Consider the following 64337-nt stretch of genomic DNA (forward strand, 5'->3'; position numbering starts at 1 on the left):
CAAGATGTTACAATCACAGGTGGTCAGGTGGTAAAATTTAACCGATAAAATTCTAAATGCTAAAGTAGCATACTCACCACTTATCATCGGTGTTGTTTTAACTTTTGTGATATCTTCGCAAACATGCAGAGTTGCGAAAAGAATTTTCCGAAAGAGATTTAAGAACCGAAAGAAATAATTAAAAAAAAACACCCAACAACACTGCAACATAGCGAAGAGAAAGTATATCAAGGTTGCATTGACAACATGGACAGCCAATATCAGCCCTTTCATATGTGTAAACTTTAGTTATTTTACAACAGTTGCGACAAAAGGTGTGTAATTCTATATAAATCTCGATTGTGGACGACTCAGATTTCTGAGCGCGAGGGGGATTACTGTTAGAGATGGTGGTGGATGTTTACCTTACACTGCCCTCTGGTGATGGTGGCGGATGTTTACCTTACACTGCCCTGTTGTGATGGTGACGGATGTTTACCTTACACTGCCCTGTTGTGATGGCGGCGGATATTTTCCCTTACACTTTATTCTGGTGATGGTGGCGGATGTTTGACCTTACACTGCCCTCTGGTGATGCTGGCGGATGTTTACCTTACACTGCCCTGTTGTGATGGTGACGGATGTTTACCTTACACTGCCCTCTAGTGATGGCGACGGATGTTTTCCCTTCAACAACCGTCTGGTGATGCTAGCGGATGCTTTCTCTTACACTGCCTTCTAGTGATGGTGGCGGATGTTTACCTTACACTGCCCCCTGGTGATGGTGGCGGATGTTGACCTTACACTGCCCTCTGGTGATGGTGGCGGATGTTTACTTTACACTGCCCTCTGGTGATGGTGGCGGATCTTTACCTTACACTGCCCTCTGGTGATGGTGGCGGATGTTTACTTCACACTGCCCTCTGGTGATAGTGGCGGATGTTTATCTTACACTGCCCTCTGGTGATGGCGGCGGATGTTTATCTTACACTTCCCTCTGGTGATAGTGGCGGATGTTTATCTTACACTGCCCTCTGGTGATGGCGGCGGATCTTTACCTTACACTGCCCTCTGGTGATGGTGGCGGATGTTTTCTCTTACACTGCCCTCTGGTGATGGCGACGGATGTTTTCCCTTACACTACCGTCTGGTGATGCTAGCGGATGTTTTCTCTTACACTGCCGTCTGGTGATGGTGGCGGATGTTTCTCTTACACTGCCCTCTGGTGATGGTGGCGGATGTTTACCTTACACTGCCCTCTGGTGATGGTGGCGGATGTTTTCTTTTACACTACCGTCTGGTGATGGTGGCGGATGTTTTCTCTTACACTACCGTCTGGTGAAGCTGGCAGATGTTTTCTCTTACACTGCCCTCTGGTGATGGTGGCGGATGTTTACTTTACACTGCCCTCTGGTGATGGTGGCGGATCTTTACCTTACACTGTGCTTTGATGATGGTGGCGGATGTTTAATCTTACACTATTATTTGGTTATGATGGCGGATGTTTTACCTTACACTGCCCTCTGGTGATGTTGGCGGATGTTTACCTTACACTGCCCTCTTGTGATAGTGGCGGATGTTTTTCCTTACACTGCCCTCTGAGTGATGGCAGCGGATGTTTACCTTACACTGCCCTCTGGTGATGGCGGCGGATCTTTACCTTACACTGCCCTCTGGTGATGGCGGCGGATGTTCTACTTACACTGCCCTCTGGTGATGGCGTCTGATCTTTACCTTACACTGCCCTCTGGTGATAGTGGCGGATGTTTTCCCTTACACTGCCCTCTGGTGATAGTGGCGGATGTTTTACCTTACACTGCCCTCTGGTGATGGCGGCGGATCTTTACCTTACACTGCCCTCTGGTGATAGTGGCGGATATTTTCCCTTACACTGCCCTCTGGTGATGGCGGCGGATGTTTACCTTACACTGCCCTCTGGTGATAGTGGCGGATGTTTTCCCTTACACTGCCCTCTGGTGATAGTGGCGGATGTTTTACCTTACACTGCCCTCTGGTGATGGCGGCGGATCTTTACCTTACACTGCCCTCTGGTGATAGTGGCGGATGTTTTACCTTACACTGCCCTCTGGTGATAGTGGCGGATATTTTCCTTTACACTGCCCTCTAGTGATGGTGACGGATGTTTTACCTTACACTCCTCTCTGGTGAAGGTGGCGGATATTTTATATTACACTGCCCTCTGGTGATAGTGGCGGATGTTTTCCTTACACTGCCCTCTGGTGATAGTGGCGGATGTTTTACCTTACACTGTCATGTGGTGATGGTGACGGATGTTTGACCTTACACTGCCCTCTGGTGATGGTGACGGATGTTTTCCTTTACACTGCCCTCTGGTGATGGTGGCGGATGTTTTCCTTTACACTGCCTCTGATGATGGCAGCGGATCGTTACCTTACACTGCCCTCTGGTGATAGTGGCGGATGTTTTCCTTACACTGCCCTCTGGTGATAGTGGCGGATGTTTTACCTTACACTGCCCTCTGTTGATGGCGGCGGATCTTTACCTTACACTGCCCTCTAGTGATGGTGACGGATGTTTATCTCACACTGTCCTCTGGTGAATGTGGCGGATATTTATATTACACTGCCCTCTGGTGATAGTGGCGGATGTTTTACCTTACACTGCTCTCTGGTGATGGTGGCGGATGTTTGACCTTACACTGCCCTCTGGTGATGGTGGCGGATGTTTGATCTTACACTGCCCTGTTGTGATGGTGACGGATGTTTACCTTACACTGCCCTCTGCTGATGCTGGCGGATGTTTACCTTACACTGCCCTGCTGTGATGGTGACGGATGTTTACCTTACACTGCCCTCTGGTGATGGTGACGGATGTTTACCTTACACTGCCCTGTTGTGATGGTGGCGGATGTTTGACCTTACACTGCCCTCTGGTGATGCTGGCGGATGTTTACCTTACACTGCCCTCTAGTGATGGCCACGGATGTTTTCCCTTCAACAATTGTCTGGTGATGCTAGCGGATGTTTTCTCTTACACTGCCCTCTAGTGATGGTGGCGGATGTTTACCTTACACTGCCCTCTGGTGATGGTGGCGGATGTTTACTTTACACTGTCCTCTGGTGATGGCGGCGGATCTTTACCTTACACTGCCCTCTGGTGATAGTGGCGGATGTTTTACCTTACACTGCCCTCTGGTAATGGCGGCGGATCTTTACCTTACACTGCCCTCTGGTGATAGTGGCTGATGTTTTACCTTACACTGCCCTCTGGTGATAGTGGCGAATGTTTTCCTTACACTGCCTTCTAGTGATGGTGACGGATGATTACCTTACACTGCCCTCTGGTGATGGTGGCGGATGTTTTCCTTTACACTGCTCTCTGATTATGGTGACGGATGTTTGACCTTACACTGCCCTCTGGTGATGGTGGCGGATGTTTGACCTTACCCTGCCCTCTGGTGATGGCGGCGGATCTTTACCTTACACTTTCCTCTGGTGATGGTGACGGATGTTTGACCTTACACTGCCTTCTAGTGATGGTGACGGATGATTACCTTACACTGCCCTCTGGTGATGGTGGCGGATGTTTTCCCTTACACTGCTCTCTGATGATGTTGACGGATGTTTGACCTTACACTGCCCTCTGGTGATGGTGGCGGATGTTTGATCTTACACTGCCCTGTTGTGATGGTGACGGATGTTTACCTTACACTGCCCTCTGCTGATGCTGGCGGATGTTTACCTTACACTGCCCTGCTGTGATGGTGACGGATGTTTACCTTACACTGCCCTCTGGTGATGGTGACGGATGTTTACCTTACACTGCCCTGTTGTGATGGTGGCGGATGTTTGACCTTACACTGCCCTCTGGTGATGCTGGCGGATGTTTACCTTACACTGCCCTGTTGTGATGGTGACGGATGTTTACCTTACACTGCCCTCTAGTGATGGCCACGGATGTTTTCCCTTCAACAATTGTCTGGTGATGCTAGCGGATGTTTTCTCTTACACTGCCCTCTAGTGATGGTGGCGGATGTTTACCTTACACTGCCCCCTGGTGATGGTGGCGGATGTTTGACCTTACACTGCCCTCTGGTGATGGTGGCGGATGTTTACTTTACACTGTCCTCTGGTGATGGCGGCGGATCTTTACCTTACACTGCCCTCTGGTGATAGTGGCGGATCTTTACCTTACACTGCCCTCTGGTGATGGCGGCGGATGTTTACTTTACACTGCCCTCTGGTGATGGCGGCGGATCTTTACCTTACACTGCCCTCTGGCGATAGTGGCGGATCTTTACCTTACACTGCCCTCTGGTGATGGCGGCGGATCTTTACCTTACACTGCCCTCTGGTGATGGTGGCGAATGTTTTCCCTTAGGCTGTCCTCTGGTGATGGTGGCGGTTTTTTTTACGTTACACTGTGCCTTGATGATGGTGGCGGATGTTTTATCTTACACTATTATTTGGTTATTGTGGCGGATGTTTACCTTACACTGCCCTCTGATGATGGCGGCGGATCTTTACCTTACACTGCCCTCTGGTGATAGTGGCGGATGTTTTACCTTACACTGCCCTCTGGTGATAGTGGCGAATGTTTTCCTTACACTGCCTTCTAGTGATGGTGACGGATGATTACCTTACACTGCCCTCTGGTGATGGTGGTGGATGTTTTCCCTTACACTGCTCTCTGATTATGGTGACGGATGTTTGACCTTACACTGCCCTCTGGTGATGGTGGCGGATCTTTACCTTACACTGCCCTCTGATGATGGTGGCGGATGTTTACTTTACACTGCCCTCTGGTGATGGCGGCGGACCTTTACCTTACACTGCCCTCTGGTGATAGTGGCGGATCTTTACCTTACACTGCCCTCTGGTGATGGCGGCGGATCTTTACCTTACACTGCCCTCTGGTGATGGTGGCGGATGTTTTCCCTAAGGCTGTCCTCTGGTGATGGTGGCGGTTTTTTTACGTTACACTGTGCTTTGATGATGGTAGCGGATGTTTTATCTTACACTATTATTTGGTTATGGTGGCGGATCTTTACCTTACACTGCCCTCTGATGATGGCGGCGGATCTTTACCTTACACTGCCCTCTGGTGATGGCGGCGGATCTTTACCTTACACTGCCCTCTGGTGATGGCGGTTGATGTTTACCTTACACTGCCCTCTGGTGATGGCGGCGGATCTTTACCTTACACTGCCCTCTGGTGATGGCGGCGGATGTTCTACTTACACTGCCCTCTGGTGATGGCGTCTGATCTTTACGTTACACTGCCCTCTGGAAATATTGGCGGATATTTTCCCTTACACTGCCCTCTGGTGATAGTGGCGGATGTTTTACCTTACACTGCCCTCTGGTGATGGCGGCGGATCTTTACCTTACACTGCCCTCTGGTGATAGTGGCGGATATTTTCCCTTACACTGCCCTCTGGTGATGGCGGCGGATGTTTACCTTACACTGCCCTCTGGTGATAGTGGCGGATGTATTCCCTTACACTGCCCTCTGGTGATAGTGGCGGATGTTTTACCTTACACTGCCCTCTGGTAATGGCGGCGGATCTTTACCTTACACTGCCCTCTGGTGATAGTGGCTGATGTTTTACCTTACACTGCCCTCTGGTGATAGTGGCGAATGTTTTCCTTACACTGCCTTCTAGTGATGGTGACGGATGATTACCTTACACTGCCCTCTGGTGATGGTGGCGGATGTTTTCCTTTACACTGCTCTCTGATTATGGTGACGGATGTTTGACCTTACACTGCCCTCTGGTGATGGTGGCGGATGTTTGACCTTACCCTGCCCTCTGGTGATGGCGGCGGATCTTTACCTTACACTTTCCTCTGGTGATGGTGACGGATGTTTGACCTTACACTGCCTTCTAGTGATGGTGACGGATGATTACCTTACACTGCCCTCTGATGATGGTGGCGGATGTTTTCCCTTACACTGCTCTCTGATGATGTTGACGGATGTTTGACCTTACACTGCCCTCTGGTGATGGTGGCGGATGTTTGATCTTACACTGCCCTGTTGTGATGGTGACGGATGTTTACCTTACACTGCCCTCTGCTGATGCTGGCGGATGTTTACCTTACACTGCCCTGCTGTGATGGTGACGGATGTTTACCTTACACTGCCCTCTGGTGATGGTGACGGATGTTTACCTTACACTGCCCTGTTGTGATGGTGGCGGATGTTTGACCTTACACTGCCCTCTGGTGATGCTGGCGGATGTTTACCTTACACTGCCCTGTTGTGATGGTGACGGATGTTTACCTTACACTGCCCTCTAGTGATGGCCACGGATGTTTTCCCTTCAACAATTGTCTGGTGATGCTAGCGGATGTTTTCTCTTACACTGCCCTCTAGTGATGGTGGCGGATGTTTACCTTACACTGCCCCCTGGTGATGGTGGCGGATGTTTGACCTTACACTGCCCTCTGGTGATGGCGGCGGATGTTTACTTTACACTGCCCTCTGGTGATGGCGGCGGATCTTTACCTTACACTGCCCTCTGGTGATAGTGGCGGATCTTTACCTTACACTGCCCTCTGGTGATGGCGGCGGATCTTTACCTTACACTGCCCTCTGGTGATGGTGGCGAATGTTTTCCCTTAGGCTGTCCTCTGGTGATGGTGGCGGTTTTTTTACGTTACACTGTGCCTTGATGATGGTGGCGGATATTTTATCTTACACTATTATTTGGTTATTGTGGCGGATGTTTACCTTACACTGCCCTCTGATGATGGCGGCGGATCTTTACCTTACACTGCCCTCTGGTGATAGTGGCGGATGTTTTACCTTACACTGCCCTCTGGTGATAGTGGCGAATGTTTTCCTTACACTGCCTTCTAGTGATGGTGACGGATGATTACCTTACACTGCCCTCTGGTGATGGTGGCGGATGTTTTCCCTTACACTGCTCTCTGATTATGGTGACGGATGTTTGACCTTACACTGCCCTCTGGTGATGGTGGCGGATGTTTGACCTTACCCTGCCCTCTGGTGATGGCGGCGGATCTTTACCTTACACTTTCCTCTGGTGATGGTGACGGATGTTTGACCTTACACTGCCTTCTAGTGATGGTGACGGATGATTACCTTACACTGCTCTCTGATGATGTTGACGGATGTTTTCCCTTACACTGCTCTCTGATGATGTTGACGGATGTTTGACCTTACACTGCCCTCTGGTGATGGTGGCGGATGTTTGACCTTACACTGCCCTGTTGTGATGGTGACGGATGTTTACCTTACACTGCCCTCTGGTGATGCTGGCGGATGTTTACCTTACACTGCCCTGTTGTGATGGTGACGGATGTTTACCTTACACTGCCCTCTGGTGATGGTGACGGATGTTTACCATACACTGCCCTGTTGTGATGGTGGCGGATGTTTGACCTTACACTGCCCTCTGGTGATGCTGGCGGATGTTTACCTTACACTGCCCTGTTGTGATGGTGACGGATGTTTACCTTACACTGCCCTCTAGTGATGGCGACGGATGTTTTCCCTTCAACAACCGTCTGGTGATGCTAGCGGATGCTTTCTCTTACACTGCCCTCTAGTGATGGTGGCGGATGTTTACCTTACACTGCCCCCTGGTGATGGTGGCGGATGTTTGACCTTACACTGCCCTCTGGTGATGGTGGCGGATGTTTACTTTACACTGTCCTCTGGTGATGGTGGCGGATCTTTACCTAACACTGCCCTCTGGTGATAGTGGCGGATCTTTACCTTACACTGCCCTCTGGGGATGGCGGCGGATGTTTACTTTACACTGCCCTCTGGTGATGGCGGCGGATCTTTACCTTACACTGCCCTCTGGTGATAGTGGCGGATCTTTACCTTACACTGCCCTCTGGTGATGGCGGCGGATCTTTACCTTACACTGCCCTCTGGTGATGGTGGCGAATGTTTTCCCTAAGGCTGTCCTCTGGTGATGGTGGCGGTTTTTTTACGTTACACTGTGCCTTGATGATGGTGGCGGATGTTTTATCTTACACTATTATTTGGTTATGGTGGCGGATGTTTACCTTACACTGCCCTCTGATGATGGCGGCGGATCTTTACCTTACACTGCCCTCTGGTGATCGCGGTTGATCTTTACCTTACACTGCCCTCTGGTGATGGCGGCGGATCTTTACCTTACACTGCCCTCTGGTGATGGCGGCGGATGTTCTACTTACACTGCCCTCTGGTGATGGCGGCTAATCTTTACCTTACACTGCCCTCTGGAAATATTGGCGGATATTTTCCCTTACACTGCCCTCTGGTGATAGTGGCGGAGGTTTTACCTTACACTGCCCTCTGGTGATGGCGGCGGATATTTTCCCTTACACTGCCCTCTGGTGATGGCAACGGATGTTTAACTTACACTGCCCTCTGGTGATAGTGGCGGATGTATTCCCTTACACTGCCCTCTGGTGATGGCGGCGGATGTTTTACCTTACACTGCCCTCTGGTAATGGCGGCGGATCTTTACCTTACACTGCCCTCTGGTGATAGTGGCGGATATTTTACCTTACACTACCCTCTGGTGATAGTGGCGAATGTTTTCCTTACACTGCCTTCTAGTGATGGTGACGGATGATTACCTTACACTGCCCTCTGGTGATGGTGGCGGATGTTTTCCCTTACACTGCTCTCTGATGATGGTGACGGATGTTTGACCTTACACTGCCCTCTGGTGATGGTGGCGGATGTTTGACCTTACCCTGCCCTCTGGTGATGGCGGCGGATCTTTACCTTACACTTTCCTCTGGTGATGGTGACGGTTGTTTGACCTTACACTGCCGTCTGGTGATTGTGGCGAATGTTTTCCCTTACAAAGCCCTCTGGTGATTGTGGCGGATGTTTACCTTACACTGCCCTCTGGTGATAGTGGCGGATGTTTTCCCTTACACTGCCCTCTGGTGATGGTGGCGGAGGTTTACCTTACACTGCCCTCTGGTGATGGTGGCGGATGTTTTCCCTTACACTGCCCTCTGGTGATGGTGGCGGATGTTTTCTCTTACACTGCCCTCTGGTGATGGTGGCGGATGTTTTCTCTTACAATGCCCTCTGGTGATGTTGGCGGATGTTTTCTCTTACACTGCGCCGTGGTGATGGCGGCGGATGTTTACCTTACACTTCCCTCTGGTGATGGTGGCGGATGTTTGACCTTATACTGCCCTCTGATGATGGCGGCGGATGTTTACCTTACACTGCCCTCTGGTGATGGTGTCGTATATTTTCCCTTACACTTTATTCTGGTGATGGTGGCGGATGTTTTCTCTGACTCTGCCCTTTGGTGATGGTAGCGGATGTTTTCTCTTACACTGCCCTCTGGTGATGTTGGCGGATGTTTTCCTTACACTGCCCTCTAGTGATGGTGACGGATGATTACCTTACACTGCCCTCTGGTGATGGTGGCGGATGTTTGACCTTACACTGCTCTCTGATGATGGTGACGGATGTTTGACCTTACACTGCCCTGTTGTGATGGTGACGGATGTTTACCTTACACTGCCCTCTAGTGATGGCGACGGATGTTTTCCCTTCAACTACCGTCTGGTGATGCTAGCGGATGCTTTCTCTTACACTGCCCTCTAGTGATGGTGGCGGATGCTTACCTTACACTGCCCCCTGGTGATGGCGGCGGATGTTTACCTTACACTGCCCTCTGATGATGGCGGCGGATGTTTACCTTACACTGCCCTCTGATGATGGCGGCGGATGTTTACCTTACACTGCCCTCTGGTGATGGTGGCGCATATTTTCCTTTACACTGCCTCCTGATTATTGTGGATGTGGTCTATACTTTACACGCAAATAATTCAAAATAACTTATGATTCTAGATAGTGCCACCACTTTAAAGTTATTATGTATGTTGACAAGCAAACAGGGGTTTTATTTCTTTCTCGCATGTAGACACGCTTCCTGGAATACATATATACATCTACATTTGTATAGTGTATAGTTCAGTACGAGTCATGTGTTATACAAAAACAGCAAGAGAAAATATCACATACCCTTTCCTATTCATTAATATTGTTCTACTATTATTCAAATAGCCACACAGTGGTGTTTATATCTAAATTGGCTAGGTTGCAAATCCCAGATAAACCTTTATTTGTTTGGCCATGAAAACTCGATAGAACAAGAAATTACCACGTATGTATGATACCGTAAATTGAGAATAGGAGGGTACTATAAATATTTACACAGGCACACCTGAGAATGTCCAAGGTTAATGGGACCAGGTGTCTCAAAAGAGTTAGCGTTTTCTGCTGTAGAGAAAGCAATCGCTTTGAAAACCGATGTCAAAGCCAGGAAATATTTCGTAGTCGCTATATGTCCTTAGGAACATTTCATGTCTGATTTTTGAGTATAGTTTAAAGAATTCGTATTGCTGGAATGTAAAATATGACTGGGACGTCCCAATTCATTTGGTGTTTTTCCCTGCACATATCAACAAAGGCTTGGTTTATAGCACAATACCAGGATGTACATCACAGTACCCTGGGTAAATATGCAAAATAAATAAAACAAATAAATGTATAAATACAATATAAAAAAATAAAATAAAAAGCAAAAAACGAAATATATATATATAAAAAAAATAAAAGGAAAGCAAATGATTGGTTGAGAATATATAACTTTATTTGATTAGACCATATCTTCACAAGTTCCGCTGACTTAACCTCCAAATAAGGGATACGGATCAGTTATTAGGTTTCACTTAACGTCATTAAACAACTGTACGAGTTACATCAGTGAGTATGTACAATGTACTTCAAATAATGTATATAGTTAAAGGATGAGTAGGCAGTGAAAATCTGTATCATAAGGAATTTTCGTCAGTGGTGCTAGTGCTAGGGTACATTAGGAATGTAGTTTGGGGAATGTATCCAACTTGTCAATAAAAAGGAAGAAGTCACTTGTTAATCCAATTTGAAATCCAAAAATGAAAACCATGGAAGTTGTTAAATCATAAGGCTATCGCACAATTAGATGTTAACATTTTGCTAGATTTTAACATTTTGTTAGATTTTAACAATAAGTTAGATTTTAACAATAAGTTAGATTTTAACATTTTTTTCAGCCTATTCTGAGTTTTCTTGGACGCCTCCCCAGTATCAACTTTTTTTTTTTTTTTTCGTTTTTTATTTTTTAATATATTAATGTTTTTATGTATATTAGCAACGGCAAATTCCATGAAGACTATGCGATGAATATTTACACTCAACATACAGAATTTTATTAAAATCTATTAATGAAAACAATCATTATCAGTAATCAGTAATCACAATCAGTAATTCTTAGAAAAAAATAACTTTTTGTTAAAAAGCAGTGTCATCACATCGCTTCAACTTGCGCTGCTACTTTTAAAACCCTTTTTTTTAAAATTGTTTTAGTTATACCATCTGTACACCACCTAAGCTATTTTCCAATTAACTACAAAAGCCTTAAAATAGTCTATATACGAAGTGTACATGTACGTACAGATTTCTTACAGTGGACCGCGAGCGTGCATATAAAATGATATTCTATCTTAATAATCTTAGACATACACCATCATTACTGTGTCCTACCAGGACTACAGATATGTAGATGCACAATGGTGTTTTCATAAAAAAGATAAGTGTTTGTCAATGATTAATAGAATCTTTCCCTACCTTGAGGGTGTGACAGAGAAATCTCAACCTGAGGGGGAGATTCTTGAATGTCCAACCCGAGGCTTGCCGAGGGTTTGGACATTCAAGAATCTCCCCCGAAGGTTGAGATTTCTTTGTTACACCCTCAAGGTAGGGAATGATTATTTTTCTCCCACCTCTTTTCTGTATGTGTTTTCCCATCGGCGATCTCCGTCTGTTTGTAAACAAGTACACATGTCAAAAAAAACGCGGGAAATATGCACACATTTCCATTCATCCATTTCACGTGGGGTGACGTCACTCACTCATCACTGTCCGACTCGGAGTAAATCACACGAGGTCGCTTTGAAATCGACTTTGTGTTGTCATTATGGCTGTGGAAATGGATGTTAAATGTTCCCCCACTGATTGTGGATCCATAAAACACCGATCTTGTGACATCGGACGGAGTTGGGCACAAGGAAATGCTGTTGTGCGATCTTTTTACTTGTGACAGTTGAACAATTTTGTCGCGATCGGTGCAGGTAGGTGCACTTGCTCTCAGTTTCAGTTGTAGGCCTACAGTTGGGGGATTCATTTGTATTTGAAAGAATGGCAGACATTTTTTGTTTTTGGAAACTGTTCAGTTGTCTATAGTTGTTTAGAGACTGGGGATTTTTGTATTATTGTGTACACAATTTGTTTGTTGACGTAGCAGACGACGTAATGTAAACACAAAAAGTAGTTCCGGTAGTACTTCCGGTGAAGAAAGTGAGCGCGTGCAATCTGTCACACCCTAGGGTATGACAGATTGCACGCGCTAAAAAAGACAGAGAAATCTTGTACACTCAAAACGAGAGACAAATCAGTGAAAGGTGGGAGAAATACTTATCAAAGTTTTACATGGATTCTTGAACATTAATGGAAACGCACATTAAAAAAAAATAATAACACATAGGTCGGCCATCTTGTTCTTCAAAAAATTGTTCACGAGTGAAAGAAGTGACGTATTTAAGTGGAAGCAGTCAAATGTTTTATATCAGAATTGAGCATAACAGTATATTTGTTATGATTTTTCCATTTTAAAGAAACATAAAGGGCTGCTGATTTATTTGGAAACATATGAAACCAACGCTTATGGGGCAGTTATAACATGCTTGTCAAATGTTCAGGATTATAAAATAATCAAAGGGACCAAAGGCTCTAAAAAACATCAGGGTCTGAGGTAATAAAATAAGGAATTTAAAATTGAATTTTACAGTCAGACAGCTACATTTGTATCAGATGAAATTCCTTAACTGGTTATTTCTATTCTATATGTATTCAGGAAAACATGTATAACATATTTATCTGCTGAAAACTTTCCAATAGCTGAGTATAGTTATTGCCCTGACCTTTTTCTTTAATGTTTGTGGAAGATTATTGACATACTTCTGAATCAGTAAAGCTACTTGTAAACTTCGAAAAAAATCAACTGAAGGACAAATCGGACTATTAACTGTTACCTGTACAATATGCAGAGAAAAAAATCCAAGATGTACACAGCCTAAGTTTTTTTAATTTATATTGTAAGATGTTAATTAGGCATAGCAAACATCTATTTTATGACCCCTAGTAACATCGAAAATGCAAATATTTTAACTCCGATAGAAAACTGCGGTCGCGCTGTCGGTCAGGCTGTCCGACGAGACATATATAGGCCTACAGTTTTGACAAACAAGACGCCAGTACATCAGTCACCGATCATAATCGTTAGATTATTTTCAAATAAACAAATAACAATCTTATTTAATAAAATCCTCATGAAAAACGGCAATGTAGTTTGCTACAACTTGTCTTCAATTTATGTTGATATTTCTTGCGTATTCTAGCGACATAAAATTAATATGCAACTGCGAACGGTCGCTGGTTTAGTTACATTAGACGTAGCCGCCATTTCCCGCCATTTTGGCCGATAAGTGATGATCACGTGATTAGTCACGTGCCAGACAGCTGAAGTTCCCTTGGAATGGTTGGCTGCAAAGCTATTTATAGAATTGTAAACATTTGACTACGTAAACATGGTTGGTTTTAGGCTTATATGAGATGTTCTTGCATATGAACTCAGGATGAACATATGAGTCTAAGACGTGTGGATAGTTTCTCTGTGGACGCATGTAAATTTCCTTGACGATCAACTGAATTTATTTACTTTTGTTGTCAAGGCAAGATTGAGACAGAACTACGTAATCTTACACCTACAAAATTGCATATACTGATGAGGAAAATGTTTATATTTATAATCTAAAATAGTCTAGAACACCAAACATTCATATTTCATTTTAAATAATTGCAGTAAACACGGGAACCATCAGTTAAATCGTATTAATAGTTGCTGTTAAAATAGGAACTATATTAGGCTGCGGATGTATATCATTTGTATTACAGAAAAGAGAAGTTGTTAGCCGGAAACAAATGTGTGACTAACAAAATTTAACCACAGAGTAAAAATATTACCGCTTCACCGAGTAAAAATATTACCGCTACACAGAGTAAAAATATTACCGCTACACCGAGATTAATATAATCTATCATGGGTCTGTTCCGTGGACATGGATATCTCAACCCGTGTGTAAGAGTTTGGCCAGTCAGCACGAGGCGTGTCGAGTGCTGGCCAGCCAAAGTCTTACTCGGGGGTTGAGATATCCTTGTGCGTGGAACAGACCCATGATTGATTATTTTTCTCACATACTTGCAACCAAACGTAAGTTTTTATGATTTTTTTTTATCGCGATATCTTCAATGCTCCTTGGAATGTGCGTCAAAATTGATGATGTCATCATTTACGACTTGGTTATTCAACGTAAATGATAACGTTACGTTATTTTTTGAGCAGATTTTCTTTACCCCCCCCCCCCCCCCCCCCCCCCCCCCCCCCAGTTAGTTGGGTAGTGAGGTGACAATCTGTGCCATACAGAAGTCAAATGTCAGTTTTGTTGGGTAGTGAGGTGAGAATGAATGTCATTCTGAAGTCAAATGTCAGTAAGTTTGTTTGTGAGGTCTCAATCATCGTCGTTCCAAAGACAATGGTTAATGAGTTTAACAATAAAGTGACCACCATTGCATTAAAATATGATAATATCAAACGCATTTTACTAAAAGCTAACACATTTCCGTAGCCTACACAATCTTGACATCTTAACACACAAATCAATGGCGAATGCTTCCATACCAGTGAATGCATATGCCCCTAGATTTAACACAAAGTCCATGTATGTTGTAACATCGGAGACCTTTTCCCGCTTGCTTGTTTGCATGGTTAATAGCACTGTGAACAGACAGGGCTGTGGTGACGCAAAATATCCTTGTAGTGGCGTTTTGTCACCATTCTAATCCGCGTGGTGGTAATCATCAGCTTTTCCAAGGAGACTTCCTTAATTATATCGTACGTCATATTATAATATGTTAGGCGGCCTAAGCACTTTCAAGACGTTATCAGTATTACAAGTTGACCACTATCCTGCCTATGTGTTGTGTTGATTATGATCTTAGCTCTATATCAAACGGCAAACAAATAATCACAATCTATATTCTCAGAAGCATCATACGAGCTTTCTTCATCGGTACATGTTGTCTGTTTTTAAAGAAATATCTCCAAGCCATAGATTCATTGGTGTCTCCAGTGTCGATCATGTACCTTCCGTTAAGATTCGCCAATGAACACCTCCTGTACCACCACGCACCATGTCGTCGAACGGCACAGTTGACGCCTTCAAAACCGTCATTATCCCGGTCCTTTGTTGCAAACAGTTCGCCGTTTTGCGGTCTCACCCCATCGGCTGTGAAAGAAAAGAACGAATATTTGCTTCTGTATATTTATTTTGAATGGTTATTACTAAATAAATTCAGACACAAACATACATTTATTATCGAAATAGTTTGTATGCTAAGTCCCAAAGTTAATAACCTCGCTTCCCTGCTAATCTACGGAGAGGCTAGCGGCAGAATATTGTTTGCGGAAGACTTCTGGGGGCAAGACATGTCACGTGTGTACGACATATCTTTCATAAACCTTAAAATTAAAGGACTTTTTCCATGATTATCACGATTTTTCTGACAGATGACCTCTACACAGGCAATATTCCTTCACGTGGAATTCACGTAAAGAAATATTGCCTGTGTACTAAACCCTCTTCGCCGAAGTATATGCACCTAGTATTAGTCGCCATGACTTATATTTGATACTTGAGAGTTAACCTGATATAAATCGTTTGATACTCTATTCTGTGTTATTCTTTCATATCAAATATAATGTATTGTTTTAGGTATCCTGTGTTGCGGGATATACTAAAACGTACTTATGTTGCCGGAGAAAGCCTTGACACGAAGTTGATAATTTTCTGCCTCACTACCGATCTTGAAGTCGGAATACTCGGCTATGCCAACAGAGCCATCCCAAGCTTCCAACTCAATTCGAAGTCTGTACGACGAAAAGTTGACTAGTGAATAAATTTTGTCATTTCCTGAAAAAATAAGACTGAACAAATACAACTCTTATGCAAAGAAACGAATTAGTTAAAGCAATTCCAGACTATTTCACACATGTATTTCACAACACACAACAAATAGTCATTACCCATCTGTCGCCCTTAGCTGATGGGTATTTAAAAATGTGGAAAAAAGTGTTATTACCTAGCCAAAAATTTCCGGAAAGATCACCGAATCCGGTTTTGTATTCGGCCCAGTTTCGGAAGAAGTCGACAGCACTACTTTGCCGGTTGTGAATCACCTATAGACGTGAAGTGCAATATCAGATAAGATAAATGTTTCTTTAAACATTTAAACATAACATTTGAAGCAACAAGTTAGCATAGATAGCATTATCTCTACTGCCCTGCAGTTAGGGCGTTAGAATTGTCTTGTCTCTCACCTTAGATGATCGCCAGAGGATATTATCTTTACTCTTTTTCTAAACAACTTTCCTTTTGCTAATGCCTTCCTTGATGCTGCCTCATATTTTGCCTTTAGTTTAGTGTTTGATCCAGTTAAGGTTTTTGATTCTGTCCCCTTGCCCAGACATAACATAGTCTATAGTAACGGTAGTTTCTACTCCTGCTTAGCGCTCTGCATTTTGGGAGTGGCAAATTACAAATGTACTTCCACGATCTCCCTTTCCCCCCGAACAAAACGAGACAAGATAAGTTCTAAACGACATCTTAAACTATAAAAATACAGCTTTTATGTTGGATTGCATAGCTGTAATTTTTAATAAAATGTGATGAAATAATATAATGTTGTCATTTCAGACTTACATTCCAATATCTCTGTTCGTTGTCCTTGTAACAGAATATGTCAAAGCTTTTTCCAGGAATTGGGGTAATTCTGTAGACGTTCGAACCGCATGTAGGGTCGACATCGGCACAGTCTCTCAGATCAGTTGCTTCTATATAAAGAACGAAACTCAACATTCTATAGCTTGTAAAATTAATTATATTTCAGAATATAAATTTTATTACATTATAGCTGGGGAATGTAAGAAATTATCAACTTGATAAAACTTATAATATCATCGTCAATAGTATCATTAATGATGACATAACTGTTTTTTGACCAATTAGATCTGCGCTTTCTACTAACCGCATTGTAATCCGCCGATATTTCGGTTCATGAGGTAAAATATGAAAAGATTGTGCTGCATTTCATAATATATATTGCAGGTTTGATGATAATGACAACATTAATACAAGCAATGTAAGAGCAGAAAACGATTATAGGCTACTGTACGGCTTAACATACAGTCTTTTTTTTCTACTTGTCATCTTTAAAAGTAAAATAAATATTTTAGGAGATTGCTCATCCTGAATTTTTCAGTGAAAGTGGTCATAATATGTCTTTAAATGACAATGTTGTAGGATCGTATGGGCTAATAGGGAAAAATGACAACTTTAATTCTGTTTAAATGATATTCATCCCCAGTGACACAAAAACAGAGAAAAAATTAAGGTTTGTCTTCGACACATATTGCAAAGTCAAGATAGATGAGAAATTTTGAAGGAGTTCGACAGGAGGCTGGGAGAAACTGAACCGGGTTTGGTGTGCCTGGTGATAGATATATATGTCAGTGTTCACTGAATTGAAAGAAAAATGGCGAAATCTAAAAATCGCTTGACGAGAAACACTTTACATGTAGAAGCTTCTTAGTGGTGGTTCAGCTAGACTTTGTGGCATTCAGGTACCATCTTTTAGTGGTATCCTTTTACGGTTAAATAGATGACTGCTGAGAGCATATACAAATTTAAATGCTGTGCAATATACATAAATATTATACAAACGATATTACTCAGCGTGTAAAGATTCCCGGACACATTGAACATGTTCGATCGGTCGTGGAAAGTAAAGACGCCGGATATTTCATCGTATGACACAGTTTCTCGTTGTCTGGTCAACCCATACGCTAGACACGCCGATAACGAGACAGCTGAGGTCTGGTTCCCTCCAGTTTCCGGAAGTAAACACATGTCAACTGTAGCTACTCGGACCCAATACTGTTGTTTTGTTGACGCTGCTCCTCCAATCACTGTAATCTCGAAGGATATGAATTATTACTAAGTTATATAAGTGCTACATGTACACATTCAAAAATTATCTTTAACTTGTGTTTACATTTCAAAGCTGGTTCGACATTCAAGAGCCTGTTCTCTATATCGCTATTTCTGTGATACAAATGTATTATAAGGTTTTAACAGATGCACGTCGAAAAAAATATTTTTTTTATCCACATTGTTATACCATTTTTCTTTTTAATATTTGACATGCTATAATTTATCAACATGCCTGAGGAGTCTCTTGCCACTATCGTGGTTCTCATTTCCAGGACATGACATAGCCGTGTTGTCAATAAAGCTTCGAACGCTTTACCTTTCGGAACGCCTTGACTTATTCAACTCTGAACGTTCCAATCTAAATTTTGTTCAGACAATCATTCGTTTAAATGACGATATTTGTAAAATGAAAATTCTTCAAGAATCTCTAGTTGCATTCCATGAGATGTGTCTCTAGATTCGATGATGTCATCAATGCATATTGTCGTTGTTTACATAGCATATAGGTCAACATTAAAAACCAAGCCGTATCAAGCCTACAATGTTGACAAACATCAATAACTTTGATGCATTAACAAGCCTGTCTTAATAAGTCATCTGTCTCATTTGCCTGTCGAATTAAATATTCGAATCAGTTAAATATTATGTCTCGTCTGAAAGCTTTGAATAGAACAGGAAAATAGTTCAAATATAATATCGAGATATTACAAGATAAGTATAGATTAATCCTCATCGCCATACATCTCCATACCATCTCCATATCATCCCATCTCCATACCATCTCCATACCATCCCATCTCCATACCATCTACATACCATCTCCATATTATAAGCCTAAACGCTTGCTGTTTATGAATAAAGGTATACTAATGTATTTTTACAGACAGAATATAAATCCGATATCAAAATTAAAACGTAGATGAACTATGAGCCCAGACACCAAAGCGACAAAGATAAACAAAGCCAAGAAAGATCAGACATGGAAGGAAGAAAAGACAAGAAATAAATCGCAATCATTGCAAAGAGAGCAGCAGATCATCTCTGGGGTGATCAGAGTTTTCGTCAAAGATAATTCCATTGATTCAATGGATGTTTCCATTCACGGATACAAGATATACCTCTGAGATAGAAACCATTAATGCTTACATTCCAGAATCTATTTCTCTTTATATACATACTTTGGTGTCTATGATATTTATAGTTTAGTTTATTCACTTTGGTTTGTACATATGTGGTTCCTATTTGTTGAAACGAAAAACATATATATATAATAGAACGTAGGTTTGAATATAGTTTTCCATCTCGCTTATCACACATTCCGTGGGAACAAAACAGAGGTACCCAATGGGAACGTATTGGTAATAATGAAACTTTGACGAATCATCAATTTGCTGAGGACTTAATTATTGATTTTTTACGTATTTTCTTTTTACAAATTCAGAAACACGTTCGTTTCCCACTGACTGGAATAAGGTATAAATGTGTTGACATATGGTAATCTAACTGGAATAGGACACGAACGCTCCAAGAATTTATATTGTTTAGAAACATTTGACTAGTTATAAACGGAAGCTTCTTATGTGATAATACTGTCTGAAAACCAATTTTGTTTTGACTTCATCCACAGAATATATAAAGGTAATTTTCAATGATGTCATATAGTTCAGATGTCTTTTAATATGTTATGTCTGAAGAGCTGTTATTACGACGCCGCTAAGGAACAAATATTGTATATATATTTGAGGAAAACCAACGATGAAACAAACGTTCTATCGATGGGGGAACAACGAAACAGACAGACATCATCACCAGCCGCCAGCGCGACTCGAACCCACGTTCTTCGGGAGAGTGATCTGAAGCTAGCGCATTAGCGATCACGGCTGCCGGGGCACCCGTCACAGTATTGGTATGGACCTCCCGAACTCTTGTTATACTCCACTTTTTACGGAAGCCAGTTAGGGTCACAGCGAAAAAATATATTATGTCGTAATAACGACTTAGTATCTCGTAATAACGACTTAGCTATGTCGTTATAACGACTTAGTATCTCGTAATAACGACTTAGCTATGTCGTAATAACGACTTAGTATCTCGTAATAACGACTTAGCTATGTCGTTATTACGAGATACTAAGTCGTTATTACGACATAGCTAAGTCGTTATTACGACATAATATATTTTTTCGCTGTGACCCTAACTGGCTTCCGTAACTTTTGAACTAGAAGGGTGAAGTACAATAATTATGTCATCAAGGCACATTTGATGCAATTACGACAGAAAAACACATAAATTATGCACAACAGCCAGATCGCTTTTAAGATAGGTGTTGTCCCAGTCACCCGATCTCTGGCCTATTCCGCTGTGATGAAATATCATATGCTGTCATATATATTTTATGTACTTTTCCAAAGATAGCATAATGTTATGGTTATCCTCGATGTGCTGTATATATTTAATGTGTTGTCAAGTGTCGTCGTGTGAATTTTTAATGTGTGTTGAAGTATATTCTATCTGTGTCTTCTCGAAAAATCAATAATGGACCTTAGTAAGCTGTTCTTAGCTTCCATCCAGAAACGAACAAAAGAACAGAGTTATCGACATACTACATAAATGTTACTCAATATCGATTATATTATGGTAAATACGATCAAGAGAATAAAACTGCATGATACCTTTGAACAAAGTACAAGTAGAATAAGACCAGGCGTTCTGCTTCATCCACAACACTAGTAATACAAATATGGCTCAAATTCGAGCAAGGCATTTCCTTTACAAGTATATATAAACAAGAATCAAACGCGCCTACCGTCATATCTCACAAAACATATTTTTGTCAAAACCTTGTCGTGATGTCGACCATAACACTCTCAGATTGTCTTAATTAATATGTATCTGTAGTGTTGTTAATTTTTCCTTCAATAGTCGATATTTATTACATTAATCATAATTATGTAAACAAGCTATTCAAATCATCTTGGTCATATTAGCGTAATCTGGAATGTTGCTGTTAAGAAATGGAAATAAGAAATCGGCACAATAAAATCAATACGTTCATTCATTCATATAGATTATTTGTAAACTGTCCCTGGTTGTCATGTTGTAAGTAAATATCAAGGCAAACGGATGATGAATAGTATTTGAGTAACCGGATCCTACTCTTTCACTTAGTCACACATAGTGCCAACGCATTCACCTTTTACAAAAGCGACCAAGGTTCGACTTCTGATTGCACATTGAAAGGTACATATGTTGGATAGCACAACACAAAAAAACACGTCGTCCACAAATCGTGCGTACATTATGCGTTCAATTCAGGGATGCGCCGTGCGGTTTCCTAAAATTGAATTATCAATTTTGCTTAATGACAAAACTATAGAATATGTCGTCAACTGACATACATACATCTGTATATACTATATACACAATTAAAATTGTTAAGTCCGTGTTAACTAACATACGAAATTTTAATTACCTGCATAGACCTATGCAAATAAATAATACATATTTTCACGAATATATGTTTTCTTAACGTAAATATTCAACGTTTAAGAGAACAAAGAAATGCAATGGTTTTGTAAGGTCAACGCAAACCAATCATAGTCAGTTTCTTACTTACCACAGGTAAAAAGGGGTAATAATAGAGGCAAACACATTTTAGATAGTCTATAATCTTAACAATATTATCACTTTCTGTATTCTATGGCGGAACGAACGGAGTCAATGTTTGATCATCAGTTATTTGTTTATCAACACAACATGGAATGGTGTATATTTTTCATGGTTTCTTTCGTCTAGTATATTCGCAATTGAACATTATACATGTATATTCATAGGAATACTCGGTAAGGCTTCTGTATGTTAAAGTCGACAGTTCACGCCGCGATGGCGAGTGATCATAAGTCACAGATCACAGGCCGATGTTATCCGATTGAAAAAATGGAAACGTTAAATTTTATTTTCTAAAATAGAATAAAAGATCGATAAGCTGACATATATAAATATGTGTAGAATCCGAACGTTTCTACATTGTATCACCCACGCCAGCTATCGCAAACACTTCGTTTCGTTTGCCCATCGTGCGCACATTCGCCTTATTCTATCGTGCATATAGAGTGCAGACTTCGTGCAGACATCGTGCGCATATCGTTCATCGTGTAACATTTTGCGATCGCACAAGCATATTGGGTTTATCTGGAGGGGCCGCGGTGGCCGAGTTGTTAAGGTGTCCCGACACTTTAACACTAGCCCTCCACCACTGGGTTGCGAGTTCGAAACCAACGTGGAGTAGTTGCCAGGTGGTTTTTATCCGGGTACTCCGGCTTTCCTCCACCTCCAAAACCTGGCACGTCCTTAAATGACCCTGACTGTTAATAGGACGTTAAACAAAAACAAACCAAACCAAATATAATTTCAACCGGTTAACGGTAGGAATTAGGATGTAATTATTTTCTCTTCGGTATGAGGTACGCCAATAGGTGGCGTTACTGGTATTTGCACGTGCAAATCGGGTAAGGTATAGCCTATACGTGTCATTCAGGCGACACAGGTATACCAGATCACACGTAAATTTTAAACTTTTAAGGGTAATTTTCATATGTTGTATTATAATACAGTATAGGTTAGGTTAGGGTAGGAGTTGTGTGTGTGAAATATGTTATTTCGTAATACATGTATTGTTATTTGACAATAAAGTAGTCAGTGCCTATGTCGCTGGGAAATACACTTCATCAGTTAGTCAGTGCCTATGTCGCTGGGAAATACCAACACTCATCAGTTAGTCAGTGCCTATGTTGCTGGGAAATACCAACACTCATCAGTTAGTCAGTGCCTATGTCGCTGGGAAATACAACTTTTGTGTTTGTGTTCTTTATCCTATTGGATAGTTTAGAAGAGAAATGGGTTTATCTGCTCCATTACACGGGCAAATATACAGATCCATGTATTAATAGTGCTGCAGACAGGAGGCGATTTTTTTGATAAGCCTTACCCAACGTGGACCAAAGTACAACCTACTTTTTATTGTCTGGTAAGGGACCAGAAAAAGGTGGTTATACTAAAATAGAATAATAAAACAAAAATATTGAATAGTTTAAAGTTAAAGTTAAAAAGATACAAGCAAAACGAAGAAAATATGATGAAGAACACAGTATCATGTTTTTTAAACACTCAATCAATTCAAAAAATGCGTTGCAATGCAGTGATTTAGATTTGGTTTGTATCTCCCTTCGCTTTTAAGCAGCTATGTTGCGATCCGAAATACGGTGGGAATAACAGAAACGGTGATACTGTGCATCGTAGGCAAACAAATTGAGGTACGAAAGCATTCTAAGATGAACAGCGTCATCCTGCCATTCTTCTTTCTTCTTAAATTTCCCACATATGAAACAATCACGGTGAATCTCAAAGAGTGCAATGTTGGTCCCGCTGAGCCTGGTATGGGTCCTTGCTGTTCGTTCAGTTCGTTCCACCGGAAAAGGTTATACAATGTACTGTATTTCATTTGCTGGTATATCTGGCACGACATGCTTTGTGAAAAGAAACGTTCATCTTGAAACTTAAAATGTTTTCCAGCGGATGCAATTGACTATACTTAACCATGTCTTAATTATGCAGCTTTTTTTATTGCTTATACTATAAATCCTCTTTAGATGGATTTTTAAAATTGGCTCCTTCAAATCAATTCAAAACCAATTCAATTGCAGTAAGACAATATGTTAGGAATTGGCGCGCCACTGATCTACGACAAAAACGTGACTATGAATGTGGTCTGGTGGCATAGTGGTTCGATTCCCCGATAGGACGTAAAAAGGTATGAGATCACCTTCCCGAATATGTTAGGTTTTCTTGGAACTCTGGTTTTCTATCGCAGTAAGACCCCTCGTGCGCTTTCATTAAGGCCAACAAGCGTGATGAATGTAAGCTGATAAAACTTGTTTCACAATTGCTGTAAAATACTTAAAATCTACATTTACATAATCTACGTCACTGGAGGACACAAGTTTCGGGTCTTGCCAAAATTCAAATCTATTCTTTTTCTACTTTTGTTTATCCGATTTAACATCCCAAAACGCCAATGCGACAATACAATCCTATATTTTAAGATTACCGCATAAATCCTCCATTAATCTAAGTCCACATTGTCTAACTTTTCTCAAATCCTAAAAAAAAATTCCATCTATTGTCTACATACCATGCACTGTATTTCGCTTAGCGGGGATTCGGTTTTAGTTTTTGTTGGGGGGTGTTTTTTTTGTTAATATGTGACAATTGTGAATATTAAAAAAATCCAGCATTTATACACCTGAAATAGAGATTGAACAGATTTTAGAATGTGTACAAGGACTGATTAGTGTTATTCACGAATGTCACCCAGTAACTATTAGCAATGCATAATAAAGCTGTATTGATCGCGAAATTATATCTATATATATATTGTTTTTTGTTTGTTTTTTGTTTGTAAACGAGAATCTAATCTTGAAAATTCCATCTGCAAGTGTATTAATTTTCAAATAAACAAAATCAGAACTTTATGATTTGTTGCATTGACGACATCAGTAGTTACATCTACAAAGTGACGCATTTACATGACGCCATACCCTGTCCACTTAAACTGCAATCAGATGGCGGGAATGTTAAATTGATTGACGTCAATATAAGGGTTAATTGTCAGCTTTGTTGCTGGCATGGTCTGATGAATGGAAGTGAATCTCGTGCACATGGTATGTGAACTATTTCACAGTTCATTCAATTTACTAGCATACACCAACCTTTCCAGTGTGAATTAATAGTTAACTAAAAATAATAAAGACCCCAGCTGCCTTCACTTTCATCTATCTTCACCTTAAAATATCCTATATCTGTGATGAGTGCTTTAAAATGAAGAATATTTTAGAAAGCATTTGAAATGCTAATTTGTGTTATAGTAATTTCTGATTTAGGAAAATCAATCATCATGAAACTGAAAGAAAAAATGCTTTTACAACAGAGAGGACAATCAGAGGGATTCCGAGTGATGCTTCTAGAAGCAGACTAAACAAAATTCTAACACGATTCGTTTCCAACGCGTGGTTTGATTGGATACGGACCATGTTCTAGTCTGTGATAGAACCATGATCAATAATGTTAAGCCCCGCCCATCACGATTAAGCCACGCCCCGTTTCTAATCGAAACAATATGGCGTCAAGTCGCCTCTTAGCGAAATTATAAACTCCGCAGCATTTAGGATTAATTTTAAAATACGCTCAGCAATACGATAAAAACAGTTTCCAGTGCCGCATCCTTAAATTGCACCTACACCAACCATTGTGTTAGGGCTACATCAATAACTGTTTTGTCGCACGCGGGAGTTGAGTAAAGGGCTTTTATGAGAATTCCAGGTCACCGTAATGAGTCGTCACTGAAGCATTATAATGCTGACAGTTCGGAGTCGCAAAAAAGGTAATACTCTGACATTTTCCAAGCTAGAGCTTGTGTTACTCAGAAACTATAATGCCCGATGCAATGTCCTGAACAATCCAACAACCCCCTTCACAATCAGCTGGTTCGTCAGACTCAACAATAAAATAAACGACCTTGCCCTCAGCCGTCTGACGACACTTAACAAATCCAACTTATCTTTCATCAGAACTCTCAAACCGCACAGGACAATTTGCAATTCATAATTCAACTGTCAATATATATTATTATTATTATAGCTGAAATAGGGAAGAGCACATAGAGCGACGGTAATACAAGGTTTGTTTCGTTAATAATTAGTGAGGCATATTGCCACGTTGTACATTGAAGGCATAACTGTTAACATAACATACGCCTATTATATACCAGACATTTCCTTAAAAAAAATTGTGTGGTTTACTTATTCATTCCTATTTACACTTTTGTCACTGGATATCATTTCCCGATTTCATAAACGTTCATTTCCATGGGTAACGGGACTGTTATTCCCTTGGATAACGGGATTCTTACTCCTGGGGATAACGGGATTCTTACTCCTGGGGATAACGGGATTCTTACTCCTGGGGATAACGGGATACTTACTCCTGGGGATAACGGGATTCTTACTCCTGGGGATAACGGGATTCTCATTCCTGGGGATAACGGGATTCTTACTCCTGTGGTAACGGGATTCTTACTCCTGGGGATAACGGGATACTTATTCCCTTGGGTAACGGGATTATTATTCCTGGGGATAACGGGATTCTCATTCCTGGGGATAACGGGATTCTTATTCCCTTGGGTAACGGGATTCTTATTCCTGTGGTAATGGGATTCTTATTCCAATGGATTATGGGAGTGGCCACGGTGGCCCAGCGGCTAAGGTGTCCCGACACTTTATCTGTAGCCCTCCACCTCTGGGTTGCGAGTTCGAAACCTACGTGGGGCAGTTGCCAGGTAATGACCGTAAGCCGTTGGTTTTTCTTCGAGTTAATCCGGCTTTCCTCTACCTCAAAAACCTCGCAGGTCCTTAAATGACCCTGGCTGTTAATAGGACGTTAAACAAAACATCCCAAACAAATGGTCGCGGGATTCTTATTCCTATGGGTAACGGGATTCTTATTCCTATGGGTAACGGGATTCCTATGGCTATGGGTAACGGGATTCTTATTTCCATTGTTTACGTATTCTACTGCAAGGGGACCCCGCCTCTAAATGACCATGGCTGATCACAGGGCGATAAACCTATCAAACAAACAAAACCTAGCGACACGCTCCCCATAAGACGCTTTTCCTTCCGAAACACAAGGTTTTAACATCGTACTTTTAAGGTTCAATCTCCCGTGGTAATCTTACATGCCGACACTATTTCACTTTCTTTCGAGAGTTAGGGTTATTATTTCAATTTGTTGGACGTCTGTATTATACAAATAATTATATACGGTGTTCGTGAAAAAATCCATAATATTTGACACGAGGTAATATTAATCGACCTATTTTCTATTGCACAAGGCCGACGGTATATTTTTTTTATAAGGCAGATGTCAGTAAGTTTGGTAGTGAGGTGAGGGTGTCATACCGAAGTCAAATGTCAGTAAGTTTGGAAGTGAGGTGCCAATATGTGTCATACCGAAGTCAAATGTCAGTAAGTTTGGTAGTGAGGTGTCAATCTGTTTCATATCGAAGACAAATTTCAGTCAGTTTAGTAGTAAGGTGGGAGTATCCTACCGAAGTCAAATATCAATACGTGTAGCAGTGAGGTGACAATCAATGTCATATCGAAGTCAAATCTCAGTAAGTTTTGTATTATGTGACAATCAGTGTCATACCGAAGGTAAATGTCAGTTAGTTGGTAATGAGGTGGCAGAGTCATACCGAAGTAAAATACCAGCAAGTTTTGTAGTGAGGTGACAATAAATGTCCTACCGAAGGCAAATGTCTGTACGTTAAATTGAAGACATCATACATTATTAGTACCAAGGATGATCCTCTTTATTTTTTTTTTTTTTTTGTTTAATTAATAGCACTATGAACAGTCAGAGCCGTACTGACGCGATATATCCTTGTAGTGGCTACACCATTTTTAACTACATTGTGGAAGTCACCAGCTACATGTATTTCAAGATGCTTCTGTAATATTAACCGTACGTCATATTACAATATATAAGGCATGTCTAGCACTTCCAAGACGTTATCGATATTAAAAGTTAATAGACTGTCCCTGCTGATGTGTGTGTTTGATTACAATCTTAGCTGTATCAAACAGCAAAGAAATAATCGGTATTCATTTTCTCTGAATCATCATACGAGCTTTCTTCATCGGTACATGTTGTCTATTTACAAAGAAAAACTTCCAAGCCATAGCTTCATTGGAGTCACCAGTATCGATTTCGTATCTTCCGTTAAGATTCGCCGCCGAACAGCTGTTGTACCACCACGCACCATGTCGTCGAATAGCACAGTTGTTGCTAAGTTGGTCATGATCGCGGTCCTTTGTTGTGAACATTTTGCCGTTCTCCTTATACATCGCATCACCTGTAGAAAAAGAATTAAAAAACAATATTGACTTCTGTATTTTTATGTTGTGTTATTGAGATTAAATTAAGACACATGCATTCATTTTCAAAATTATTTAAGGCTTCCTTCCAAAGTTAATATCTCCCCATCCCGCCCAATTTATGAAGAAGTTGGCAGTGAAAGCATTGCTTGAAGAAGACTTTGGTGGCCATGCAAATCAAGCCAATGTGTTGCCAATATTTGTGTATAATGCATGCTTGTGTTAAACCGTTAAGATGAAGAACAGCTGTCCTCTACTCATGAGGAACGTAACAACATGGTGTTTGCATGTTAATGAAGACAATAGTATGAAGGCAGACGTGCCCGATATTTGTTGATATGCCTTGTGGTTCTATAATCACCGACTTAATTCTGCGAAAGTGATAACCCGGTTTTCACCTAGAATTGTACATTGTAGCAGTTGGTTCCGTTGAAGCAAATGACGGATACCATTACGGAACACTTGGACAAACGATTCTCTTGTCGGTTTTTGTGTTAGTTAATATATAGGCTGTAATTCGGTATTCCCGGTTGTTTCTGTCTTATAACCAATATATATATATATGTTTTAGGGCAAAGTAATTATCTTCAAGCAATTATTAACAGTTCTTTTAAACACTCATAACTGAAGAACCGACTAGTAGTCGCTTTACCTATATTTAACACTTGGGAATTGACCTGATAAGCACCATCTTATACCTGAGAATTAACAGGACAAACACAATTTTATACCCGAGAATTCATCTGATAAACACCTTTTACAACCCTACTCTGTGTTTATATTTGCCATCTAATATTAAACAAGTATTGCCTTTTGTGGAGATGTACACGAGACTATACGGACATGATCAAGAGTTTGTTCATTGAGGCCGCAGGCCGAGGCGAACATACCCTTGACCAGGTCCGTATAGTCTCGTGTACACCGAACACAAAAGGCAATAACTGTTTTGTAATATGGCAAACTAAAATGAATGAAAAAATCCCAAGGCAATATCCTGTCATAATCATGTTGACTAAAGTTTTCAAAGTCGGCATGAAGACTGACTTTTTGAACTTAAATATGGTCGAAATAGTTCTGTTGCACCTGATGTATTTTTCTGTGTGTTCAACAAGTCTTTTTTTCTTCAAAATCTTGTAATTCCTCGTCATTTGAAGTAGCGAAACGTTGTTGGATTCTCGTCTGCCATCAGAGTGTTGCCAAAAAATCGTTTGTTTCCAGAATTATGATTTGCTGTTGTCCAAAGTAACAGGTTGCGTGATTGGAGGTAAATACTGCCGACCTATTTGTGCTATAAATATAACAAACAGGTCGGCAATGCCTGGGAATTTTCCATGCTGAGCTATTTTTTTTAGCACGAACAGGTCTTCTCACTGATGGGAACATGTGAGGAAAACAGGAAATTGGCCAAGGAAAATTATTGAAACAATCTAGCCATATTACAAAAAGTATTCTGGGGTATATGTTGTGGTGTAGTGTGATGCATTAGAACGTACTTATGTTGCCGGAGAAACCCGTGACATACAGTTGATAATTATCTGCCTCACTACCGATCTGAAAGTCGGAATACTCGGCTATGCCAACAGTGCCATCCCAAGCTTCCAACTCAATCCGAAGTCTGTACGGCGCTAACTTGACCAGTGAATAAATCTTAACATTCCCTGAAAAATTAGATTGAAGAAATACAGCACTAATGTAAGGACATGAATAAGTGGTAGTTATTCCTGACTATTTCATACATGAATCTCACAAGGTGTTGTGCATGACTACCTACTACCCTTAGCTTATGGGTATTTAAAAATGTCATATTACATGTACCTAGCCAAAAATTTCCGGTAAGATCACCGAATCCGGTTTTGTATTCGGTCCACTTCCTGAAGAAGTCGACAGCACTACTTTGCCGGTTGTGTATCAGCTGTAAATGAAAAATGCATTATAAGATTAGATAGATATTTGTTTGATAATGTAATCATAATAATTGATAAAATAAGGAATGACGTTATAATTGTACCTGTCTCTTCCATTGGAAGGTCGCGACTAAATTTAGGATACTATCCTATTTTCCCTGCTTAGTGCTCTGCATTTTGGGAGTGGGGCGAATGGCTAGCCCGTTGTCAGTATAATGTGACCGGGTGGGGAGTCCTGCTTGGTGTCCTTGGTAGTATTCTTTAGGTAGATAGCAGTAACAATCGTTATAATAATCAAAGGGAGACAAACATAAACATACCTAGCCTCCCAAAACACACAAACACACACACTCAAAATACACACGCTTCTCGCACGAAAGAAAAGCCGTCATTAAACGACCATAGCTGTTGATAGGACGTAAAACAATACAAAACCGCATCAAACCACGACAAAACAAAAACAAAAAACAAAAAACAATAGGAAGACGAGATAAGTTCTAATCAACATCTTCAACTTTGTAAATACAGCTGCTACGTTTGATTGTCTGCCTAACTGTTTTAATCTTTAATCAAATGGAGAGAAGTAATATAATATTGACATTTCAGACTTACATTCCAATGTCTCTGTTCGGTGTCCCTGTAACAGAATATGTCAAAACTTTCTCCAGGAATCGGGGTAATTCTGTAGACTTTTGAACCGCATGTAGGGTCGACATCGGTACAGTCTCTCAGATCAGTTACTTCTAAAGAACATAAAGTTGGTAAAGTTAAATACATTTCAAAATAGAAATATTTATTACAATATAGTTTTGAAATGTACGAAATTATCAACTTGATAAAATACATAATAATCATCGCTCATATCATCACAAATGGTGACAGAGCTCTTTTTTAACATCTAGATATTGCGCTTTCTGTTTGCCGCATTGTAATCCGCAAAGCCAAGAGAGAAATGTTGACAGAAGACTGGAAGAAACTGAACCGGGTCTGGTGTGCCTGGTTCATGAATATATATGTCAGTGTTCACTGACAGGAAAGAAATATGGTGAAATCCAAACAGCGCTTTTTGAAAACCATGTTACATGTATCTGTTTGATATCCTTTTATGTTTACGGTCAAATAGATGACTGCTGAAAGCAGATTTTAAATGCTGTGAAATATTCATATATAGTATTTTTTAAAACAATATTACTCAGAGTGTAAAGATTCCCGGACACATTGAAAATGTTCGATCGGTCGTGGAAAGTACAGACGCCGGATATTTCATCGTATGACACAGTTTCTCGTTGTCTGGTCAACCCATACGCTAGACACGCCGATAACGAGACAGCTGAGGTCTGGTTCCCTCCAGTTTCCGGAAGTAAACACATGTCAACTGTAGCTACTCGGACCCAATACTGTTGTTTTGTTGACGCTGCTCCTCCAATCACTGTAATCTCGAAGGATATGAATTGTTACTAAGTTATGTAAGTGCTACATGTACACATTCAAAAATTATCTTTAACTTGTGTTTACATTTCAAAGCTGGTTCGACATTCAAGAGCCTGTTCTCTATATCGCTATTTCTGTGATACAAATGTATTATAAGGTTTTAACAGATGCACGTCGAAAAAAATATTTTTTTTATCCACATTGTTATACCATTTTTCTTTTTAATATTTGACATGCTATAATTTATCAACATGCCTGAGGAGTCTCTTGCCACTATCGTGGTTCTCATTTCCAGGACATGACAAAGCCGTGTTGTCAATAAAGCTTCGAACGCTTTACCTTTCGGAACGCCTTGACTTATTCAACTCTGAACGTTCCAATCTAAATTTTGTTCAGACAATCATTCGTTTAAATGACGATATTTGTAAAATGAAAATTCTTCAAGAATCTCTAGTTGCATTCTATGAGATGTGTCTCTAGATTCGATGATGTCATCAATGCATATTGTCGTTGTTTACATAGCATATAGGTCAACATTAAAAACCAAGCCGTATCAAGCCTACAATGTTGACAAACATCAATAACTTTGATGCATTAACAAGCCTGTCTTAATAAGTCATCTGTCTCATTTGCCTGTCGAATTAAATATTCGAATCGGTTAAATATTATGTCTTGTTTGACAGCTTTGAAAAGAACAGGAAAATAGTTCAAATATAATATCGAAATATTACAAGATAAGTATAGATTAATCCTCATCGCCATACATCTCCATACCATCTCCATACCATCTCCATATCATCCCATCTCCATACCATCTCCATACCATCCCATCTCCATAACATCTACATACCATCTCCATATTATAAGCCTAAACGCTTGCTGTTTATGAATAAAGGTATACTAATGTATTTTTACAGACAGAATATCAATCCGATATCAAAATTAAAACGTAGATGAACTATGAGCCCAGACACCAAAGCGACAAAGATAAACAAAGCCAAGAAAGATCAGACATGGAAGGAAGAAAAGACAAGAAATAAATCGCAATCATTGCAAAGAGAGCAGCATATCATCTCTGGGCTGATCAGAGTTCTCGTCAAAGATAATTCCATTGATTCAATGGATGTTTCCATTCACGGATACAAGATATACCTCTGAGATAGAAACCATTAATGCTTACATTTCAGAATCTATTTCTCTTTATATACATACTTTGGTGTCTATGATATTTATAGTTTACTTTATTCACTTTGGTTTGTACATATGTGGTTTCTATTTGTTGAAACGAAAAAAATATATATATAGAATATAATTATGAAAAAAAGTGTGGATAAAGGACGTAGGTTTGAATATAGTTTTCCATCTCGCTTATCACACATTCCGTGGGAACAAAACAGAGGTACCCAATGGGAACGTATTGGTAATAATGAAACTTTGACGAATCATCAATTTGCTGAGGACTTAATTATTGATTTTTTACGTATTTTCTTTTTACAAATTCAGAAACACGTTCGTTTCCCACTGACTGGAATAAGGTATAAATGTGTTGACATATGGTAATCTAACTGGAATAGGACACGAACGCTCCAAGAATTTATATTGTTTAGAAACATTTGACTAGTTATAAACGGAAGCTTCTTATGTGATAATACTGTCTGAAAACCAATTTTGTTTTGACTTCATCCACAGAATATATAAAGGTAACTTTCAATGATGTCATAGTTCAGATGTCTTTTAATATGTTATGTCTGAAGAGCTGTTATTACGACGCCGCTAAGGAACAAATATTGTATATATATTTGAGGAAAACCAACGATGAAACAAACGTTCTATCGATGGAGAAACAACGAAACAGACAGACATCATCACCAGCCGCCAGCGCGACTCGAACCCACGTTCTCCGGGAGAGTGATCTGAAGCTAGTGCATTAGCGATCCCGGCTGCCGGGGCAACCGTCACAGTATTGGTATGGACCTCCCGAACTCTTGATATACTCCACTTTTGAACTAGAAGGGTGAAGTACAATAAGTATTTCATCAAGGCACATTTGATGCAATTACGACAGAAAAACACATAAATTATGCACAACAGCCAGATCGCTTGTAAGATAGGTGTTGTCACAGTCACCCGATCTCTGGCCTGTCCGGCTGTGATGAAATATCATATACTGTCATATATATTTGATGTACTTTTCCAAAGATAGCATAATGTTATGGTTATCCTCGATGTGCTGTATTTATTTAATGTGTTGTCAAGTGTCGTCGTGTGAATTTTTAATGTGTGTTGAAGTATATTCTATCTGTGTCTTCTCGAAAAAACAATAATGGACCTTAGTAAGCTGTTCTTAGCTTCCATCCAGAAACGAACAAAAGAACAGAGTTATCGACATACTACATAAATGTTACTCAATATCGATTATATTATGGTAAATACGATCAAGAGAATAAAACTGCATGATACCTTTGAACAAAGTACAAGTAGAATAAGACCAGGCGTTCTGCTTCATCCACAACACTAGTAATACAAATATGGCTCAAATTCGAGCAAGGCATTTTCTTTACAAGTATATATAAACAAGAATCAAACGCGCCTACCGTCATATCTCACAAAACATATTTTTGTCAAAACCTTGTCGTGATGTCGACCATAACACTCTCAGATTGTCTTAATTAATATGTATCTGTAGTGTTAATTTTTCCTTCAATAGTCGATATTTATTACATTAATCATAATTATGTAAACAAGCTATTCAAATCATCTTGGTCATATTAGCGTAATCTGGAATGTTGCTGTTAAGAAATGGAAAAAAGAAATCGGCACAATAAAATCAATACGTTCATTCATTATCATATAGATTATTTGTAAACTGTCCCTGGTTGTCATGTTGTAAGTAAATATCAAGGCAAACGGATGGTGAATAGTATTTGAGTAACCGGATCCTACTCTTTCACTTAGTCACACATAGTGTCAACGCATTCACCTTTTACAAAAGCGACCAAGGTTCGACTTCTGATCGCACATTGAAAGGTACATATGTTGGATAGCACAACACAAAAAAAACACGTCGTTCACAAATCGTGGGTACATTATGCGTTCAATTCAGGGATCCGCCGCGCGGTTTCCTAAAATTGAATTATCAATTTTGCTTAAAGACAAAACTATAGAATATGTCGTCAAATGACATACATACATCTGTATATACTATATACACACTTAAAATTGTTAAGTCCGTGTTAACTAACATACGAAATTTTAATTATCTGCATAGACCTATGCAAATAAATAATACATATTGCCACGAATATATGTATTCTTAACGTAAATATTCAACGTTTAAGAGAACAAAGAAATGCAATGGTTTTGTAAGGTCAACGCAAACCAATCATAGCCAGTTTCTTACTTACCACAGGTAAAAAGTGGTAATAATAGAGGCAAACACATGTTAAATAGTCTATAATCTTAACAACATTATCACCTTCTGTATTCTATGGCGGAATTAATTATGTGAAAAAACCTTCTAGAATAGAACAGAGAATAATTAAAATTTTAATATAAAATCATCTTACCTGATATGACTAGTAATGAAACTCCCAAGTGCATCATGTATCTTCTCTCATAAAGTGTATTGCCTAATGTTCCAATTGGCATACTTCGCTTTAGATGAGATAGGACGATGCTTATTATAGTGTGTACTGCAGTTCTGTCACATCTGATGTCTTCTGGTAGGATGTTACAACGGGAAGAACACATAGAGCGACAGTAATAAAGGTTTGTTTCGTTAATAATTAGTGAGGCATATTGCCACGTTGTACATTGAAGGCTTAACTGTTAACATAACATACGCCTATTATATACCAGACATTTCCATAAAACAAAATGTGTGGTTTACTTATTCATTCCTATTTACACTTTTTTCACTGGATATCATTTCCCGATTTCATAAAAGTTCATTTCCATGGGTAACGGGACTGTTATTACTTTGGGTAACGGGATACTTACTCCTGGGGATAACGGGATTCTTATTCCCTTGGGTAACGGGATTCTTATTCCTGTGGTAATGGGATTCTTATTCCAATGGATTATGGGAGTGGCCGCGGTGGCCCAGCGGCTAAGGTGTCCCGACACTTTATCTCTAGCCCTCCACCTCTGGGTTGCGAGTTCGAAACCTACGTGGGGCAGTTGCCAGGTAATGACCGTAAGCCGTTGGTTTTTCTTCGAGTTTATCCGGCTTTCCTCTACCTCAAAAACCTCGAACGTCCTTAAGTGACCCTGGCTGTTAATAGGATGGTAAACAAAACATCCCAAACAAATGGTTGCGGGATTCTTATTCCTATGGGTAACGGGATTCCTATGGCTATGGGTAACGGGATTCCTATGGCTATGGGTAACGGGATTCTTATTTCTATTGTTTACGTATTCTACTGCAAGGGGACCCCGCCTCAAAATGACCATGGCTGATCACAGGGCGATAAACCTATCAAACAAACAAAACCTAGCGACACGCTCCCCATAAGACGCTTTTCCTTCCGAAACACAAGGTTTTAACATCGTACTTTTAAGGTTCACTCTCCCGTGGTAATCTTACATGCCGACACTATTTCACTTTCTTTCGAGAGTTAGGATTATTATTTCAATACGTTTGACGTCTGTATTATACAAATAATTATATAAGGTGTTCGTGAAAAAATCCATAATATTTGACACGAGGTAATATTAATCGACCTACTTTCTATTGCACAAGGCCGACGGTATATTTTTTTTATAAGGCAGATGTCAGTAAATTTGTTAGTGAGGTGAGGGTGTCATACCGAAGTCAAATGTCAGTAAGTTTGGTAGTGAAGTGTCAATATGTGTCATACCGAAGTCAAATGTCAGTAAGTTTGGTAGTGAGGTGTCAATATGTGTCATACCGAAGTCAAATGCCAGTAAGTTTGGTAGTGAGGTGTCAATATGTGTCATATCGATGACTTTCAGTAAGTTTAGTAGTGAGGTGGGAGTGTCCTACCGAAGTCAAATATCAATAAGTGTGGTAGTGAGGTGACAATCAATGTCATATCGAAGTCAAATCTCAGTAAGTTTTGTATTATGTGACAATCAGTGTCATACCGAAGGTAAATGTCAGTTAGTTGGTAATGAGGTGGCAGAGTCAAAACGAAGTAAAATACCAGCAAGTCTTGTAGTGAGGTGACAATAAATGTCCTACCGAAGGCAAATGTCTGTACGTTAAATTGAAGACATCATAAATTATTAGTACCAACGATGATCCTCTTTATTTTATTTGTTTTTTGTTTGTTTAATTAATAGCACTATGAACAGTCAAAGCCGTACTGACGCGATAACCTTGTAGTGGCTACACCATTTTTAACTACATTGTGGAAGTCACCAGCTACATATATTTCAAGATGCTTCTGTAATATCAACCGTACGTCATATTACAATATATAAGGCATGTCTAGCACTTCCAAGACGTTATCGATATTAAAAGTTAAAAGACTGTCCCTGCTGATGTGTGTGTTTGATTACAATCTTAGCTGTATCAAACAGCAAAGAAATAATCGGTATTCATTTTCTCTGAATCATCATACGAGCTTTCTTCATCGGTACATGTTGTCTATTTACAAAGAAAAACCTCCAAGCCATAGCTTCATTGGAGTCACCAGTATCGATTTCGTATCTTCCGTTAAGATTCGCCGCCGAACAGCTGGTGTACCACCACGCACCATGTCGTCGAATAGCACAGTTGTTGCTAAGTTGGTCATGATCGCGGTCCTTTGTTGTGAACATTTCGCCGTTCTGCTTATGCATCGCATCACCTGCAGAAAAAGAATTAAAATAACAATATTGACTTCTGTATTTTTATGTTGTGTTATTGAGATTAAATTAAGACACATGCATTCATTTTCAAAATTATTTAAGGCTTCCTTCCAAAGTTAATATCTCCCCTCCCCGCCCAATTTATGAAGAAGTTGGCAGTGAAAGCATTGCTTGCAGAAGACTTTGGTTGCCATGCAAATCAAGCCAATGTGTTGCCAATATTTGTGTATAATGCATGCTTGTGTTAAACCGTAAAGATGAAGAACTTACGCTATCACCATTTCCCTAACAGCTGTCCTCTACTCATGAGGAACGTAACAAGACAGTGTTTGCATGTTAATGAAGACACTAGTATGAAGGCAGACGTGCCCGATATTTGTTGATATGCTTTGTGGTTCTATAATCACCGACTTAATTCTGAGAAAGTGATAACCCGATTTTCACCTAGAATTGTACATTGTAGCAGTTGGTTCCGTTGAAGCAAATGACGGATACCATTACGGAACACTTGGACAAACGATTCTTTTGTCGGTTTTTGTGTTAGTTAATATATAGGCTGTACTTCAGTATTCCCGGTTGTTTCTGTCTTATAACCAATGTATATATATATGTTTTAGGGCAAAGTAATTATCTTCAAGCAATTATTAACAGTTCTATTGAACATTCATAACTGAAGAACCGACTAGTAGTCGCTTTACCTATATTTAACACTTGGGAATTGACCTGATAAGCACCATCTTATACCTGAGAATTAACAGGACAAACACAATTTGATACCCGAGAATTCATCTGATAAACACCTTTTACAACCCTACTCTGTGTTTATATTTGCCATCTAATATTAAACAAGTATTGCCTTTTGTGGAGATGTACACGAGACTATACGGACATGATCAAGAGTTTGTTCATTGAGGCCGCAGGCCGAGGCGAACATACCCTTGACCAGGTCCGTATAGTCTCGTGTACACCGAACACAAAAGGCAATAACTGTTTTGTAATATGGCAAACTAAAATGAATGAAAAAATCCCAAGGCAATATTCTGTCATAATCATGTTGACTAAAGTTTTCAAAGTCGGCATGCAGACTGACTTTTTGCACTTAAATATGGTCGAAATAGTTCTGTTGCACCTGATGTATTTTTCTGGGTGTTGAACAAGTCTTTTTTCTTCAAAATCTTGTAATTCCTCGTCATTTGAAGTAGCGAAACGTTGTTGGGTTCTCGTCTGCCATCAGAGTGATGCCAAAAAATCGTTTGTTTCCAGAATTATGATTTGCTGTTGTCCAAAGTAACAGGTTGCGTGATTGGAGGTAAATACTGCCGACCTATTTGTGCTATAAATATAACAAACAGGTCGGCAATGCCTGGGAATTTTCCATGCTGATCTATTTTTTTTAGCACGAACAGGTCTACTCACTGATGGGAACATGTGAGGAAAACAGGAAATTGGCCAATGAAAATTATTGAAACAATCTAGCCATATTACAAAAAGTCTTGTTTTAAGTATTCTGGGGTAAATATTGTGGTGTAGTGTGATGTATTAGAACGTACTTATGTTGCCGGAGAAACCCGTGACATACAGTTGATAATTATCTGCCTCACTACCGATCTGAAAGTCGGAGTACTCGGCTATGCCAACAGTGCCATCCCAAGCTTCCAACTCAATCCGAAGTCTGTACGGCGCTAACTTGACCAGTGAATAAATCTTATCATTCCCTGAAAAATTAGATTGAAGAAATACAGCACTAATGTAAGGACATGAATAAGTGGTAGTTGTTCCTGACTATTTCATACATGAATCTCACAAGGTGTTGTGCATGACTACCTACTACACTTAGCTTATGGGTATTTAAAAATGTCATATTACATGTACCTAGCCAAAAATTTCCGGTAAGATCCCCGAATCCGGTTTTGTATTCGGTCCACTTTCTGAAGAAGTCGACAGCACTACTTTGCCGGTTGTGTATCAGCTGTAAGTGAAAAATACATTATAAGATTAGATAGATATTTGTTTGATAATGTAATCATAATAATTGATAAAATAAGGAATGACGTTAGAATTGTACCTGTCTCTTCCATTGGAAGGTCGCGACTAAATTTAGGATACTATCTTTTTTTCACTGCTTAGTGCTTTGCATTTTGGGAGTGGGGCGAATGGCTAGCCCGTTGTCAGTATAATGAGACCGGGTGGGGGAGTCCTGCTTGGTGTCCTTGGTAGTATTCTTTAGGTAGATAGCAGTAACAATCGTTATAATAATCAAAGGGAGACAAACATAAACATACCTAGCCTCCCAAAACATACACATACACACACACTCACAATACTCACGCTTCTCGCACGAAAGAAAAGCCGTCATTAAACGACCATAGCTGTTGATAGGACGTAAAACAATACAAAACCGCATCAAACCACGACAAAAAGAAAAAACAAAAAACAAAAAACAAAAACAAAAAAAACAATAGGAAGACGAGATAAGTTCTAATCAACATCTTCAACTTTGTAAATACAGCTGCTACGTTTGATTGTCTGCCTAACTGTTTTAATCTTTAATCAAATGGAGAAAAGTAATATAATATTGACATTTCAGACTTACATTCCAATGTCTCTGTTCGGTGTCCCTGTAACAGAATATGTCAAAACTTTCTCCAGGAATCGGGGTAATTCTGTAGACTTTTGAACCGCATGTAGGGTCGACATCGGTACAGTCTCTCAGATCAGTTACTTCTAAAGAACATAAAGTTGGTAAAGTTAAATACATTTCAAAATAGAAATATTTATAACAATATAGTTTTGAAATGTACGAAATTATCAACTTGATAAAATACATAATAATCATCGCTCATATCATCACAAATGGTGACAGAGCTCTTTTTTAACATCTAGATATTGCGCTTTCTGTTTGCCGCATTGTAATCCGCAAAGCCAAGAGAGAAATGTTGACAGAAGACTGGAAGAAACTGAACCGGGTCTGGTGTGCCTGGTTCATGAATATATATGTCAGTGTTCACTGACAGGAAAGAAATATGGTGAAATCCAAACAGCGCTTTACGAAAACCATGTTACATGTATCTGTTTGATATCCTTTTATGTTTACGGTCAAATAGATGACTGCTGAAAGCAGATTTTAAATGCTGTGAAATATTCATATATAGTATTTTTTAAAACAATATTACTCAGCGTGTAAAGATTCCCGGACACATTGAAAATGTTCGATCGGTCGTGGAAAGTACAGACGCCGGATATTTCATCGTATGACACAGTTTCTCGTTGCCTGGTCAACCCATACGCTAGACACGCCGATAACGAGACAGCTGAGGTCTGGTTCCCTCCAGTTTCCGGAAGTAAACACATGTCAACTGTAGCTACTCGGGCCCAATACTGTTGTTTTGTTGACGCTGCTCCTCCAATTACTGTAATATCGAAGGATATGCATTATTGCTAGGTTATATAAGAGCTGCACGTACAATTTGAAAAATCAATGTATCGTGTCAAACTTGTTTCGATAGTCAACGGCTTGTTCCCTTTATCGTTATTTCCCTGACACAAATGTACTTTACGGTTATGAGTGATGTACTTTGAAAAAAAAAAAACGTATCCGGGAGCTATATGATCCCAATTATGATACCATTCAATACTTTTAATGGAGCAATATGATCTCATTTATCAACATATCTGGGGATTCCATTGTCACTACCGTGGTTCTCATTTCTAGGACGTGACATAGCCGTGTTGTCACTAAAGCTTAAAACGCCTTTACTTTTTCAACTGTTAACGTTACAATCTATATTTTGTTAGTATAATCATTAACTTACATGACTGTATTTGTACAATTAAAATTTTCCAAAAAGCTCTAGTTGCATTTCGTGAGATATGTCTCTAAATTTGATGATGTCATAAATGCATATTGTCGTTGTTTACATTGCATATAGATCAACACTTAAAAACAAATCGTATCCAGCCTACAATGTTGACAAGCAACAATAACTTTAATGGCAAGCATTAACAACCATGCTTAATGAGCTATCTATCTCATTCACCTGTCGATTTAAATATTCGAATCATTTAAATATCATTTCTCGGTTGACAGCTTTGAATAAAACAGAAAAGTAGAAATATCAATATACTACAATATATGTTTTGATTGTGTTCAACAGTTATGTCGCTATCTGTGTACAGCAATATCCCCGTGCTAATACGTTTTGCATAACAACAACAGATCAGGGAGATCACTGTATATGGAATTGATAATAAAATCACGTGACAAAAATCTCCCGAAATGCATTTTTCTTTTCAGCCAACTGCATGAATGAAGTTGGATCACGGGAGTCGTTTTACTACGTGTGTTACTAATAAATACACAGGTTTTGTACATATTTAGGAAACTCCCTGCTGGACGTGGATTTACATCAAAAGTTAAAAATAAGTTGAAGGCGAATATTTACCTTCACTGGAACTAGACTTGATATAGGATCTTACTGGAACTACATGTGAAAAGAAACACTATCTCACATCCAGTTAAAGTAAGACTCTATTTCACATCTAGTTCCAGAAAGACACTACGTCTAGCTAAAATAAGACACTATATCAGGTTTTGTTCCAATAAGACACTATCTCACGTCTAGTTCCACTGAGACACTATCTCACGTCTAGTTCCACTGAGACACTATCTCACGTATAGTTCCTTTGATATACTATATCACGTCTAGTTCCTTTGATATACTATATCACGTCTAGTTCCTTTGATATACTATATCACGTCTAGTTCCTTTGATATACTATATCACGTCTAGTTCCTTTGATATACTATATTACGTATAGTCTTAATGAGACCCTGTCTCCAATCTAGTTCAGAAAAAAACACTATATAACGTCTAATTGTAGTAAGAAACTATTTCAAGTCTAGTTCCAGAAAGACAATATATCTCGTCTAGTTCATTTGAGACACTATCTCACGTATAGTTTTATTGAGACACTGTCTCACGTCTAGTTACAGTAAGACACTATCTTCGGTCTAGTTCCTTTGAGACACCGTCTCACATATAATTCCTTAGATATACTATATCACGTATAGTTCTATTGAGACACTGTCTCATATCTTCTTCGTTTTAGACACTATCTCACGTCTAGTTCAAGAAAAACACTATATAACGTCTAATTAAAGTAAAAAACTATTTCTCAAGTCTAGTTCCAGAAAGACACTATCTCTCGTCTAGTTCATTTGATACACTATCTCACATATAGTTACAGTAAGACACTGAATCACGACTGGTTCTATTGAGACACTATTTAACGTCTAGTTCTAGTAAGACACTATCTTCGGTCTAGTTCCTTTGAGACACTATCTGACGTCAGTTTCAGAAAGATACTATATCTCTTATCTTACTTTATTGACACACTATTTCACGTCTAGTTCAACTGAGACACTCTCTCAAGACTAGATCCATTGAGACATTGTTTCAAGTCTTGTTTTATTGAGGCACTGTCTCACGTCTAGTTCCAATGAGACACTGTATCACGCCTAGTTCCAATGAGACACTGTATCACGTCTAGTTCCACTAAGACACTATATCACGTCTAGTTCCAGTTAGACATAATCTCGCGTCTAGTTCCAGCTAGACACTTTCTCACGCCTAGTTCCAGTGAGACGTCTAGTATTATTCCAGTAAGACGCTATTTCACGTCTAGTTCCAATGAGACACTCTCTAGCGTTTAGTTCCAGTGAGTCACTATCTCATGTCTAGTTCCAGTAAGTCACTATATAAAGAATGGGCGCGCCACTAATCCACGACAAAAACGTGACTATTAAAGTGGTCTGATTGCATAGTGGTAGCACACTTGCTTTCACCTAGGCGGCTCGGGCTCGATTCCCTGATCGGAAGTGAAAAGTTATGGGATTACCTTCCCGAACAAGTGAGGTTTTTCGCGTGCTCTGGTTGACTCTCACAGTAAGACCCCTCGCACTCTTTCATCTAGTTAAACAAGTGTGATGAATATAAGCCGAAAAAAAGTTATTTCGCAATTATTGTAAAATAAATGAAATATACATTTACATAATCTACGGCACTGGAGGACACAAGTTTCGGGTCTCAAAATACTGCCAAATTTCAAAAAGGTTTTCTCTATTAATTTTTATCCGATTTAACATCTCAAAATGCCAGTGTGACAATACAAAGCTATATTTTAAGATTACCGCATAACTCCTCCACTAATGTAAGTCCACAATGCTTAAATTGTCTCGAACTCTAAACAAGTTACACCTATTTGACTACATTCCGTGTAATTTCGCTTCACGGGGATTCGGTTTTATTTTTTTCATTTATTTTTTAATTATAATAATTTTCAGTCGTGACAAGATCCTGCCTCCCAACTATGGTAAATACAATCTGAGGTGTATTTGGATTGATAAAAAATACTTTAAAAAAAATAAAGGAAAAGGGCAGGTATTGATTATAACAATATATTAACACAACATGTAGGTGAAAATATATCCAGGGGAAAATATGGCAAGGCAATTAGCTACGTCATCCATGTTTTAAGTTAATAAGTGGCTCCTATGTCAGGTCAGAGGTTACATGACAGGGCCATTAGTCACATCATTCATTCAAGTTTCAGTTGGTAGCCCCTGGGACATGTCAGAGGTAACATGATGGGGCTATTAGCCATGCAGTTCTAGTTCAGTTGGTAGCCCCTGGGTCATGTCAGAGGTAACATGGTGGGGCTATTAGCTATACCTGTAGGACACCAGGTAGACCTTGTGGCATTAAATCCATTGGTCAATATTAATGTCGCATGCATTTTTCTCAAAAGCATTTTTCAATTACATAGGCAAAGTACAATGCTTACCAGAAAGCAGCCATCTGGCTCCACCAAACAAACAAAGCAACCCAGGGTTCGACGTACAGACTCATCAATACCCATAGCCAACCAGCAGCCACCACAGCCGCAGCCCGTACTAACAGCTATTAGAGCTATTTACAGCTTAATGACAAATAACATGCAAGATCCCAGCAAGGGCACAACACCAGCCCCTACACCAACTGCCCAACCACTAGCACAAGACCAGGAGATATCAGTAACCGATCTTCTAGAGGAGACCACAGAGGACACTCCTGGGAGCCTTATACCCGAAATAACAGTGACAGGTAGCAATCGACCGCTAGATTGCAACATTGACCCCAAAACTAAGAGCCAGATATGGGCAAACCAATATGTAGATTTGGGGACTTTAGTATTTGAGGCTAAACCCCAGGTCTTGGATATCTAAAGTACCTCAGGGAAGTTTGGCCTTGTCCCTAGGTATAAATCGTATAGAATCAACACCATAGAGAAATGGAACGAGGCTTTCAGGGTCTTTGTTGCAATCTATGCACAGGAATATCCAAATAATACCCCACAATTAATGAAGTATAGTGCCATGGTAAATACAATAGCCACTGATAAGGGGGATTGGCAATTCTATGACACTTACTTTAGGAAATGGAAGGCACAGGAAAACCTACAATGGGGTAGTTTAAATACTGAGTTGTATACCCAGGCAATCACTAAAGGGTTCACTAAAACGAATAATTTTCGAGGCCAACAAGCTAACGGAACCACAAACACCAACAGCCGCATGCGTAAAGTTTGTTTCCCATTCAACAGAGCAGTATGTTCCAGACAAAACTGCAGATTCCTTCACAAATGTGAGCAGTGTGGGGGAGATCATTCCAAAAAATCCTGTCCAGGGTCCACTGGCAAGGCGGGGTCAAGCGGTTCCTCCTCCCAGGGAAATAAAAACAAATAACCGTAATACTGGTATATACAGCTCAGCCCCAGTAGTTACTCCTATCAATGTACCTAGGCTTAAATATTGGCTAAAAGGTTATCCATCACATTTAGCAGACAATCTCATTGAAGGGCTTACCAATGGTTTTCATCTCCATTATTCTGGTCCAAGATTATTTAGAGATGCAGATAACTTAGTTTCAGTAAAACAACATCCAGAGATATTACGAGCTAAAATAGATAATGAAAAATCCTCGGGCAGGATTGAGGGGCCTTTCGATACCCCACCATTTGAGAACTTGCATGTTTCTCCTCTAGGTTTAGTACCAAAAAATCCCCTAATGAGTTTAGAGTAATCCATCACCTTAGTTACCCAGAGGGTTCTTCTATCAATGATGGTATTCCTTCGGAGGAATGCTCAGTTCAATACCAAACCATTGATCATGCAATATCCCATATCTGTAGCATAGGAGTAGGTGCCATAATGGCTAAAACCGATATTGAATCTGCATTTAAATTAATACCTATAAGTCCTGAAGATCATGAATTATTAGGCTTAAAAGTAGATGGAAAATATTATTTTGACAAAACCTTACCGATGGGAGCATCTGTATCATGTAGTTTATTTGAAAGTTTCAGTACTGCACTACACTGGGTGGCGGAGCATAAATTGGGGATAAATTATTGTGTTCATGTGTTAGATGATTTTTTAATAGCTACCTCCCCTGAAACAGCAAAATGCCAAAGTCAGTTGGACAGTTTTTTTTATTCTGCAAAGAGATTAGGACTCCTATTAAATCAGAAAAAACTAAAGGTCCTTCAACAATTATGGTACTTTTAGGGATTGAACTGGATTCCATTCTTATGGAAGCTAGGCTACCCATGGACAAAATAAACAAGATCAGGAACAACATCAATCACATGATCACTCGTAAAAAAGTTACTCTTAAGGAAATACAATCCTTGATTGGTCTCCTGAATTTTTCGTCCAGAGTTGTCGTCCCTGGTAGAGTATTTCTCAGACGTTTGATAAACTTGACAAAATGGTTTAAACGCCCTCATCACTGGATTCGAATCACTCAAGAGGCTAGGAAAGATTTAGCAATGTGGTTAAGTTTTATCACAGATTTCAATGGTAAAACCATGTTTTTAGATTACATATGGGAAAATTCAAACCAGCTCCACCTTTACACTGATTCCAGTAATATTGGCTTTGGGGCAATTTTTCAAAACTCATGGTTTTGTGGAAGATGGGCTGAATCTGTTTTTCCTTGCCATATTTCAGTGCAATAATTTTTCCCATTAGTATTGGCCAAAGAAACCTGGGGGTACAAGTTCCAAAATAAATGCATTATGTTCCATTCTGACAACTTGGCTCTAGTAGAAGTTGTTAACCGTCAAACAGCTAAGGACATTAACCTAACGTCCCTAATTCGCAGATTGGTTTTAATATGCCTAAAGAATAACATTCTGTTTAAAGCATGCCATATTCCTGGTATCCAAAATACTGCTGCGGATATGCTCTCACGATTTCAGATCAGTGCTTTTCTGAGGGAACATCCCCAAGTCAACAAAGAGCCGGAATTCCCCTTAGGCCATCTCTGGACAATCTTCTGATGCATAAGGAATTGTTTCTAACCAGTGCGCTTGCTCCACGGTCACGTAAAGTTTACAAGAAAGCATATAGTGAGTTACAGAACTTTGCTAACTCAAACGATTTAGAGTTTGAACTGTTTCCCACTAGTGTTCAGTGTTTATCCTTATGTATTGCTTACAGTTCTACACGAGGCCTGGCAGCATCAACAATACCAACATATGTATCAGCCATAGGGTATTATAACAAACTGGCTGGTCACCCTGACCCTGGCAATAATTTTGTTATTCACAAGATGTTGAAAGGTTATTCAAAGTTAAATCGAGCTACAGATTTACGCCTGCCCATTACTTACCATATCTTATGCAAGTTATTAACAGGTGTGAAACACACTACGGGTAGTCGGTATGAACGAACTCTGCTGCAAGCCATGTTTCTCTTAGCATTCCACAGTTTCCTGAGAAAAGGGGAGATAACCCAGAGGTCTAAAAGTGATGATCCCTGCATCACATCAACCGGTCTCATTTTTACCAAATCCAAGGGGATTATTTCCCAGTTTAGTTTTACATTACAACATTTCAAAGGTCATTATGGCAACCCAGTGACCTTGAATGTTTTGGCCAACTCTTCCATTAACTCTCCTGTTAAAGCCATGTTAAATTATGTAAAGATGCGTGGGGCCAATTCAGGGCCCCTTTTTGTCTTACCAGGACAGATACCAGTTCCTCGGCCTTATTTTCCCCATCACCTTAACCGTGCCCGCATTTGGGCGGATCTGGACCGTGCTAGATTCAAAGGACACAGTTTCCGTATCGGCTCGGTCACATCTGCTCTGACCTTTCCGGATGTACAGTGGCGGTATTGAACCCCACCTTCGTGGCAAATGCATATATTTCTTGAAATATCTAGTCAATTTGGTATCTAGTCAATTTGCTAGTAATTTGTTAACCAGAATGATTACATAAATGTTGTGTCTCCCTTGGGATTATTGGTCTCTGGGTGACTGGATAGTTCTTCTAAGTCATATAAGTCTAGTCAATTTTTGTAATAATTGATGCTACTACAATCATTTGACTCATTACACATTTTGTTGTATTACCCTTGGGATCATTGGTCTTTGGGTGAATGGCAAATACCTATGGAGAACTGTAAATCTTCAATAGCTAGGTATTTGTTTTTTTGTAATTGAATTGTACCATTTATTTGGTCACCCATGGGATTATCGGTCTCTGGGTGACACTGACGTCGTTTGGAGTTTAATAAACGACCTTTTTCATTCAGTACGTCTTTGTCATTTCATTATTGGCCACGAACAAGCAGCTTACGTGATTTAACATAAAGGATAATTTGTGTTTCAATTTAGGAATATTGATCAACATGAAACTGAAAGGAAAAATATTCCGAGGGATGCTACTGGAAGCAGACGGAACAAAAATAGTTGATTCTGAAACTGTTTTGTTTACTCGATGTTTAAGCCTATTCAGCTCATTGATCATTAATCATTTATACTACAAAAAAATCTAGAATGGAACAGAGAATAATTAAAATTTTAATATAAAATCATCTTACCTGATAGGACTAGTAATGAAACTTCCAAGTGCATCATGTATCTTCTCTCACAAAGTGTATTGCCTAATGTTCCAATTGGAATACTTCGCTTTAGATGAGATAGGACGATGCTTATTATAGTGTGTACTGCAGTTATGACACAACTTATGTGTAACCCTGGTTGGATGTTAAATATGGAAGAACACATGGAGCGACGGTAATAAAGGTTTGTTTCGTTAATTATTAGTGAGGCATATTGCCATGTTGTACTTTAAAGGCTTAACTGTTAACAAAACACATGTATACTTTATACCATACATTTTCATCCAAAGATATTTGGCTCACTTATTCATTCCTATTATCACATTTTGCACTGAATATCATTTTTCCTATTTCATAAAAGCTTATTACCATGGATAATGGGATTCTAATTCGCAAGGGTAACGGGATTTTGATTCCCATAGGTAACGGGATTCTTATTCCCTTGGGTAACGGGATTCTTATTCCCATGGGTAACGGGATTCTTATTCCCTTGGGTAACGGGATTATTATGGCTATGGGTATCGGGATTCTTATTCCCATGGGTAACGGGATTCTTAATCCAATAGGTAACTGGATTCTTGTGGCAATAGGGAAACGGGATTCTTATTCCCATGGGTAACGGGTTTCTTATTCCAATGGGTAACGAGATTCTTATTCCCATGGGTAACGGGGTTCTTATGGTTATGCGTATCGGGATTATTATTCTAATGGGTAACGGGATTCTTATTCCCATGGGTAAGGAGATTCTTATTCCCATGGGTAACGGGGTTCTTATGGTTATGGGTATCGGGATTATTATTCTAATGGGTATGGGGATTCTTAATCTTATTGGTTACGGGGTTCTTATTCCCATGGGTAACGGGATTCTTAATCTTATGGGTAACGGGGTTATTATTCCCGTTGGTAACGGGATTCCTAATCTTATTGTTTACGGGGTTCTTATTCCCATGGGTAACGGGATTCTTAATCTTATGGGTAACGGGTTTCTTATTCCCATGGGTAACGGGATTCCTAATTTTATTGGTTACGGGGTTCCTATTCCCATGGGTAACGGGATTCCTAATCTTATTGGTTACGGGGTTCTTATTCCCATGGGTAACGGGATTCCTAATCGTATTGGTTACGGGGTTCTTATTCCCATGGGTAACGGGATTCTTAATCTTATGGATAACGGGGTTCTTATTCCCATGGGTAACGGGATTCCTAATCTTATTGTTTACGGGGTTCCTATTCCCATGGGTAACGGGATTCCTAATCTTATTGGGTACGTGGTTCTTATTCCTGTGGTTAATGGGATTCCCAATCTTATTGTTAACGGGGTTCTTATTCCCATGGGTAACGATATTATTATTCCCATGGGTAACGGGATTATTATTCCCATGGGTAATGACCCCGCCTCTTAATGACCCTGGCTGTTCACATGGCGATTAACTCATCAAACAAACTCAGCGGCACGCTTCTCAGAAGATGCTTTCCCTTTTGAAACACCTTGTCTTAACATTGTTCTTTGAACGACCCCTCCTCCAACATTTATCTTACATGCCGGCAATATATCATCTTTTTTCGAGAGTAATGGTTTAAGTAAGGATTGATCATATGTCTATCTGTATATTACAACACAGTCCCCATTGTGAATCTTAACATGCTTGACATTGCGTCTTTCTGTATATTAAAATTCAGACTACCTTGTCTATCGCAAAATGTTTAACACCGCTTCTGTCTGTCAATTACAATTAAGATTGCCTTGTCAATCTCAATACGTTTGACTATTCTTCTATCTGTATATTACAACACCGACTGCCTTTTCTATCACAATATGTTTAACACTTCTTCTGTCTGTATATTACAATACAGACGGTCTTGTCTATCACAATATGTCTTACAATGCTTCTGTCCGTCACTGATTTATTCATATAAAGACAGAGGACCCTTCCTTTATTATAGCTGTCAGAAGTTGTTGAATAGGGCAAAGGCAGTAGAGGAAGTCAAAATTTGTCTGGTCAAACAGTAGTTTAGTTTAGAGAATCAGACTGTGTGTACAGTGGTAGTAATACTACTAGTGAGGATAAGATTAGTCGAGATCAACTTAAACTAATTTCAGAAAGGCTGGGCGATATAGGAAAATGACAGTCTTAACAACGAGATAATATTTCTTGAACAAATTAAAACTGTGTTCTAGAAGCCGTTATTTGGACAAAAATAGTGTTCATATATCAGAATTGTTTTTCTTTTGTTTACCGACTCCTATATCACAGTATTGAACATTTGAAATAAAAGTCAACGCTTCTATATGTACTTTTCTGTTACGTGTAGGGAGAAAACTAGATTGTTTAAACATTAATACTGACGGTGTATCAGCATTGCATTGTCTTGTTAGTTATCTTGATCAATGTCAGGATACAGTCGTTAAACTAACTATATATAAACTATGTTAGGTACAGTGAAATGGTACGGAATAAATAATTGAAGGGACAAAGTAAAAGCGGGGTACTTTTATGCCGCATTACATACCGATAGTTTCATATCTTTGTGCGAGAACGGCAATGATTATTAGATAGGATGCTGTCTCTAATTATCAAAATATACCTCAGCTCTTACAGTGAAGACATATTCATTATTAGTGACAAGTGAAAAGATGGGATCCCCTGAGAGAGAACTGCACTCGGAAATCCTCGTCTTTTGTTAGATGCCGTTATCCCAGAACCATGCAAAATAATCAAAAGCACTGACTGACATGCTTTAAAAGCTCGACAAGATAAATGAGTGGGCGTGTTCAAGTTGATAGAATCGATGAGCGATAATTAAATGATTTCTTATTCATGTACATAGCATAAGGGTTGCTTTTTTGTGGGTTTTTTTGTGTTTTTTTTGTGTGTTTTTTTTTTTTTTTTGTATGTTTCCGCAGGTACATTATGAAGTTTAATTTTTGGTTGAAATCAACAGTCTGCTTTCCATTTGATTCTTGTTTTTAGGGACAAATTCAGGCCTAAAACTTTTGAACTCACACACGTAGATTGCATGTCTGGAAGCTTTAGGTAATTAATGACCCATTTCTATGCGAGATACACTCAATGAAATACGATATGATAAACCATTTCTGGTAAATCTTGCTTAACATTATTGGCGAAAATTAGTCAATCATCAGTTCATTCATACTTGCCTATATTAAAGGGACATTCCAACTGTTTAATTAGTGTATGCTATAAAAACAAAAGTAAATGCAAATCTTGTATTTTTCTCAACAGGTAAAAGTTCTAGTTGGTTTTTGATAATGATTTGATTTTACATATTTTTTTACCAAAAGTGGAGCAGAGGATCAGGTATTTAAAAAAAAAAATTTAAACTAATTAACGCCTTTTCCTCTAATATAGTTCATATATTGATATTTACACGATAACATTACAAACCATAATATACAAATGTACAAATAATACATTTTACTTTAAACCTTTTGCTGGTGTTGATGGAAATTTGCACGTGTCTAAAAACTTGTGTATTGATGTCTACGGACAAATTTTCATTTCCAAATAAAAAGAAGTATAGATTCACTGGATATATATTTAAAGACCTCGTGCCTTGAAAAAGCACGGTTTCTGCTGCATTATCAAGCTTACATTCTAAGAAAAATGTGTAACATTCTCACAGGAATGTCCACAGTTACACGAAGGGTTTGTTTGCAACCTAACACGAAACAAGTTGTATTCTAAAGAGCTACACTGATGCCTGAGTATCGTGTGTTTTATATTTATTTTTTTGTCGCCAAAATTAAAAGAAGATGATGGAGGCGAGTTAGCTCCATCGGATATAGCAGATTTGATAGTATTTAAAGAAGATAGTGCTTTTATCCCATTTTTAAATGGCTTCCGAAGACGTAACCTCGATGATGGCAGAAAGGATGAATTTCTCGAGGAAAGTCTGAAAGAAGAAACATTATAATTATACTCCCATGGAATTTGGCAAAAAGGCCGATAAAAAGCTCGGGATAAATTATTTTCCTTTGATATGAAACACTCAATATGCACCTTTTCTTCTTTCTGACAGATTTTCTAAACCAGTTTTAAAATGAGATGTATTTAAATATCTAGCGCGGTTTTAGTTCGCTTTTTAACAGCATCAAGGGTATAGTGATCCGTTAACAATAGTACTTATTGTAAACAGGAATTCCATTCAAAGTTCCGCTAGAGGGCACGTTGCCATTGACTCCTGCAATAATTGTCAAGTGGGCGGAGTTTGATTTATGTTTTTCGCAGAAATATGAGAAGTCTCGATATTTAGACTCATTCGAAAAAAGCACTTGTTCAAAAAAGCGAATAATTCAAAAGTGTTGACAAAATAACAACATTTCTTGTCATGAATTTAATCATACAACATTTTGCAGTGATAGAATATGAAAAAATGTAAATTATGGAAGAAAAGGTGTTTTATCATATAAAGAGGAGTTATACCCTATAGATACATTTCAACACATTCTTCTGTCGTTTTTCTGATGTCACAGCCCAACATACTTCCTCATTAAATCTAATGTGTATCAGCGCTCATTAATAACGTAGGCATATGAATACTTTTCAGTAATCCAGTAATGATGAAAAACGGGCCATGGTATACCAACCTTACAGCTGTTAAGTGTTAACAGTCGACTAAATCTGTAGATTTCATTCTCATTTTACGGTGATTTCTTATAGATAGTGAAATCGGTTTAAGAAATACTTATAACCGAGCCTATACCATGATAAATGTTCTATACGTATATGGTTTCTAGTTTTAAAACTGTTTGTTTCCCAAAGCTACACTTGTTTCACAACTGACATGGTACAGGATAAAATTCGATACAGTGTGTCACTGTTTTTGTTTTCGCGCCGTAGTGTGTGACCAAAGTCTCTGATTGGTCGTTTCTGATCCCATACAAAACTGATTGGCTAACCTCCTGCCTTTGATCACGGAATACCTTTGCCATCACTTATAAGTGTTGTTATTATCGGTCAATCCAAAACATCAACATAATCGTTTTTCTCGATTTGTCTCGAATAGCGTACAATTGAATTAGAGGGATGTCGTCGTGGAAAGATAGAGTGATCAGGGGCTTTGAGTCATATCCTCGAAATATAATTGATTTGATGATGGCAACGGAAGTGTGACAAACAAAACAGCCACTTGTCTCGTGTGAGTTAACTGATAAAGATATTTCAACAACACCGACATACGTGAAATACACACATTTCTCAAACTCCAGCTCGGTTTCCGAAATATTTGTTGAAATGCATTGTTTCCTGAATTAATAAATCTCAAGATGAACATTTAACATCACAATCACTAATAATAGCATTCCTATAAAATCAAGGAAATTAATTATAATTGAATCTGACAGTAACCTAATTAGACTGATATTCAGCCGAGACGTTAAACTTCTGGGTGCCGTGTTTGGATATATCAGCGAAGTTATTTAAACAAATGATCCATTAATTAAACACACATACAAATTGATTGTCAACCTGATTTTTCATTCTTTTAAATTATATTATTTACAAATAGAGTACAAAAGAAATGAGTCGTTGATATAAAAACTGATGATCAATTTTCATTCATTACGAACTAAATTTTGTCGCGTAGTAATTCAGGTTCAGAGAATGTATTTGCTACGTTGGGAGAATTGGAACTCACAAAGCTTAGATTTGTAAGTTAATAATTTATGATGATAGGCATGATCCTCAAAGAGTGACGTTTGGAATATCATGTTTATCTAACTCATTTTGGTTAATTTACTTTAGGAAAGACACTAGGTAAAGCTGCTGTATTTTCCATATCCGAAAATAAACTAACTCGAGTAAGATAAACATTAGCAACCATCACTTGTTAGGGAGCCTCTATTTATTCCGGTTTATGTTAGTAAAGAATATTACACGGAGAAAGTCACATGGAGTCACGCTGATTAAGGTATTTACAAAGTACAGTTGCAGACAATTTTAATTTTCGAATTACAGGAAACGTCTGAATGATATGAGATGTTAAAATAATGCGTCTGTTGACATTCAGACAGTGATGTTTTGTAGCTATGGACGAGGGAGTGCCGACTAATACAGAAAGACAGAGAGTCTTCATTTAAAGAAACAGGCATCCATTTGAACAAAAAAATATAGACTTTTGAAATTTCCCCCTGTGCGTACAGGAATGAGTCAGAGCTAAAATGTTTGACATTCACTGAATGGCCAGTGTATTATGAAGTTCAAAACTAGATATACAGCTTTGTATGTAATCATTTAAACGTAATGTTAATATAAATTTAGTAAATCAGAATGAGTGTTTTTTTTTGGTTTTTTTTTTGGTTTTTTTTTTGTTTTTACGGTACATAACTTTTATTCCCCCAGCTGGAAATATCCTAGATGTGTGTATACACTTATGGCTAAGCAGTAATTGTATACACACTTCTGTATTTGATAGGAGTTGCCAGGGTTGGGGAGCCCTGGGTTCATCTCCCCCAACAATAGTGTTGTCCTCACGCAGGAGGGCTCTCATACTGTACTTGCAAATATAACTTATATGTCTTCAGTTTCATTCTTGCATGGGGAGTAAAATATTTGTAAAGACAAGACGTTACATTACAAAAATACAATAAATAAACAAATAAAATAAATAAAAAAGAGGATGAGAAAAAGGAGAACAATTAAATAATAGTAATAACTACACAATTGTTTGTTCAAATATGCTGGTCATAATTATTAGTAGGTTAAAATTCATATATTTTAGAATTTTCACTGCGGAGTTTACCCAAATTCAAAATTGCTATCCTAGAAAGAGATGACCTGAAGAACCCACTTGTTTTATTAGGTGTTTAATGAGAGCCTAAACTTTTGTTATAAATCGTAATTGGAAAATGAGTTCAAGAATGCTAATTAGAAACTCCAGAACATTAACACTAACGTCAATAGAAAGAACAATTGGTTGGTTGGTCCATATATAAATAATCAGGTAGCGACAATGGCTGCTAGTGGCTTATTGCGCGGTTCACCGTATAATCAAGAGCAGTATTGTGCACACAAAGGTGATCTTATCTCGTTTGACAGAACATGTCGGCTCTAGCATGGCATGTTTGTTAGTCACGGGACCTTTGCGGTGCGTTGATCAGTATCCCAGTCGACCTTTCCTATTTTCATTATTGACAGGGTGACTTTTTTATGGTCTACAGAAATTACTATCGCGCATTATCAATTATGTAGCAGTAAAACTTATGTTAAATCTTATACCTATGAAAAGAGAATGTGCCGAGCAGGTTGTTTTGGTTATGCACGATTAAACAAATAATGGTTGTCTCCCCTTGTTCAGCATTCGATTCTCTGGCGAAGGGTTGTGGCCGCGATTGAAATACAATGTAGATCACATAATTCGCAAAGGTAAATAGGAAATTAAATTTACTCTTCAATTCTGGTCATAATTTCCAATCACAACTAATATAAGCGGGTTTTCATGCTTAAACCAATAATGGTGATATATGGTGATATATAGGAGATCAACATATTAGTTCTGTTAATCTCCTATATATTACCATGAAAAATAATTACATCTTTTAACTATTTGTGTTTGGTTTTAAAACTACTGTTGTTTCATAAAACATATTTGCATTCATATCATTGCTTGAAAAAAAACCCAAAAAAACAAAAAAACACTGAAACACTCACTAAAAAAATTACAGTGAAAAATATCAAAACAAAATTTCTAGAGTAGTGGTCAACATTTTGTTTTAAAGTTTTGCATTTAGATTCGTTGTTCGTATAATTCCAACTTGACTGAATATATGATATAGTTAGATCAAATAGTGGACATTTTCACAAGGCCTTCATTTACGGAATATCATCCAGAATTTTTGTTCCAGTGACCCTGCAATAAGATATTAGAAAAATAAGAGAATGGAGTTCTTCATTTTTTATTTCAATTTCTCAAAAAAGCGTAGACGTTATTTCAACCAAATATGCAAAAATGGTTGCATAGTAGTGTAGACATCTCAACACACCTAACAGATTACATTTTATTTTTGTATTCATTTTTTTGTTTTGCTGTATTCTTTGGTTGAAAACATTACATATAAAAGTGATAATATTAGATTTGTATTGCTTCTTCAATTCATTTTGTAAATAAATTGCCAAAATGGAATTAATTATATGCTAAATCATGTTATTCTTTTCACTTTCATACTTTCAAGTGGAATATTTTTGTTGTTGTTGCTCTGAGACAGCATACCAAACTTTTAGTGAATTTTGGAGGTTTTTTATTTTTTATTTCTTAAACTTACTATTCTGAACATGCTGCACAGACGAGACATTTTTGTTTTCTAAATACGGAACACCAGCCAATCATGGTTAATTATTGCCGTCCTTCCTATGGCTAATGGGAACGATGAGGATCTAACTTCATTGGTCGTTGGATCAATCTATCAAAATATGTGATTTTCCAGCAACTCTTTACACTACCATTCCAATTCCGAACAAAAGGAGCGCCTTCGTTCTGGGTTTAAAGTACAGTAAAAATTATCTTGCAAAGTTCTCAAATTATACCTATACTGATGATGGGTCTTTTTACACTGCTGGTTTATCTTGTGGAACCAGAACCTAGGGCCTTAAGGACTCTTCAACATCAATTGCCTATCCCGAATGTTGCTTACAACGTAGCTAGCAGGCTCAACTGACAAACAAAATTGATTTGATATGATAGGGACTCCATCCGACTATCAGGATTTCCATGACACATATATATAGGTCGAATACTGCCGGGAAAATAATAGCATATTGAGAGATGGAGGTCGATGAAGACCAAAGGTTAGGTTTGTTGTGTGGTTTTTTTTCTGAAATACCTAATTGTTCTATTGCCACCACTAGTTCTAATTTCGGTTTTGTTATTTGATTTCAACATTTACATGAGCAGTATCGTCGATAAAGAAGTAGACGCCTGGGTGACCTGCTCGTATACTTTCGGTTCGGGGTTATTTATGTTCTTTTTTTGCTAATGTTGCTCGACCTAATTCGGTGTAAAACATAATCGCAAATAAGAGTCAACATCGTTTAATTTGTGAACCGGTATTGGTTACCAACACAACATATAACAGCTGTACTGAATAACTTCTAGACACGGTATTAATGTAAATGAATGGTTCAAAACAAATTGCCGGTACGGGATGTATTTTACGATTATAAAAAAACAAATGTGTTATCATCATGGTAATTATATCTTAGTTGATATTTGGACTTTTTTCTTCTCACTGTCCCGCTCTGCTTAATTCTTGTTTCACTGACACTCGGCTTTATAACACTGTGTCTGGCGATGTCGCCTTGACAGTTATGAGCCTGTCATATCAAGGCAGTTACAGGGGAGGGAATTATACACCAACTGTTATCGGTGCTGGGTTATTAAGCAGAGTATGTCATCACGTAAACTAAATAAATAAATAGAGGATATCTAACAGTGTCTTCAGTAATACCAAATATATTTCACGAGTGGGGCTAATATTTTGATATTTTTCACGAGCGCGCAGCAGGAGTGAAAAATATCAAAATATTAGCCACACGAGTGAAATATATTTGGTATTACTGAAGGCACCGTTAGTTATTCTGTTTATTACATTTTATATCAACGAAAAACCTACCCCGTATGCTAACTAGGCCTACATTTCCCTAAAAAAGTAGTTCCCCCTGTCCAGGTGCTGACATATATGTCGGGCTTTCTAATTGGTCAATTATTTTGGTATTTTCTAATCATTAATTTGATTGGTCAAATCAGCAAAAGTGATATTTTTCACTAGTGTGAAAAATATGATATTTTTCATGAAAAATATCACTTTTATACAATGAATAATTTTTGATATTTCACTGGTAAAAATGTAATAAGATACATTACTTCTGACTGAACGCACGATTATATGTCAGTCTCTAAATCCTTTTCAACGGTGATAACAATCAAAAATTCCCAATAGCATTTTCCATCGTATGTCGAGTTAAAAAAAACCGACATATTGACACATACCTTAAATGATTAATCAGTTGTGCTACCATACTCCAGGAAAGGCACATACCAGTGATTAAATAAACATAATGTATTCAACAGCACTACAAACAGTCAATACACATTATACCAAATCTAGATCAACAAAGGCAGTGACTTTTGTCCCTCCTGTCACAGAAGACATGGCACGGGTGGACACAACCCTGCTAGTAGTATCAGGTAAGTTTGATGTGTTATATATATTCAATTAGAGTTTTAGGTTCACAAATGTTGTACATTAACTTATATATTAAATGTAAATATCGTATTGTTTGTTTCTGACTTGATGAAGCGAGGACGTTGACTTCAGCTTGTATGAAAAATACTTTGTAGTAGAAAGATTGGCATCAGTACCCGAATGGGAATACCTAACAAATATTAAAAAATATAAAAAAAGTAATATGTTAAATGACTGCTATAAGTGTGTTAGATATGAATTATTTCGTTGTTGTTGGGTCATACGTTCGATATTTACAATCAATCCACATAAGCAACCGTAGAGCGATATATGATAAAATTCAAACATTTTCTTTCAACGTGAAAATGAAAACTAAATCAGAATCGATTTAGTGAATGGTGACAAAATTCTACCAATGAAATATTTACATAATAAGAATAGTTAAAGCTTTAAAAAACCTGACATATGTTGCTAAACATTGTGGTATTAAAAATAATTTCTCCGAGACCTAGGCAGTTTAGATTGTCAGTAAAAATCAGTGATGAGTCTTACTCAACTGAATTAAAATTAAAATGGAGTTCCACACGATTTTCTTTGTTAGGCATTGGTTATAATGTTGATATTCATAGAATCACTAAATAAACTTTGATAAAAAATGCGAAGCTGAAATCTACACAGAAAAGAATACTAACACCAATCGGCAAAATAACTGTAATCAAAACTTAATTAATATCTCAGTTGAATCGAATTTGTTTTTTTTTCTCTTCTTAATTCTGATGATGCATATTTTTAAAAAAGGAGACAAAATATTCGTAGAATGACAAACCAGATAATACCAAAAGAGACATAGTTATAAAAAAGGATATGTTAAAGATTGACTTTTTGGTTTTGGTTTGTTTTTGTTTAGCGTCCTATTAACAGCAAGGGTCATTTTAAGGACGTGCCAGGTTTTGGAGGTGGAGGAAAGCCAGAGTACCCGGAGAAAAACCACCGGCCTACGGTCAGTTCCTGGTAACTTCGCCACGTAGGTTTCGAACTCGCAACCCAGAGGTGGAAGGCTAGTGATAAAGTGACGGGACACCTTAACAGATTGACTCAAAGTAATAATAAGACATATACTTATAGACTGTAATAGTGTATAAAACCTGAAAGAAAGTCTAAGAAAAAGCATTATAAGTGAGAACCTTGGTTTAAGATTTGATAAACAGGAACTCATCTTTGGAATTCGTCTTTGGAAAGTTTAATTACAAGTACAAAAATACAAAATTCCGGTAATTTAAAAATTCATATTAAATTTGAGTTAAGAACACATGAAGTTCTTATTTCAACTAATGATTATAGCAATAAAGGTCAGGTACTTGTTCAATTAAATCAGTAGTTACAATCTGAAATGTTTAGCTGAAAACATAAAACAAAATGTTTTCCAAAGCTACTTATTTCCTGAAAAATCAGTATTGCCGACCTATTTTTTGCATTTGTTTTTAATAAAATTTGATATCTTCGTTAGTGATTCGATTGCTTTTCCGAAGTCAGCGGATTTAGTAATTTTGATAACAATATTTAACTATACAAATAGCTAACTGACTGGTCTACATTTGTCCTGTGTAATGTTAGTGTCTTCGTGCAGATAAAAGTTCTGATTGTTTTCTGTTTTAGTTTTTGTTTGTTGTGTCGTTTTTGTTTATTTGTTTATGCCTTATATTTTAATTTTACCTCATGACAGATTGTATGGTTTCAATACACATGTATTTTTCCTACAAATATTACGAGCTGAAGCGACAGCAAAGGTTATATATCATGATATTTATACATGGTGATAAACAATATCACCATGTATAGATATCATGATCTATAAACATTTTAGAAAAAAATAGAATCAAGTATCATCAGAATGTATTAATATCATATGTTTTCTACAAAGTGTATATATATGTTGTTTTTCATGTAAATATGTTGAAACATTTAAACAGGAATACAAAATGAATATTTAAAAAGTTAAAATAACAATGTGAATCCCATAGACCCTCGCAATAACAACAAAGGTTAACCCAGGGGAAATTTCATATTGTCATGCTGAGAACCGCGTTGTAACAACGAAACAAACATGTATATCGACGAACTTCATACTTGGAAACGGAAAGTGCCATTTACTCTCACGGGGGTGTTATTTCGAACTTGACATTATTGAATCGATTATTATATCTAAACGCCTGAAAACCGGATGCTGCTATCTTGCTTACTTTATTGGAAATGAATGAGAGAAGCAGATGTTGAATATGCTTCGTCCTATATTTTTAGGTTTGAGGGGCAGATTTAATGGACATTGTGAATGGATTCCATGTTTTAAAGAAACACGCAATCATTACATCCATCTTAGAATTGGTAGGCTTAAGAAAAATAAATGTTCACTTGCAAGTAAGCATGCACCCCCATATCTTCAATATCTCCCAAAACATCGGTACATTTGACTCTGTTATTCCGAGGCAAACATAGAAGTAGACATTAAAGTGATATTTATGGTTGTTATATTAGTTACGTATATAAAGGTCTTATACATGTGGTTGTAATATGGTATTAATTTATAAATCAAAACAGGACAAACATTCAATCAATATCGTTAGTTGATATGTATGGCGACATGGGAATCTGGCTTGTCCTTGTGATGTAATAATGAACATATATATTTACATCGCTTTACTAGTACTTGGAACAGCATCATCAGCATTTAAACAATATTGGGTCATAGTTGCAACAACTGACATGTGTTACCTTCCCGTGATTGGAGGAAGCCAAACCACCGCTGCCTCGTTATCGGATTGCCTGATGTCTGGAATGACCAATCAAAGAAAAGCTGCGTCATACGATGCAATTTCAGGGATCTGTACTCTTCACGACCAGTCGACTATCCCGAATACATCCGGGGATCTTTACGTGCTGAGTACTACATCCTTTGATTATTTTAGTCATTGCTCATACATCAGATAATAAATTATTTCATCTTAAAATATATAATGCAAATGTAATGAACTCGGTACCATAAATCCGATGATACGTTAATCTGGAGGTTTCTAAACCGGCTACTCATTATCCGGTTCTTTCAATATTTATCAAGCAATTTCTCTCCAGACCTCACTGATCAAGATCGTTTCTAGCCTGAATTGGTTGATATGCTTTGTCAGTTTCCGGCGACTGCACTGACCTTGACCCTAAATGCAGTTCAAAAGTCTACATAATTCACGATTCACGGGGAACGTTTCGATATATTTTGTTACAAGGACGACAAACAGAGACATTGGAACGTAAGTCTGGTGTGTCAACAGTGTTTTATTCCTTTATTGATTTGGGTGAGTTTAAAAGAACAATTTAATTTTATGTGAATTTCATCAGTCTTATGCTGTGCCGATAGGCGCAAAGCAATTATGACTGCCCCTTGTATGTTTCTTGAAACGCAAATAAAAGTGTGATATAGTATTTTACCGTATCTGTCCTCAAGGTTTCTTTCCTCGTGTCCTAATGCCTGGACACTGACTCACTTTTCGCCTTTTGTCTTCTTTGGGGTAAACCTTGTGACAGTGAGGATGGTCATTAGGGCTATCCCCTAGTCGAGACATGCTGCCCTATGCATAAAGCCCTGTTTAAAATAGACTGTAAAGACCTGTTCACCCAAGCTTCAAACATCACCAAAATATCCGTTGTATGGCCTACATGTGTTCTAGGATATCAAACAATACACAATATCCATTCAAAATATTTTTTCAAACCCTTCCGTCTAAATATGTTCTTCAGTTTCCTATACGTTTTCTATTTTGACGCCCTTATCAAAAGTTATAAAGTTCATAGTATTGCCTATTCTATTAGAATATAGAAGATCATAGAACACATAAACTATGTTTGAGTCTGTTGTAATAGCAGAAATGTATAACTCAGTTGATACTCCACTTTGTTTGTTACAGCTGATACACAACCGAGTGAGCAGCGTCGTCAGCTTCTACAGAAACTGGACCGAGTACAAATCAGGATGTGGTGATCTTACTGGAAATTATTGGCTAGGTAATATAGCTTGTATATTCACGTAAATATCTGTTCAAAACGCCTGTTAGAAAACAGGTAACATTATTAATGTATGTAAACACGATATATTCAGGTAGCATTGCCAGGTGTGCTTCTTGATATGTTAAGGAAGTTCATAGTTCATAATATGACACGCAATTGTTTTAATGATTACGATGGCCGATAGCAGCCAACACATTTGTTTCCATAAATAATACACGTCCCGACACTTTTCAGCTAAAAACTGGCGGGCATTTTTTTTATTTTATGAAAGAACATTTGACGTGTCACTTTCCAGCTAAAGAGTGTGAGAAAAATAATATGACAATACATTTTCGAATAAAAAGTGTCGGACATTTTTTTTCTTATAGTTTTACCTGTACAACTAACGACGTAAGAATGACGTTTCACTTGCAAATGTTCAAACGGCAGAGTGAAGTTTTACCTGTAGATCTAACGACGTCAGAATGACGTTTCACTTGCAAATGTTCAAACGGCAGAGTGAAGTTCTACCTGTAGATATAACGACGTAAGAATGACGTTTCACTTGCAAATGTTCAAACGGCAGAGTGAAGTTTTACCTGTAGATCTAACGACGTCAGAATGACGTTTTGGCCATAAAGGTGATGATGATATAGTGAGGTTTTTACCTGTGAGCGTTACGAATTCAGGGTGACTTATTTCAAGTTTTACTTACGACAGAAGGGTTGAGATTTACATGCTCAAAATTCGACGTAAGACTTCCGTGATGGCTGCATGATTTAGGTCGTCAGAGTGACGTTTTACCCTAGTATCACTTAAGGCGTTAAATGTACACTTTATCAGAACTCACTCTGAATTAGTAGTTGATACAGTCACTATGACGTTGTAACTTACGCAAGTAAACGTCACTATTTCATACTAGCTTAAACAGGTAAATTATCACTCAAACATCGTAGCGTATGTTAATAAAACGCTCTGGTGGAATAACTGAAACAAAACAAAATGTCAATCTGACGTCGTAGCTTATAACGTCAAAATATCGCTCTCACGTCTTTACTTATATAGGCGAAAATTTTCTCAAACGTCGTAACTTATACAGGTCAAAGGTCATTCTGACGTCAAAATATATACAGCCAAACATTTGAAACGCCACTCTGACGTCGTTACCTGTAAAGGAAAAACGTTTCTCTGACGTCATGACGTATTCAGGTTGAACGTCACTTTGGCATCACATCATATACACCGTCTATACTTCACTATTACGTCAGTGTTGGTAAGTTTTAGAACTAACTGGAATGAATGGAATTGAAAATTATGTCCCCAAAAGCTCGTGTCTATGTCAGTACTCGGACAAAATGGGAGACGTCGACAATACCAATAACACACTTTTCTGTTAAGTTTGATAATAAGTAGCTCCCATGCAATAATAAATAAAAGTGCTTACATTATTTGCATAGTATACGGTGTATTGAATATCGAAACATGTGTTTAGATCTTACATATTCAGCCCACCAACATTAGATGCTAGGCTATTCTAATCGTCCTACATTCGTGGCCCGTGGTCCGACCGTAAACAATATTGTTACTGCTATTTCTCAGAAATGCCGAAGGAATCTTTCTCAAATTCCATTCATTGGTTTGTCCTGGTTACTAGTTTAGCTTATTCTATTTTGGGACAACTCAGTAAACAGCATAGCCGACAGGTGGCCTCTTGGATTTTGACCATTGACTTTTGTTACAGGTAGTTCTCAGAAAGTACTTAATGGTTTATTAAACGCTCGAATAGACACAACCTATTGTCAGATCCTGTAGAATACTTTGCAAAGAAACAATAGATATGACAAT

The 64337-nt window shown here is 38.5% G+C and overlaps 4 protein-coding genes across 4 annotated transcripts; 2 read left to right on the forward strand and 2 right to left on the reverse strand.

Annotated features, from left to right (window-relative positions):
* Positions 1-15153: 15153 nt before the first annotated feature.
* On the reverse strand, positions 15154-35145 carry LOC117343705 (ficolin-2-like). Its single transcript, XM_033906175.1, has 7 exons — positions 35064-35145; positions 30679-30809; positions 29978-30074; positions 29656-29820; positions 28048-28140; positions 15927-16091; positions 15154-15407 (listed from the first exon to the last, which is right to left on the reverse strand). The coding sequence occupies exons 1-7, from the start codon at positions 35143-35145 to the stop codon at positions 15154-15156; spliced, it is 987 nt and encodes a 328-aa protein (XP_033762066.1).
* Positions 35146-36824: 1679 nt separating this feature from the next.
* Positions 36825-46378, reverse strand: LOC117343715 (ficolin-2-like). Its single transcript, XM_033906187.1, has 5 exons — positions 46252-46378; positions 39905-40035; positions 39184-39280; positions 38862-39026; positions 36825-37310 (listed from the first exon to the last, which is right to left on the reverse strand). The coding sequence occupies exons 1-5, from the start codon at positions 46376-46378 to the stop codon at positions 37060-37062; spliced, it is 771 nt and encodes a 256-aa protein (XP_033762078.1). The 3' UTR covers positions 36825-37059.
* A 178-nt stretch (positions 46379-46556) lies between these two features.
* On the forward strand, positions 46557-47534 carry LOC117343724. The gene has a single exon (XM_033906199.1). It carries the CDS (start codon positions 46557-46559, stop codon positions 47532-47534), a length of 978 nt encoding a protein of 325 aa, XP_033762090.1.
* Positions 47535-48870: 1336 nt separating this feature from the next.
* On the forward strand, positions 48871-49662 carry LOC117343732. Its single transcript, XM_033906208.1, has one exon. The coding sequence runs from the start codon at positions 48871-48873 to the stop codon at positions 49660-49662; it is 792 nt and encodes a 263-aa protein (XP_033762099.1).
* Positions 49663-64337: the final 14675 nt, after the last annotated feature.

The sequence above is a fragment of the Pecten maximus genome, chromosome 2 (assembly GCF_902652985.1).
Source record: "Pecten maximus chromosome 2, xPecMax1.1, whole genome shotgun sequence".
NCBI lineage: Eukaryota > Metazoa > Mollusca > Bivalvia > Pectinida > Pectinidae > Pecten > Pecten maximus.

Coding starts and splice junctions, on each gene's coding strand:
- LOC117343724 (XM_033906199.1), top strand. CDS start 46,557: ATGCCATATTCCTGGTATCCAAAATACTGCTGCGGATATGCTCTCACG.
- LOC117343705 (XM_033906175.1), bottom strand. CDS start 35,145: ATGCCAATTGGAACATTAGGCAATACACTTTATGAGAGAAGATACATG. Junction 30,810..35,063: donor TTCATTACTAGTCATATCAG/GTAAGATGATTT, acceptor TATGTTCTTTAG/AAGTAACTGATCTGAGAGAC. Junction 30,075..30,678: donor CCGAACAGAGACATTGGAAT/GTAAGTCTGAAA, acceptor TTTCATTTACAG/CTGATACACAACCGGCAAAG.
- LOC117343715 (XM_033906187.1), bottom strand. CDS start 46,378: ATGGGAAAAATTATTGCACTGAAATATGGCAAGGAAAAACAGATTCAG. Junction 40,036..46,251: donor TCAGTGTAAAGGTGGAGCTG/GTTTGAATTTTC, acceptor TATGTTCTTTAG/AAGTAACTGATCTGAGAGAC. Junction 37,311..38,861: donor GGGTTTCTCCGGCAACATAA/GTACGTTCTAAT, acceptor CTTTTTCTGCAG/GTGATGCGATGCATAAGCAG.
- LOC117343732 (XM_033906208.1), top strand. CDS start 48,871: ATGGGTAACGGGTTTCTTATTCCAATGGGTAACGAGATTCTTATTCCC.